The sequence below is a fragment of the Prionailurus bengalensis genome, chromosome X, assembly GCF_016509475.1.
Source record: "Prionailurus bengalensis isolate Pbe53 chromosome X, Fcat_Pben_1.1_paternal_pri, whole genome shotgun sequence".
In the NCBI taxonomy this organism is placed as follows: domain Eukaryota; kingdom Metazoa; phylum Chordata; class Mammalia; order Carnivora; family Felidae; genus Prionailurus; species Prionailurus bengalensis.
This window is the reverse complement of record NC_057361.1, coordinates 42,553,929-42,625,573: the sequence shown is the minus strand read 5'-3', so window position 1 is coordinate 42,625,573 and position 71,645 is coordinate 42,553,929. Positions and strand designations below refer to the sequence as shown.

The following is a 71,645-nucleotide window of genomic DNA, read 5'->3' as shown; positions in this document are numbered from 1 at the left end:
CTTAGTGTCATTATGGTGAACAAAAAAACCTGGCTAGAAAGGTCACATACTTTATGATTCCATTTATATGACATTCTTGAACAGACAAAACTAGTGATAGGAACAGATCCATGATTTACAGTGGGTAGGGGTGGGGGCAGGGTATACCTAAGAAGGGATAACATGAGGGGCATCTCGGTGGCTCAATTGGTTAAGCATCCGACTTCGGCTCAGGTCATGATCTCACCGTTGGTGGGTTTGAGCCCCGCGTTGGGCTCTGTGCTGACACCACAGGGCCTGGAGCCTGCTTCAGATTCTGTGTCTCCCTCTCTCTCTGCCCCTCCCCTGCTCGTGCTCTGTCTCTCTCTCTTTCAAAAATAAATAAACATTAAAAAGGGATAGCATGAAAGTGTTTCTTGGGGTGATGAAAATGTCTGTATCCTAATTGTGGTGGTGCTCACATCTGTATGTGGTAAAAGGCATAGAACTGTACAGTAAAAGATGGGGCGCCTGGGTGGTTCAGTTGGTTAAGCATACAACTTCCACGCAGGTCATGATCTTATGGTTCACGAGCTCAAGCCCCACATCGGGCTCTGTGCTGACTGTGGGGGGCCTGCTTGGGATTCTCTCTCTTTCCCTCTCTCTCTTCCCTTTCCTCATGCACATGAGTGCACACGGTCTCTCTCAAAATAAACCAACTTAAAAAAAAAGAACTGTATAGAAAAAGAAAAAAAGTCAATTTTGCAGTATGATATTCCAAACAAAATAAAAGATGGGTGCCTAGCTAGCTCAGTACTCTTGATCTTGGCGTCATGAGTTTGAGCTCCACATTGGGTGTGGAGCCTGCTTTAGAAAAATAAATAAAATATTTAAAAAATAAAATAAAAGATACAACCCTTGCCCTGAAGAGTATGTGGATCAGTCAGGGAGTAGGAGGTGTAGACATATCCTACATGACATGTAAGTCACTTGGCTATGTGTAGAGTGCTGTGAGAACACAGAGCAAGGATGAGATTATCACCTGGGACGGGGATCAAGGAAGGCATCACAGAGAAGTAATACTTCTTTGATTATTAGGCAGCTGTAGAATATATTTTTTCTTCTTTTTAAAAATTTTTTAAATGTTTATTATTTTTGACAGAGAAAGACAGAGAGAGAGAGAGAGAGAGAGAGAGTGCAAGTGGGGAGAGGGGTAGAGAGAGAGGGAGACAGAATCCGAAGCAGGCTTCAGACTCTGAGCTGTCAGCACAGAGCCCAAATGCGGGGTTTGAACCCACAAACCGCGGTATCATGACCTGAACCAAAGTCAGATGCTCACCCGACTGAGCCACCCAGGTGCCTCTGTTGAATATATTTTCATATGTGTTTTGGCCACTTGTGTTTAAATTTTTTTAACGTTTATTCATTTTTTGAGAGACAGAGACAGAGCATGAGCAGGGAAGGGTCAGAGAGAGGAAGACACAGAATCCGAAGCAGGCTTCAGCACAGAGCCCTACGTAGGACTCGAACTCACGAACTGTGAGATCATGACCTGAGCCGAAGTCGGACGCTCAACCGACTGAGCCACCCAGGCGCCCCTTGGCCACTTGTGTTTAAAAAAATTAATTTATCGTGGCGCCTGGGTGGCGCAGTCGGTTAAGCGTTCGACTTCAGCCAGGTCACGATCTCGATGTCCGCGAGTTCGAGCCCCACGTCAGGCTCTGGGCTGATGGCTCAGAGCCTGGAGCCTGTTTCCGATTCTGTGTCTCCCTCTCTCTCTCTGCCCCTCCCCCGTTCATGCTCTGTCTCTCTCTGTCCCAAAAATAAATAAATGTTGAAAAAAAAATTAAAAAAAATTAATTTATCATCCAATGCCCTCTTAAAAATTGGAATGTCTTTGTAAGAACTGTTTATGTATTAAAGATATTGATGCTTCAGCTTTTATGTCTGTACATCTTTCCAGTTATTTCCCTTTTATGTTTTTGTGTTATAAAATTTGTGATAAAACAGTTTTATTTTTGAGAAAGAAAAAGATTTTTCTAAAGATTTTATTTATTTATTTATTTATTTATGAGAGAGAGCAAGCAGGGGAAAGGGGCAGAGGGGGAGAGAGAAAGAGAATCTCAAGTAGGCTCCATTCCATGCTCAGTGCTGAGTCAGCCTTGGGGCTCAATCCCAGGACCATGGGATCATGACCTGAACTGAAATCAAGAGTCAGATGCTCAACCAACTGAGCCACCCAGGTGCCCCTAAGATTTTATTTTTAAGTAATTTCTACACCCAATATGGGGATCAAACTTACAACCCCAAGATCCAAACTCACACACTCTACTGAATGAGCCAGCCAGGCACTCCCAGAGTAGATGTTATTTTGATCTTGAACCCCTCATGGATCTTCATGTTGGGAGACCTTAAGAATGGGTGGAGCATCCCAGGCTGATCCCAAGGCCCTTCTTGTAGCTCTCACTCCCCACCCCCCTTCCCCCTGCCCTACCATCCACCACCTTCCCTGACTGGCTCCCACTGGTAATGGCTGACAGAGGAGTGCCTCCACCCATCCTGTGAATGATGCTAGGGCCCCCCACCATGGCATTCCTTATCACTTTGATAAACTGAGTATCCCCTGGGCCCTCCCAGGGGACATTTTTATGGGGATTTCCTGATCCACATCATACATCCACTCCAGCAGGCCCTTGTCTTTGACCCTTCTTCCACCATAGGCTCTGGTAACTCTGACATTTCTACTCCACTTTGCTTGATGCTTTCTCCAAGCTTTAGAGATAGCAGTGAAACTTCAAGAGAGCAACTATCTAAAGAACATCCTGAAAAAAGGTTAAGAAGAAAAACAGATTAAATTTGTAAGAATAAGGATCAAAGTGGTATCTCATCTGTCATTCAATTGGATACAGAAGATAAGTGCTGTTTTTCCTTTGGTGTATATAGTCCTTAGAACACTGCCAGACACATAGTAGACATAAACACTGGTTACATGACTGATTGAAGAAGTTTCTTTAAAAATAGCTTTAGGGCTGGGACGCCTGGGTGCCTCAGTCAAACATCTGACTTGGGCTCAGGTCATGATCTCACAGTCAGTGAGTTTGAGCCCCGAGTCAGGCTCTGTGCTGACAGCTCGGAACCCGGAGCCTGCTTTAGATTCTGTGTCTCCCTCTCTCTCTGCCCCTCCCCTGCTCACATTCTGTCTCTCTCTGTCAAAAATAAATAAACATTAAAAAAATTAAAAAAAATAGCTTTAGGGGTGCCTCGGTGGCTATGTCAGTTAAGCACTCAACTCTTGATTTTGGGACAGGTCATGATCTCACCGGTTTGTGGGATAGAGCCCCGTGTAGGGCTCTAAGCTGAAAGTGTGGATCCTGCTTGGTATTCTCTCTCCCTCTCTCTCTGCCCTTCCCCCACTGGAGCATGCGTGCTCTCTCTCTCTCTCTCTCTCTCAAAATAAACATTAAAACAAAAACAAAATAGCTTTAAACCTAGATCTATATCACCTCCCAGTTAACCTTCAAGAGTGAGGGCAAAATGTGGTTATGAGCAGACAAATACGGATTCAATAATCAATACCCAGAGACTCTAGATGAAAAATGTTCCAAGGATATGCTTCAGCTGACAGAGAAGTAAGAAAAGGAAGTAATGGGATGCAAGAGTAAAAAGTGAGCAAAGCAATTGGTATAGAATGCTAGCATATATAAATAAACACTGACTATCAAATAAGATAACAGCATGTTTATTAAACTTTTGATAACTTTTGATGACAAGCTAGGGGCACCTTGGTGGCTCAGTAGGTTAAGCATCAGATTCTTTTTTTTTTTAATGAAATTTATTGTCAAATTGGTTTCCATACAACACCCAGTGCTCATCCGAAAAGGTGCCCTCCTCAATACCCATCACCCACCCTCCCCTCCCTCCCACCCCCCCCCTACCCTCAGTTTGTTCCCAGTTAAGCATCGGATTGTTGATTTCAGCTCAGGTCAAGAGCTTGTAGTTCATGGGATCGAGCCCCATTTTGGGCTCTGTGCTGAGCATGGAGCCCGCTTTGGATCCTCTATCCCCCTCTCTCTGCCCCTCCCCATTTGTGCTCTCTCAAAAATAAATGAACTTTTAAAAACAATTTAAAAAATTGAAAAGTCACTTTCGATGACAAGCTAGAGATTAAATTACTGAAAATATTAACATGAGAGATGGGAGGAAGAGTGTCCTGCAGTGCCAATGAATCTGTTCTTGTAAACTAAAGTGCTATGTCAGGCTTTTAAAAAGCAGTCAAGGGGCTTCTGGTCGACACAGTTGGTTGAGCATCCAATCTTTTTTTTTTTAATGTTTATTTATTTATTTTTTTGACAGAGACAGAGACAGAATGCGAGTGGGTTAGGGGCAGGGTGGGGGGGGGGGACAGAGAAGCAGAAGCAGGCTCCAGGCTCTGAGCTGTCAGCACAGAGCCTGACACAGGGCTTGAACTCACAGGCTGTGAGATCATGCTGAGCCGAAGTCAGATGCTCAATTGACTGAGCCACCCAGGCACCCTGGTTGAGCGTCCAATCTTGATTTCAGTTCAAGTCATGATCCCAGGTTCATGGGATCCAGCCCTGAGTGGGGCTCTGGGCTGAGCATGGAGCCTACTTGAGGTTCTCTCTCTCTCTCTCTCTCTCTCTCTCTCTCTTTCTCTCTGCCTGTCTCCCCAGCTCACTCGCATGCTCCCTCTCTAAAATAAATAAATAAATTTAAAAATAAATAAATAAAAATAAAAAGCAGACAACAGGGGTGCTTGGCTGGTTCATTTGGTGGAGCGTGTGACTCTTGATCTCAGGGTCATGAGTTCGAGCCCTATGTTGGGTGTAGAGATTACTTATTTACAAATAAACAAATTGAAAAAAAAAGCAGGCAATAAAAAAAAGAGAAACAGACTCAAGTACAGAGAACAAATTGGTGATGGGGATCAAGAGGAACAAACGTCCAGTTCTAAAATAAGTCATGCAGATGAAAAGTACAGCACAGGGAATCTAGTCAATCGTGTTGTAAGGGTGCCTGGCTGGCTCAGTCAGTGGAGTGTGTGACTCTAGATCTTGGGCTGTGGAGTTCAAGCCCCATGTTGGATGCAGAGATTACTTAAATAAATGAATAAAAAAAAATCATAATAATTTGTGTGCTGATGCATGTTGATTATACTTACTGTGGTGAGCATTTAATGGTGTATATCGTTGAATCAGTATGTTGTAAACTTTAAGCTAATATGTCAATTATACTTCAATTACAAAGAAAAAAGAAGGTGCCTGGCTGGCCCAGTCTGAAGAGTAGGACTCTTGAGCTTGGGGTCATGAGTTCAAGCCCCACATTGGGTGTAGAGATCACTTAAAAAAAAAAAAAGCAGACAATAACTTATTAACTTTCATTATTGGTAGGAAAATGTAGGTTTCAGTTTAAGAATTCTATATAAAGATTAAGGGGCTCCTGGGTGGCTCAGTCAAGCATCCAACTCTTTATTTCAGCTCAGGTCATGATTTCACGGTTCGTGGGTTTGAGCACCACAATGGGCTCTACAATGACAGTGCAGATCCTGTTTGCGATTCTCTGTCTTCCTATCTCTCTGCCTCTTTCCTGCTTGCTCGTGCTGACTCTCGCTCTCTCTCTCTCTCTCAAAAATAAATACACTTGATTTTAGCCAAAAGGCCGAGAAGCGATTCTCTCAAAAATAAATACATAAATAAACTTTTTTTTTAGGTATCTAATTATTAGTGATTGTTTTTATTTGTATGTAGCTCTTTGGGTAGTGTTTTTTTTTTAAATTAATTAATTAATTAATTTAAAAATTTACATCCAAGTTAGTTAGCATATAGTGCAATGCTTTCAGGAGTAGATTCCTTAATGCCCCTTACCCATTTAGCCCATCCCCCTCCCACAACCCCTCCAGCAACCCTCTGTTCTCTATATTTAAGAGTCTCTTATGGTTTGTCCCCCTCCCTGTTTTTATATTATTTTTGATTCCCTTCCCTTATGTTCATCTGTATTGTATCTTAAAGTCCTCATATGAGTGAAGTCATATATTTGTATTTCTCTAATTTCGCTTAGCATAACACCCTCCAGTTCCATCCACATACTTGCAAATGGCAAGATTTCATTCTTTTTGATCGCCAGTAATACTCCATCATATATACATACCACATCTTCTTTATTCATTCATCCGTCGATGGACATTTGGGCTCTTTCCATACTTTGGCTATTGTTGAAAGCACTGCTATAAACATTGGGATGCATATGCCCCTTCTAATCAGCACTCCTGTATCCTTTGGATAAATACCTAGTAGTGCAATTGCTGGGTCGTAGGGCAGTTCTATTTTTAATTTTTTGAGGATCCTCCACACTGTTTTCCAGAGTGGCTATACCAGTTTGCAGTTCCCCCCCCCCAAAAAATAAATAAACTTTTAAAAAAAGTTTAAAATCATGGGAATAGAAAATATAACTTCCAAGCCATTGAGAGAAAACAGGAAATAAAAACCCCTAAATCAATCCAGGAAGTGAAACAAATGTACATATAGACTGATAGTTTGTTGTAAAAATATTTATATCTATATATGGGTAGATTAAAAATAAGGGGTTATACTACTAGTTAAATTAAACCATCCTGCTAATTAAGTTAAAAAGTCATTTGGTCTGAAGAATAGGATTAGCCTGTTTAGGCCTTTATTTTTTGGATAATTTTGGAAATACAAACTTGTGAGTAACAATCATAACATGATGGAGAAATATTATATAAAACTCTGTAGAAAATAATTCCACTTTTATGTAAAATATAAATATTATAAAAGCCTAAAATGAAATGCACCTATAAATTTTATTTATTTTTAAAGATTTTAATTATTTTTTTTAATGTTCTTTTTGTTGTTGAGGCACCTGGGTGACTCAGTCAGTTAAGTGTCTGACTCTTGGTTTTGGCTCAGGTCATGATCTCTTGGTTCGTGGGTTTGAGCCCTGCCTCGGGATCCAAGCTGCAAGTACAGGGCCTGCTTGGGACTGTCTCTCTCTCTCCTCTCTCTGCTCTTTCTCCACTCACTCTCTCAAAATAAACTTAAAAATTTTTTTTTGGTTTTGTTTGTTTTAAATATTTATTTTCGTGTGATAGAGTGAGTGATCGGGGAGGGGCAGAGAGAGAGGGAGACAGAGTACTGGAAGCAGGCTGTGCACTGTCAGGGCAGAGCCTGATGCAGGGCTCAAACTCACAAACCACAAGATCATGACCTGAGTGGGTCTTGAAATCACGAACCGCGAGATCATGACCTGAGCCAAAGTCGGATGTTTAACTGACTGAGCCTGCCAGGTGCCCCTTAAAGATTTTAGTTTTAAGTATTCTCTACACCCAACACGCAGCTTGAACTCACAGCTCTGAGATCAATAGTCACATGCTCTACAGACTGAGCCAGCCAGGTGCCCTTGAACCTAAACATTTTAAATGTGTATTTTTTATGAGGGATAAAGGTATAGGATTTGCTTATTTATCATTTCTAACTGTTCTAAACTTTGCAAATGAATGTGTTGAATTTTCAATAAGAATAAACACCTTTTTTTAACTTATAAAAAATAAAGAAATAGCAGGCACTTTGAGAATAGCTATAAGGGACATTATAATATGAGGGTAAATGATGAATTGAGGGCATGAACATTGTATGTGACATGGTCTTAATTGTATAAAAGAAAAAAATGTACAATGTATTGTTGTTTATAAATATGCTTACATATATACTTAAATATATCTTATAGGGCTCATCAGTACTGATGAGCCTTGGGCATTTTGTATCCATGCTCATATATATTAGATATAACTGAATGGTTGTAAATAGAGTTTGGAATTATGCAAATCAGGCCAATAATACTGGATATATTTCTAGAAAGTTGAGATTTGAAATATTTATTTTATGTGTATTTCTGATTGTTTCACTACAATTATTACATTTTTATTTTAAAATTGTATAATATGCCTTTGCAAATTATTGTCACTGGAAAATTGCATGTTATATAACAGTATAAACAGAAGTGAAAAAGCACAATCCAAAATGATATATGTACAAATAGAGATAAGGGAGATTAAGAAATACAAACTTTCAGGGTCACCTGGGTGGCTCAGTGGGTTAAACCTCTGACTTCAGCTCAGGTCATGCTCTCTGGGTTTGTGAGCCTGAGCCCTGCATCTGGCTCTCTGCTGTCGGTTCTGTGCCTGCTTTGGGTCCCCTGTCCCTCCTCCTCCTGCAAGCACACGTGTTCTTTCTCTCTCTCAAAGGTAAACACTAAGAAAAAAGAGGTACCAGCTTCCAGTTACAAAATAAATAAGTTACAGAGACAGAAAGTACAGCATTAGGGAATAGAGTCAACAATATTGTAATAATGTTGTTTGGTGAAAGATGGTGACTACACTTACCATGATAAGCACTTAGTAATGTATCAAATTGTTGAATGACTATGTTGTACACCTGACACTAATATAACACTGTATGTTAATTATATTTCAATAATAAATAAACTTTAAAATAATGTGTTCCTGGGGCGCCTGGGTGGCTCAGTCAGTTAAGCGTCGGACTTCGTCTCAGGTCATGATCTCACCATTCGTGGGTTCAAGCCCCATGTCCGGCTCTGTGCTGACAGCTCAGAGCCTGGAGCCTGCTTTGGATTCTGTGTCTCCCTCTCTCTCTGCCCCTCCCCTGCTCCTGCTCTGTCTCCCTCTCTCTAAAAAATAAACACACACACAAAAATTAAAATAATGTGTTCCAGTAAATCCAATTTTATAAGGACATATTTATGCAAATATAAACATGGAAATGTAGAAATATATAAACATGTAAAGTTTGTATGAACAAGTAAAGAAATAAGAAATTCCTAGGATGTTGGGTTTATATTTGCCATTCTAGCTCTACAATATAGCTCCTTCTTTTCTGAAAAGCCTCCAAGTAGCACGGCCTTTTTTTTTCTTCAAGAAATCTCTATCCCCAATGTGGGGGCTCGAACTCTTGACCCTGAGATCAAGAGTCGCAAGCTTCCCAGTGAGCCAGGCAGGAGCTCCTGGCGGGGGGAGGTGGATTTTTCTATTTACACTGAACACTCTTCCTGAAATCAAAGTAATAGAGATGAGAAGCAACGGAAGGCTACCTAAATGGCGTGAGAAAGGGTTCCTGCTCCAATATCAGTGATAAAACCACAAGACAAAACTGTCCCTCCCCTTCGCGGAGCATGCGCGCGCGCCGGTCCTCTGAGCAGAGTACGGTGCGCAGCGATAAACTGATCCCGACCATCTGACCAGTCCTCCAAAGACGTGCCCCAAATAGCTACTTCCCACTGAACACAGCAGAACTGGTGCACTGATTCTCAGAATCCACTGGAGGGCTTGCTTAAGCACGGGCTGCTGGGACGCATCCCCAGTTCCCACGCAGTGGGTCTGGGTTGGGGGTCTGATAATTTGCATGTCTAGTACGTTCTCAGTGATGCAGATGCTGCTGATCCACGGAGTACACTTTGAGAACCCCCGGCCTGGTGTCTGGATCCACACAGGGAGGCGGACACCTGGGGCCTGGAAGGTGTGGCAGCCAGCCCTCCCCGCCCCCACCCGCCCCCGCCCCCGCCCCCGCCCCCGCCCCCGCCCTCGCCCTCCAGGCTTCCTGGCTGGGGGATGCTTTCTTTCCTCCAGGCCTTTAGCGTCCAGCACTTCTGGACAACAGGGGAAAATCGCTGGGATCTAAGGTGGAGGGCAGACTTACAAAGCCTAGGAAGAGTAGAAATGGAATTCTAGAAATGATGCCTGATGAGTGTTTGCTGTTGAGACTTCAGAGATTTGATTTCAGAGTCCAAGAAAGCAGGCAAAGTACCCCAGCAGCAAACAGGTTTCTGCAAACCTGGCATCGCACAGTTTCCTTTCAGGAGGCTTTCAAGCTCGCTGGCGTTTTTTTCAGACCCGAAGGGCGGGAGAGGAAACCGTGTGTCGATGGGGGTGGTGTGAGGGATGGCGGGCTTCTTGGCATTTCTGGAGCAACACTGTCACCAAGAGGAAACTCTGACAAAGCTCAAGCCATGTGGGCAAACTGGATGAGCCTGCAATACCAGAAAGAAAGGAATGTTTTGTTAAAGCAGAAAATCCGGAAATTCTGAGAAAGGAACCTGAAGCCAACTTGAAGATGATCCCACTGATTGTGGATGGGACAATTTGAGCGTCGCTGAGGACGATCATTGCAATGGATCGAAACACATTAAATATAAACGTGTTTACAATCCACAGGTTGGGGCGCCTGGCTGGCGCAGTCGGTAGAGCTAGCGACTCTTGATCTCAAGGTTGTAAGTTCGAGCCCTGCGTTGGGTGTAGAGATTATTGTAAAATAAAATCTTAAGAAATAAGATCCACAAGTTAGACTCTTAATTAACTATAGAGAACAAACTAATGGCTACTAGAGAGGAGTTGGGTGGGTCGGGGGATGGCTGAAATAGGTGAAGGGGATTGAGAGTATGCTTACCTTGATAAGCACTGAGAAATACATAGAATTGTTGAATCACTATATTGTACACTTGAAACTAATATAATCCTGTATGTTAACTATATTGGAATTAAAATAAAAAACTGAAATGAAATCCACAAGTTCCTGAATAAATAATAATAGCTCATTAAATAAAAATAGCTCACTGTTTACCTTGAAAGGATGCTTGGGGAAACAACTCTTTATATTGAAAACTGGTAAATACAGGGAAAGAATTGAGCTGTTGACCTGTTTTTCTTATACAAGCCAGAGTTGGCCAGGGGGAAGTTCTCTTGGGCTAATAAATGAAGGAAGGAGGGAATCAGAACATTCCATTTTGCCACCCCTTATGATTAAATGGATCCAGCCAAGGCTCATCCGTGATTGATGACATCACAAAAAGCCATAACCAACAGTCAGGTGCTTAATTATGGAGGCACACAGCATCCTTATGAAGCCATCCTGAATATATATACAAAATAACGACAATGTGAAGGCTGACTGTGTATTTGATGATATTTACAAATCATTATTTTTTTAGATGAGAAAATGGTATTGAGGTTAGCTCTAAAGAGTCCTTATCTTTCAAAAATACATACTGACATATTCTAGATGAAATAATATGATGTCTGTAATTTGCTTCAAAATAATCTGGGGGGTGCATAGTAGGTGGGATATAGATGAAATTAGATTGGCCATGAGTTCAGAATGGTAGGAGCTGGGTGATGGGTATAGAATATTCATTTTTTTCTGTTCTGTAGACTTTTGTTGTTTCTTTCTCTCTCTCTCTTTTAAATGTTTTATTTATTTTTGAGAGGGAGAGCGAGTGAGGGGGAGGGGCGGATAGAGAGAGAGGGACAGATGATCTAAAGATGATCTCTGCTGATAGCAGAGAGACCTATGTGGGGTTTGAACTCATAAATCATGAGATCATGACCTGAGTCAAAGTTGTATGCTCAACTGACTGAGCCACCCAGGTGCCCCACCCCTCTCTCTCTCTCTCTCTCTCTCTTTCATCTTTCTTTCTTTCTTTCTTTCTTTCTTTCAATAATCCATACACCCAACGTGGGCTCGAACTCATGACCCCAAGATCAAAAGTCACATGCTCTCCCTACTGAGCCAGCCAGGTGCTCCTCATGGTATGTTTCTGATTTGCCAAAATAAAAAGTAGAAATAAAATTTGATTACGCCTTTTTGTTTTTAGAATTTATTTTTAATTTTTATTTAAAATATTTTTTTAATGTTTATTTATTTTTGAGACAGAGAGAGACAGAGCATTAACGGGGGAGGGTCAGAGAGAGAGGGAGACACAGAATCTGAAGCAGGCTCCAGGCTCTGAACTGTCAGCACAGAGCCCGATGCGGGGCTCGAACTCACGGACCGTGAGATCATGACCTGAGCTGAAGCCGGACGCTTAACCGACTGAGCCACCCAGGCGCCCCTATTTTTAATTTTTAAAATGTTTATTTATTTTTGAGAGAGAGAGAGAGAGCAGGGGAGGGGCAGAGAGACAGAGGAAGGCACAGATCCAAAGCAGGCTCCAGGCTCCAAGCTGTCAGCACAGAGCCCAACATGGGGCTAGAAATCACAAACGGCAAGATCATGACCTGAGCAGCTGAAGTCAGATGCTTAATTTACTGAGCCACCCAGGAGCCCCTAGAATTTTTTTAATACTTTTATTTATTTTTTAGACAGAGAGCATGAGTAGGGAGTTGGGGGCAGAGAGAGAGAGACAGAGAATCCCAAACAGGCTCCACACTGCCAGCACAGAGCCAGATGCAGGGCTCAGACCCACAAACCATGAGATCATGACCTGAGTTGTAACCAAGAGTAGGACACTTAACCGACTGGGCCACCCAGGCACCCTTGGAATTATGCCTTTTATTTATTTTTTTTTAAGATCTTATTTTTTTAAAGTGTATTTATTTATTTTGAGAGATAGAGACAGAGCATGAGCAGGGAAGTGGCAGAGAGAGAGAGAGAGAGAGAGGATCCCATGTAGGCTCTGCACTGTCAGCCCAGAGCCTGATGTGGGACTTGAACTCACAAACTGGGAGATCATGACCTGAGCTGAAATCAAGAGTCAGACACTTAACCAACTGAGCCACCCAGGTGCCCCTAAGATTTTATTTTTAAGTAATTTCTATACTCAATGTGGTATTTGAACTCACGACCCCAAGATCAAGAGTTGGAATGTGCAACTCCACCAACTGAGCCAGCCTGGTGCCCCTGGAATTATGTGCTTTAGAAGCACAGTGCCCTTAATCAGAGCTAGCTTTGAACACACTCTTAGAACATACTCCATTGATATATTCAGTATACATACAGCATGCACGAAATGTGACTTCATAAAATTGTAGGTGTCCCAGTTTCATACGATCCTGAGTCATGTCACCCCCTATGAGTCATTTCCCAGACACATGGCATCAACTTCCTGTTAAGGAAAAAGCAGCTCAGCCCATGTTTAGCTTTTCTTTTTCGGGTAAAGACAGATTAGGCTTAGTATGGTACTGCGTTTTGTATGTATGTGGAATTACTGGGGTTCTAGTAAACACAGAGGTTCTCGACTTGCCCTGAAGCATTTCATGGTTAATTGCACACATAGGAAATTTATGTTTCAACCACTTGCATGACATGAAGCTTCCGTACCCAATGAGCAGTGTTAGCTGTTAGTGTTGCTTAAAACCCTTTAATGACGTCCTGCCAAATAAAAGCCACACTCCTTCCTTTAACCTACAACTCTATCCACTTCTGCCGCCTCATCTGTCATCATGTCTTCCTTGTACGATACACCCCAACAACTATGATCACAATAGCCAACTATGTGCCAGGCACTCGGTGTTGTAAATACTTTGCACATATTAACTCATTAATCCTCACAACAACCCATGAGGTAGGTAGATGAAGAATCTGAAGCACAGGGAGTTTGAGCAACCTACCCAGAACCACACAGTAAGTGGCAGAACCGACGTTTGCACCCAAGCTATCTGGCTCCAGAAGCTCCTTTCACTTCTGCGAGAAATGACATAGAATTCTAGATCACCATGTGTTTGCCCATACTCCATCTTTGGGTAGGAATTGTGGGCAAAAACTTAGACTCATTTTTTTGAAAGACATTACCTAAATGTCCCCATCTCTCTGTAGCAGTTCTGGTTCTTCCCCAGGCTGACAAAAACTTCATGACTTTCCTGCCTTTTTTGTTTTCCATAACCAAACAAAACAATTTAAGACATCATAGTTAGCAACGTGGGCCTGAGTCAGGCTCTCCGTATAGGTATAAACCACTGCTTACACCTTTGCCTCCTTATAGAATTATATTTCTATTATGGAAAAATTCACACATACAGAAAAGTATAGAGAACTGTATGACTGACCTTTGTGTATTCCTTATCCGGTTTCAACATTTATCAACTTACAAAAATACTTCTTTTACCCATAGCCTTGACCCACTTCTCCACCCCCACTGGATTACTTTGGGTTTTTTTTAAATGTTTATTTATTTTTAAGAGCGGGGGGAGGGTAGAGAGGGAGAGAGAGAATCCCAAGCAGGCTCCACACTCAGCACTGAGCCCAATGGGAACCTCAATCCCATGACCCTGAGAGCATGACCTGAGCCATAATCAAGAGTTGGAAGCTTAACCGACTGAACCAACCAGGTGCCCCTCCACGGGATTACTTTGAAACAAACCCAGATACTGTTTCATCTTATCCATAAATACTTCAACATGTTGCTATGAGCGATAATTTCTGAACAAGTTAGCCCTATATCATTGTCCTATCTCAAAAATTAAACAATATTTTTTAATGTTTATTTATTTATTTTTTTTTTTGAGAAAGAGAGACAGAGTGTGAGTGGGGGAGGGGCAGAGAGAGGGAGACACAGAATCTGCAGCAGGCTCCAGGCTCCTAGCTGTCAGCACAGAGCCTGATGCGGGGCTTGAACTCACAGACTGTGAGATCATGACCTGAGCCAAAGTCGGATGCTCAACCAACTGAGCCACCCAGGCGCCCCAACAATAATTTTTTAATATCGATAACCTAGTCAGGTACGTTTTTTTTTTTTTTTACCTCTCATTATGTGCCACCTCTCAGAATAATGCACTGGTTCACTAGCATCCTCCAAAGGTGGCCGATGATATTTTTTAGCGTCATTATGATCTCATGGCCAGTTGATGTATTTCGATCCATTGCAGTTACTATTCTTTTTGGTGCTTGGACTGATCCATCTTTGGCCAGCGGCAGCCTTTTAAACTTGGTTGATATGGGGGCACCTAAGTGGCTCAGTTGGTTAAGCATCCAACTCTTGGTCTCAGCCCAGGTCAGGATTTCACCATTTGTGAGTTCGAGCCCCGCATTGGGTTCTGCGCTGATGGCACAGAGCCTGCTTGGAATTCTGTCTCTCCTTTTCTCTGCTCCTCGTCTGCTTGTGCTCTCTTTCAAAATAAATAAACTTTTAAAAACAAACAAACAAACAAACTTGGTTGATACAATCCCAGTAATCTTCGATAACTTCTTGTTTTGGGGTATGACAAGACTTTTAAAGTAGAATATAATTGTATAATACAATTATTGTATTTACATGGTTCCAAACCCAATAGTAGTGTGGCACGTTCAGAGAAATCTACCTTCTCCTCCTGTCTCTTCCCTCTTCTACCATCCCCATCATCCCATAAGAAGCCATTTTATCTTTTTTAAAAAAATTTAAAAAATGTTTATTTATTTTTGAGAGAGAGAGAGAGAGAGAGACAGAGCATGAGTGGTGGAGAGGGGGAGAGAGAGAGAGGGAGAAACAGAATCAGAAGCTGGCTCCAGGCTCTGAGCTGTCAGCACAGAGCCTGACATGGGGCTCGAACCCACAAACTGTGAGATCATGACCTGAGCTGAAGTTGGACGCTTAACCGACTGAGCCACCCAGGCGCCCCTATTTTATCTTACTTTTTAAATTGACTTTTCATTTTTTATTACTATTTTATATTGTTAAATAACAGAAATGTAACTGAATAAATTTTAAATTATCTAATGGGCTTTATTAATTGATTCATGAATTGGGCAGCATCTGGTCTAACAAGTAGAGGGGAGCTCCAAAGGGCTACGGAAAAGGAAAGGTTTTTAAAGGGAGGGGGGTGGCGCCTAGGTGTCTCAGTCAGTTGAGCATTTGATCCTTGATGTCGGTTCAGGTCATGAATCCAGGGTCGTGGGATGGAGACCCATGAGTCCCGTGAGTCTCATTAGCCCCATGAGCCCCATGTCAGGCTCTGAAATGAGAAGTTCTCTCACTCTCCCTCTGCTCCTTCTTCCCATCCCCATACACCCTTTTCTAAAAAAAAAATAAGTAAAGGCAGAGAGGGAGTAGAGAAAAGGAAATTATTAGGAAGGAATCTGTTGGTTTAGGCAAGGTCACCATCCTAAGGAGAATGGAAGAGGCCTACCAGTACATTTCCTAGTACTGCCCTGGAAATTCCCATGTTGATTGGTTAAAGGTGACATTCCTTTTCTCTACTCCCTCTCTGCCTTTACTTTACTGAAGCTCTTATTGGCATGACCCATGCGGCTATTTCAGAAACATTTTACTCCCTAGATTACCAGTTTATTATGGAAGCATATGACTGAGGAATAGCCAGATGGAAGAGATACATAAGGTGAGGTAATGGGGGAAGGGCTCAGAGCCTCCAAGCCTTCTCTGACCACGCTACTCTCCCCAAATTTCCACGTGTTCACCAACCCGAAGTTCCCTGAACCCTGTTCATTTAGGTTTTTATGGAGGCTTCATTACATAGGTGTGATTGATGAAATGCCTGAGGTTGGTGATTGCTCTCAATCTCCAGCCCCTCTCCAATCCCCGGAAGCCAGAAATTATTAAGAAGGAATCTTTGGTTTAAGCAAGGTCACCATCCTAAGGAGAATGGGAGAGGCCTACAAATTGGAAGTTCCCACCACCCCCTCCTTCGGTTCCACTAATTTGCTAGAGCGGCTCACAGAACTCAGTGAAACATTTTTTTTAATTTTAATGTTTATTTATTATTGGGAGAGAGAGACAGAACATGAGGAGCGGGGGGGGGGGGGGGCGGGGGTGCAGAGAGAGAGGGGGACAGAATCTGAAGCAGGTTCCAGGCTCTGAGCTGTCAGCACAGAGCCTGACAATGGGCTGTAACTCATGAACCACGAGATCATGACCTGAGCCAAAGTCGGACGCTTAACCGACTGAGCCACCCGGGCGCCCCCCCACCCTTTTAAAAATTTTTTAATGTTTATTTTGAAATTTCCAAACTTCTAAACACAGGGTGGGTTCCCTTGGCAACCAGCCTCTATCCTAAGGTGTTTTCCAAAGTCTCTTTGTTAACATAACAAAAGACACCTTTTCCGCTTCCCTCACTTAGGAAATTCCAAGAGTTTACAGAGCTGTGAGTCAGGAACCCTGGACAAAGACCAAATATATGTGAGAAAGGAATGACCAAATTCTTTATAAATCACAATATGGCACCCTTTGTTGTCTTTCTTGTATTGCATATGTCTCTCTCAGCTTATCACTTGTCTACTGATTTGGGTTTTGGTATAGTTAGTCGTTTAGAAATTTCTCAACATAACTTGTATAGTATATCTTAAACTATTAATTTTGCTCTGAGATCATGTTTAGCTATACTCTATACATTTTGATGTGTAATGTTTTCATTACAGAAAAATTTTAAATATTCTTATTCTAGATTTCTTGAATATTTTGGTTTGTTGATATATTGATGCAAGAGTTATTGAAGACATATTTTGTTTTACAGTTTTTTTCCAAACTATTAAAAAAGAATCTAAGTTGATTGCATTATGGTCGGAGAATGTGGTGTGTACCCATTCTCCTTTTGGGAATTTATTATACTTTTCTTTGTGGCTTAATATGAGGGTCAATGATTATTACTTTTTTTAACGTTTTATTCAACTTTGAGAGAGAGAACAGAGTGTGAGCGGGGATGAGGCAAAAAGAGAGGGAGACACAAAATCTGAAGCAGGCTCCAGGCTCTGAGCTGTCAGCACAGAGCCCGACGCGGGGCTTGAATTTACTGACCGTGAGATCATGACCTGAGCCGAAGTCAGACACTCAACAGACTGAGCCATCTAGGTGCCCCTGATTATTATTATTTTTAAGAATTTTTATTTTTAAGTAATCTCTACACCAAACGTGGGGCTCGACCTCACAACCCTGAGATCAAGACTCACATGCTCCACAGACTGAGTCACAGACTGAGTCAGCCTGAGGGTCAATGATTTTTAATGTTCCATAGTCACTTACTAAAAGACACATTCATGGTTATAAGAGAATAAAGTTGATATAGTTTTATTAATTATACTATTTTTTTTTAGTAATCTGTACACCCAACGTGGGGCTCAAACTCATGACCCCTGAGATCAAGAGTCCCATGCTCTTCTGATGGAGCCAGCCAGGTGCCCCTAATTATACTATATTTGCTGTGTCTACCCTAGGCTGATAAATATATAAAGTCTCCTGCTGCTGTTGTGTTTCCACCATTTATCTCTTGCATTTCCTGGAAGTTATACATTTTGCGTCTTGCCACTCTATTATTAAGTACATAAAGATTGGGGTGCCTGGGTGGCTCAGTCAGTTATCTGACTTCGGCTCAGGTCATGATCTCTTGGTTTGTGAGTTCGAGCCCCGTGTTGGGCTCTGTGCTGACAGCTCAGAGCCTGGAGCCTGCTTCCGTGTGTCTCTCTGCCCCTCCCCTATTCGTGCTCTGTCTCCCTCTCAAGAAAATAAACATTAAAAACAATTTTAAGTACATACAGAGTTATGACAGAGCATTATTATGAACTGTCCCATTTAGCATTAGAAGTGCTTCTGGAATTATTCTGCATTTCCAGTGCTAAATTCTGAACTATGTCGTTCTTTGCTTTCTGGCCATTTGCTATGTTGTCAGTTGGTGTTTGTGTGGGTGCTCCTTTTCTTTAGGCTTCCAGGAAACCAACTACTACAAATCTACACATATTGTTAATGCTGGAGATTTGTTACAAGGATTCACGAGAACATATGGGAAGATCAGGAATATTCTTGTGTCTCATCGTGCCACCTGGGCATTTGGAATTCCTAACTTCCAAAGCTGATGGCTCAGTGCAGCCCTGGAACAGCTCAGCATAACTAGGAAATCATCAGCCTTCATATGACCCACAGTTCACGGTCCTTTGTCCCTGACGGATTTTTTTTTTTAAGATTTTATTTATTTATTTAAAAAAATTTTTTTAACGTTTATTTATTTTTGAGACAGAGAGAGACAGAGCATGAACGGGGGAGGGGCAGAGAGAGAGGGAGACACAGAATCGGAAACAGGCTCCAGGCTCTGAGCCATCAGCCCAGAGCCCGACACGGGGCTCTAACTCACGGACCGTGAGATCATGACCTGAGCTGAAGTTGGATGCTTAACCGACGGAGCCACCCAGGTGCCCCTAAGATTTTATTTTTAATCTCTACACCCAACGTGGCGCTCGAACTCATGACCAAGGGTTTCCCGCTCCACCCACTGAGCCAGCTGGGTGCCCCAGGAACTTTAATCATTGAACATATTATACAGTTTTGTGAGAATATTATTACCATTGTAAGTTTTGCAAAGGATGAAACTGGGACTTGACACATTAAGTCCACCAAGGGCAAGCATTCATTGAAAGCATTCTTCAAATATTGAGGTGCCTGGCTGGCTCATTTGGTGGAGTGTGCAACTCTTGATCTCAGGGTCTTAGGTTCAAGCCCCATGTTGGATGTAGAGATTGCTTAATAATAACATCTTTAAAAAAATAAAGCATTATTCACATATTTCTGAAATAGCAGCATGGGTCATGCCAATAAGAGCTTCAGAGCCACAAGTTCAATCCAGCTTGAACTTCACTGTCTTACTCCAAAGCTCACGTCATCAACTGCTGTCTATCGTGCCTCCCACTCATGTCACTTCTCAAACGGAGGTTTTGATCACTGTCACCCCAATATGCATGTCCCTGTCGGGGGGAGTTGTTAGATCATGTCCACGTTGGGTTGCCTTCTGCTCACACATCAACTTCTGGTCTCATAGCTGTGGCCAAGGTAACAGGAAGGTTCTCAACACACGGGGACAGAGCTATTGTAATCTAGACTACAAGCACCAAATGGGGCCCCCTTCCTCCCATGGAGCAATGTAATTAGCAGCCATTTCAAGGCTTCCAGAATCTGGTGTGGAGCTTATGCAGGGAAGAGTTAGCATCGCAGTCTGGAGACTGTTGTCCTTAGAAAGACCTGTTCATGGGGTACCTGGGTGGCTCAGTTGGTTAAGTGTCCAGCTTTGGCTCAGGTCATGATCTCACGGTTCGTGAGTTCAAGCCTCGCATCGGGCTCTGTGCTGACACCTCAGAGCCTGGAGCCTGCTTCGGATTCTGTGTCTCCTCTCTCTCTGGCCCTCCCCTGCTTGTGCTTGGTCACTCTCTGCCTCTCAAAAATGAATAAGTGTTAACAATCTTTTTAAGAAAGACCTGCTTGTGAGGTTGGCCTTTGGTTAGTGTTATGAACTGAATTGTGTCCCCCCCCACCCCTCCCAAATTCCTATGTTGAAGCCCTGACCCCCCAATGTGACAGTATTTGGAGATGGAGCCTTTGAGGCAGTATCAAGGTTAAATAAGGTCATAAGAGGGGCCCTAATCCAATAGGACTGGTGTCTTTATAAGAAGAGATCTCTCCCAGACATCTCTCTCTTTCTGCTCGTGCACACATAGAGGAAAGGCCATGTGAGAACATAGCAAGAAGATGGTTGTCTGTAAATCAGGAAGATGGTCCTCCCCAGAAACCAACCTTGGTGACACCTTGATCTCAGACTTCTAGCCTCCCAAACTGTGAGAAAGGAAATTTCTGTTGTTTAAGCCACCCAGTTTGTGGTATCCCATATGGCGGCCCAAGCTGACAGCTACAGGTGGCAACTTAGATTTCAGGAGGGTTCCCACCATTCTCTAAATGATGAGTGACTCGCTGTGCCTAAACTGTACAAACACTGTGGTTTCTGCTGAACACCTGCTTTCCTTCTGGGGATCTGGGATTTTTGTACACGCTGGCCAAAGGGTGACCACGTAACTGGCCCCTGATTAAAAAAAAACATCTTTGAGTTTCCCTGCAGACAATATTTCAGATGTGCTGTCACAGTTTATTGCTGGAAGAATTAAGTGTGTCATGTGTGAGTCCACTGGGAGAAGAGCCTTAGAGCCTTGCTCCTGGCTCCCTCTAGACCTAGCCCCATGCACCTTTTCCCTTTTTTTGTGTGTGTCAAACCCAGACACAAAGCATCTCCCACATACTACCACGCCATCGTTCTCAAAGCCCCTCCATCCGTTGCTTTCTTGCCGGTATTGCTACCCACTCCTCAGAGACACAGTCCTTACCCGACTCACCATGGTATCTCCAGGGTCTGGCGCAGAGTAGGCTCCCAGTAAATGTTTGCAGAGTCTTTTTCTCTTAAAACAACAGAAACTTATTATTTAATGGTTCTGGAGGTCAGAAGTCTGAAATCAAGGTGTCGGCAGAGCCATGCTCCCTCTGAAGGCTCTAAGAGGGAGATCCTTTCTTGCCTCGTCCAGCTTCTGGTGACTCCCAGAAATCTTTGGTGCTTCTCAGCTTGTTGATGCATCGCTCTGATTTCTGCCTCTGTTGTCATATGTCACATGACATTCTCCCTGTGTGTATCTCTATCTCTTTTCTTCTTATTTTTTTAAAGTTTACTTTATTTGGGAGAGACAGAGAGAGCACATGTGGGGAGGGGCAGAGAGAGAGTGAGAGAGAGAGAGAGAGCGAGCGAATCCCAAGCAGGCTCCGCACTGCCAGCACAGAGCCCAGTATGGGGCTTGAACTCACAAAGCTGTAAGATTATGACCTGAGCCAAAACCAAGAGCCAACTGAGCCACCGAGGCACCCCTCTCTCCCTCTCTTTTTAAAAAGATTTTATTTTTAAGTAGTCTCTATACCCAATGTGGGGCTCAAACTTACAACTCTGAGACCAAGAGTCTCACACTCTACTGATTGAGCCAGCCAGGCACCCCCCCATGTCTCTTATAAGGAAACCAGTGATTAGATTTAGGGCCCACCCTAATCCTGTATGACCTCATCTTAACTTACATCTGTAACAATCTGATTTCCAAATAAGGTCACATCCGCAGGTACTAGGGGTTAGGACTTCAACATACAGTTGAAATAACAAGGGTTTGAATTGCATGGGTCCACTTATATGCAGATTTTTTTAAGTTTGTTTGTTTGTTTGTTTGTTTGTTTATATAAGTAATCTCTATACCCAGCATGGGGTTCAAACTCACAACCCTGAGACCAAGAGTCACATGCTCTTACGACTGAGACAGCCAGGTGCCCGTAGATTTTTTTGATAAAAAAGGACAGTACCGTAAATGTGTTTTCTCTTCCTTATGATTTTCCTAATAACATTTTCTCTAGTTTATTTAATTTTCAGAATATAGTATGTAATACATAAAACATAAAAAATATGTATTAACCAACAGTTTATGTTATCAGTAAGGTTTCTTGTCAACAGGCCTCTGGGCACCTGGGTGGCTTAGTTGGTTAAGTGTCCAATTCTTGGTTTCGGCTCAGGTCATGATCTCACGGTTCATGAGTTTGAGCCCCATGTCTGGGTCTGTGCTGACAGCATGGAGCCTGCTTGGGATTCTCTCTCCCCTCTCTCTCTGTCCCTACCCTTCTCTCTCTCTCTTTCTTTCTCAAAATAAATAAATAAACATTAAAAAAACATTAGGCTCTTAGTAGTTAATTTGGGGGGGGGAGTCAAAAGTTATACATGGATTTCTGTTTTTAAAAAAACGTTTATTTATTTATCTTGAGAGAGAGTGTGTGTGTGTGTGTGTGTGTGAGAGAGAGAGAGAGAGAGAGAGAGCAGGGGAGGGACAGAGAGAGAGGGAGACAGAGAATCCCAAACAGAGTGTGCTGTCAGCACAGAGCTTGACATGGGGCTCGATCTCATGAACCATGAGATCATGATGTGAGCCAAAATCAAGAATCAGATGCTTAACCGACTAAGCCTCCCAGGCATCCCTATACAAGGATTTTCAACTGTGCAGGGGATTGGGGTCCCTAACCCTTGCATTGTCCAAGGGTCAACTGTATCTTTCTGGCGGAGGGGAACAATTCAACCCACAACATCCTGTTTCAGGTGTACCAAGATACCTCATTGTTCAATAATAATGATTATTGACAGTAGCTTCTAATTTTCACCGAGCACTTGTTATGTTGCAGGCACCATGGTAAGTACATTACATGCATTATCTTTTGTGATTCTCTCTCTCCACTATAGACACTCTTGATCTCAGGGTTGTGAGTTCGAGCCCCACTTCGGGTATAGAGATTACCCCAAAATAAATTTTTTCAGTTTATTTATTTTTGAAAGTTTGTGTGTGTGTGCGTGCGTGTGCACACATGCACAAGTGGGGGAGGGACAGAGAGAGGGAGGTAGAGAGAGAACCCCAGAGAGCTGTCAGCACAGAGCCTGACATGAGGCTTGATCCCATGAAATGTGCCAAGATCATGACCCAAGCCAAAACCAAGAGTCAGACGCTCAACTGACTGAGCCACCCAGGTGCCCCAAAAATAAAACCTTAAAAAAATAAATAAATAAATAAATTCTGCACTCTAGACACTTATTTGCCTCATCCTAGTCCTGGGAGGTGATTCCAGGAAGCAGTAAAGTCTAAAATGGGTATTCCTAATGGTCAGGTGGTTCTCCTCCCATCCTTGACCCAGGAACCCCAGGTCCTGACATCTCATGGCTCTGCCTTATCCCTCAATCTGCATAATAACTCTGGTGAGTCTTTGAGTGTGTCTATGGAAAGCAATCTCTGTACAAAAATATAAACAAACACCCAGATTAGCGGGAAAGATAATTATTTACTTTTGAGAGAGACAGAGCACAAGCAGGGGAGGGGCAAAGAGCAAGAGGAAGACACAGAATCCAAAGCAGGCTCCAGGCTCTGAGCTGTCAGCTCAGAGCCCTATGTGGGGCTGGAACTCATTAACTGTGAGATCATGACCTGAGCCGAAGTCAGATGCTTAACTGACTGAGCCACCCAGGTGTCCCCGCAAGCTTTAATTATAGATTAAGTATAGTCTCTAAATTCAGTTTCATGTTTTTAAATATATCCAATAACTCATGGTGAATGAGAATTATTCAATAGCTCTTTGGCAGGGCTTTAAGAATGATATAGAACTGTTATTAGCACAACCTCTATACAAATGGTAGCAGCTGACAAACTTAAACATGAAGATCTTTCCATTTCAGAAACTAAATAAATCCCCCTCTGTTTTCTCCATTCACCCACCCTTGAACTGGAGGCCCGAATTTATGAAGCTTTACTGAACATTTTTAACCAATAGTATTTGTACTAGCTCTCTTTTGTTGTGCAAAATCATCCCCAAAACTCAGTGGCTTAAAACCACAAAAGTGTATTATCTTGCACGTTTTCAGAGGGCCAGGAGTTCAGGAGTGCCTTAGCTGGGTGCTTCTGACTCCAGCTCTCTTATGAGATTTCAGCCAGAATGGTGGTTGGGGCTGTGGTCTCACTAAAGGCTCATTTGCACAGAAGGATCTGCTTTTGAGCCTCAGTCATATGACTGTTGGCAGAAAGCCTCAGTTCCTGACCACATGGGCCCCTCCACAGGGCTTCCTGATATGTCCTCACACATGATGTCTGGCTTCTCTTAGAGCAGGGAGGAGGAAGGAAGAGCGAGGAGGAAGAGAGGGAGACAGGGAGAGAGAGAGAGGGAGAATGGAATTGAGGGAGGGCAGGGGAGAGAGAGGAAGAGAGAGAGAGAGAGCGCGCGCATGCACCAGCACACGAGTGAACACTGGAGCAAGCAAGAAAGAAGCTTTAATGGATGCTTTTTATGAACTAGTGTTGGCAGTATACATTGTCACTGCACCAAATTCTGTTCATTACAAGTGAGACACTAGGGGCACATGGGTGGCTCAGTTGCTTAAGCGGCTGACTTCAACTCAGGTTATGATCTCACAGTTTGTGAGTTCAAGTCCCACATCAGGCTCTGTGCTGACAGTTCAGAGCCTGGAGCCTGCCTTAGATTCTGTGTCTCCCTCTCTCTCTCTGCCCCTCCCCTGCTTCTGCTTGCTCTCTCTCTCTCTCAAAAATAAATAAACATTAAAAAAAGTGAGACACTGGGGTGCCTGGGTGGCTCAGTCAGTCAAGTGTCCAACTTCAGCTCAGGGCATCATCTCGCGGTTTGTGAGTTCGAGCCCCGCGTCGGGCTCTGCGCTGACAGCCCGGAGCCTGGAGCCTGTTTCGGATTCTGTGTTTCCATTGCTCTCTGCCCCTTCCCTGCTCATGCTCTGTCTGTCGAAAATAAACGAACATTAAAAAAAAAAAAGTGAAAACCACTGGGTGTTGTATGGAAACCAATTTGACAATAAATTTCATATATTGAAAAAAAAAGTGAGACACTAAGTCTAGCCCACGCTCAAGTGGAGGGGAATTAAGCACCATCTCTCTTTTTTTAAAGTTTATTTATTTTGAGAGAGAGAGAGAGAGAGAGAGAGCGAGCATGATCAGGGGAGGGGCAGAGAAAGGGAGAGAGAGGAAATCCCAAGCAGGCTCTGCACTGTCAGTGCAGAGTCTGAGGTGGGGCTCCAACCCATAAACCATGAAATCACAACCTGAGCCAAAGTCAGATGCTTAACAGACTGAGCCACCCAGGTGCCCCTAAGCATCATCTCTTGAGTGGAGGAATATTACAGAATTCACCGATGTATTCTAAAACCACCACTCTAATATGTTACAAGTTAACTTTAATAATTTCCTAAAGAAAGATGATATGGTGGGGGGGGGGGCACCTGGGTGGCTCAGTTGGTTGAGCATCCAACTCTTGATTTCAGCTCAGGTCACAACCCCAGGGTCGTGGGATCGAGCTCCATGTCAGGCTCTGTGCTGGGCATGGAGCCTGCTTAAGATTCTCTTTCTCTCTCTCTCTCTCCCCCTCTGCCCCTCTCCCCTGTTCACATGCTCTCTTTCTCTCTCTCTCAAATATAAATAAATAAGGGGCGCCTGGGTGGCTCAGTCAGTTAAGCGTCCAACTTCAGCTCAGGTCATGATCCGCAGTTCGTGAGTTCGAGCCCCACATGGGGCTCCGGGCTGACAGCTGGGAGCCTGGAGCCTGCTTCAGATTCTGTGTCTCCCTCCCTCTGCCCCTTCCCCGCTCACGCTCTGTCTCTCAAAAATGAATAAACGTTAAAAATTTTAAAAAAATAAATAAAATACAAACAAATAAATGGAATTTTATATGTAGTATATATGTTACATGGAATGTATTTTGCATGTATGTCACAGGCAGTGCAAGCAGAACCGCCGCTCTGGTCCCTGAGCCACAGGGTCCCCATGTTTTGGAGTGCCTCCCTCAAAGCGGTCTAAAACCCCCTCTGGTGGCTGTTTCTGGCTGGAGCCAGAAGTACCACGTGAGTGAAGGGCCCCAGGTCTGGACCAGGACCCACGTGGGCCCTGGTCCCCATTTCTCCTTTTTGGGGATGCTCTCTTACCCCCTACCTTACGTACAGGGTCAGACAGATGCCCTGACGAACTCCACTTCTCATACCTCTGGTGTTGACCCAGTGCTCCGTGGCCAGTTCCAGGGGGGTGACCTGGCAAGTGACGGCTCCCATTGACTGGTGTGGCATTTCTCTCAAAGGACATCATGAGGCTGGGCCATCGGAATGGTGATGGCAGGCTGATTTTGAGCAGCTCTTGTTCTTTTATAGGCCACATTCAACGCTATAGGTTTGAACTATATCCACTGCCAAGTCTTGGGCTTGAGCTGCATATGCAGGTCCATGTATCAACCCCTACACATCATCATTCCAATTGTGCGGCTGCCTCCAGCCTAGAGCACCCACGGGTGGTAGAGGTGGGGACAGGACCCTGTTTGTCTGTTGCCACTGGCACCCAGAGAAGTCACTCCCTCCACAGGCTCTGCATCGGGTGTCAGGTAGTCCTCTTGGCCATGTCCAACTCCTCCAAGGACTTTGAGACTAGTGCTCCAACGGGGTGTCTTTGCTCATCAATGTGGTGACATCGTGCTCCCCCAGGTCAGTCTCAAGCCATTCCAGATGAGTAATGGACATTCTCTGTACAAATGGGACTTCTCTTCTCACTCTGCCATGGGCCCTCTGCCCATGCTCCCCACTGGTGGTGGGATGTGGAAGGCAGGGGTCCAATTAAGCTTGCGGTAGATATCACTCTAGGAATGCAGTGATTATTGGCTAAAGAGTTCAAGAGAAGACGTTGTTAGAAGATGTGTTGGGTTGTTTTTTGTTTTCTTTCTTTCTTTTTTTTTTTTTTTTTGAGAGAGAGAGAGTGGGTGAGTCAGGGGCAAAGAGAGGGAAACAGAGGATCCGAAGCAGGCTCTGCGCTGACAGCAGAGAGCCTGACATGGGGCTTGAACCCACGAACCATAAGATCATGACCTGAGCCAAAGGCAGACATTTAACTTACTGAGCCACCCAGGCGTCCCATGTTGGCTTTTTTAAAAGTCTATTTATTGGGTCTCCTGGGTGGCTCAGTCGTTTAAGCATCTGACCCTTGATTTCAGCTCAGGTGGGTTTGTGGGTTTGTGGGTTTGAGCCCCACTGGCGGCACGGAGCCTGCCTGGAATTCTCTCTCTCCATCCCTCTCTCTCTGCCCCTCCCCCACTTGTGCCATGTCTGTCTCTCAAAATAAATAAACTTAAAAAAAATGAAGTCTATTTATTTTGAGACAGACATACACACAGAGCGAGCAGGCGAGGGATGGAGAGACGGAGAGACAGAATCCCATGCAGCCTCCCCACTGTCAGTGCAAAGCCCGATGCGGGGCTCAAACTCATGAATCATGAGATCATGCCCTGGGCCAAGATGAAGAGTCAGGTGCTTAACCAACTGAGCCACCCAGGTGCCCCAAGAAGATGTGTGTTTTTATACTGATACCATAAAATTCCAAACAGCAAATTTAACATGAAGGATTGTTTACGTTTCCCTGCATACTCTGCCTAAGGCTTGCTTTTGTGGTCCTTATCAACAAAACACAGGAACAACTTCTGTAGGAGGAGTCACTGGAGCCAGTGTTGATGGGCAGTCTAATGGATGATGCAGTGTCATGAGTAAGATGTGACCAGCGTTAAATAAATGGTATTAGGGACTTGAAGAGGCAAGAAGATCTATGTTTTTCCAGTACAAACAGGTTCTAAAGAGCCATGGTACTGTGTGATAATAGAAAATATACTGTCTCTGTCTCTCAAAAATAATAAATAAACACTAAAAAAGTTTTTTAAAAAAAGTAAAATTTAAAAAAAAGGGGCAGCTGAGTGGCTCAGTTGGTTGAGCGTTCGACCTCGGCTCAGGTCATGATCTCATGGCTCGTGAGTTTGAGCCCCGCGTCGGGCTCTGTGCTGACAGCTCGGAGGCTGAAGCCTGCTTCGGATTCTGGGTCCCCCTCTCTCTCTGCCCCTCTGGCACAGAGCTCCTGAAACCTTTGTAATTTCCCAAGTGATAAGAGCACTAGGAGGGTATCTTATTCTTTTTTTTAAGTTTATTTATTTATTTTGAGAGAGAAAAAGCACGAGTGGGGGAGGGACAGAGAGAGAGGAAGAGGGAGAAAGAGAATCCCAAGCAGGCTCTGCACCATCAGCACAGAGCCCTATGCGGGGCTCAAACCCACGAACCATGAGATGATGACCTGAGCCAAAGTCGGATACTTAACCGACTGAGCCACCCAGGTGCCCCTAAAAGTTTTATAGAAGAAAAAAATGTTGAGATGTAATAAGTTTGAGGCATAGTATACATAATATGACAAGAATAACAAGTAAAACAATTCAGTAAGTCGGGAGCAAGTTCTAAACACCTGTATTTTTAAAGTTTTTTTTTAACTGTTTATTTTTGAGAGAGAGAGAGAGAGACAGAGTGAGCAGGGGAGGGGCAGAGAGAGAGAGGGAGACACAAAATCCGAAGCAGGATCCAGGCTCTGAGCTGTCAGCACAGAGCCCGACGTGGGGCTCAAACTCATGAACCATGAGATCATGACCTGAACCGAACTTGGACACTTAACACACTGAGCCACCCAGGCGCCCCTAAACATCTGTATTTTTTTGGTAATGTTTATTTATTTTTGAGAAAGAGACAGAGCATGAATGGGGGAGGCGCAGATAGAGAGGAAGACCACAGAATCCAAAGCAAGCTCCAGGCTCTGCACTGTCAGCACAGAGCCCGACGTGGGGCTCGAACTCACGGACTGTGAGATCATGACCTGAGCTGAAGTCGGATGCTTAACCGACTGAGCCACCCAGGCATCCCTAAACATCTGTATTTTAATAAAACTTTATAACTAAGTCTGATGAGCATTGAGAACAACTGGCCTAGAAGATGCGAGATTGAAATATAAGAAGTAAGGTTGTGACCAAATAAACATTTACAATGTCATGATAACTGATGTTATAGCTAATAACTCTATATTGCTGTCATCTAACACCGGCAGGCAAAGTGCCACCAGGACTTTGACAAATATAGGAAAAGTCAACGGAAATATTTCATAAGAGTTTTGGTTAGTGTTTCCTCTGAGCTCCCTCCTGAAAAGCAAGGGCACACATCTCCAGGGACTTCCCATGAACCATATACTACTTTCTAAAATATTTATATTAATAATATTCTAACCATACAAATTTATTTTTAAAAGTTTATTTATTTTGAGAGAGAGAGAGAGGAAGGGGCAGAGAGAGGGAGAGAGAGAGAATTCCAAGCAGGCTCTGTATCACCAGTGCAGAGTCTGATGCAGGGCTCGAACTCATGCACCATGAGATCATGACCTGAGCCAAAATAAAGAGTCAGACGCTAAACTGACTGAGCCACCCAGGTGCTCCAACCATACAAATTTAACCTAGGGAAGCCTAAGGATCTCTTCTGATTTGCCAACTTTTCCCATGCAACTCATTGATAGCAACACATCAGATAAGCTGAAGTGTTTCTAGCATCTTTTTTTTATAAAGCAAAAGAAGAGATCTTTGGGGGTTTTTGTTGGTATTTGTTTCTTTATGAAAGTTTTTATTTATTTAAGTCATCTCTACACCCAACGTGGGGTTTCAACTCACAACCCCAAGATCAAGAGTTGCACACTCCTCCAACTGAGCCATTCAGGTGCCCAAGAAGAGATCTTTGTGAATTCCCAGGGACCCTGTGTGACATCTCAAAGATGGTTTCAGATGCAAAGAAGATCCTAAAGATTGAATTTTATTTTATTTTATTTATTTTATTTTATTTTATTTTATTTATTTTTTCTATAATTAGGCCTGATTTGGGGGAGGCAAAAATCAAAGATGTTGTTAGAGATTTGGACACTTGATGAAGATAAGATCATAGGTGCTTGAGAAATAATAGTGGTTACTTGTTTAGCAATAAAACATAGGGGCGCCTGGGTGGCTCAGTCGGTTGAGTGTCCGACTTCAGCTCAGGTCATGGTCTTGCGGTCTGTGGGTTCGAGCCCCATGTCGGGCTCTGTGCTGACCGCTCAGAGCCTGGAGCCTGCTTCAGATTCTGTGTCTCCCTCTCTCTCTGCCCCTCCCCTGCTCATGCTCTGTCTCTCTCTCTCTCTCTGTCAAAAATAAACATTAAAAAACATTTTAACAATAAAACAGAAAGCAACATGATGGCAAAGAACTTGAGTGAGAAAAACTCATTCCTTTTTTTTTTCCTTCAGAAAATGAAGGACAGAAAAAAGCCAATATAAAGCACAACAAGTTAGTCTGGTAAAGCCTAGGCTTTGCTGTCTAGGCAGATTAGACAGAAAGTAAAGAATAACCATTCATTGAAATCTTGCCATTTGCAAAAATGTGGATGGAGCCACAGGGTATTAGGCTAAGTGAAATAAGTCAGACAGAGAAAGACAAATACCATAGGATTTCACTCATATGTGGAATTTAAGAAAGAAAACAAACGAGCAAAGGGGGGAAATAAGAGAGAGAGAGAGAGAGACAGAGCAAGAAACAGACTCTTAACTATAGAGAACAAACTGACGGTTACCAGAGGGAGAGGGGGATGGGTGAAATAGGTGATGGAGATTCAGGAGGGCACTTGTCGTGATGAGCACTAAGTAATGTATGGAAGTGCGGAATCACTACACTGTACACCTGAAACAAATGTTACACTGGATGTTAACTATACTGGAATTAAAATAAAGACTTAAAAAAAAAAGAATAACCATTCATGGTGTGGGCAAAGGCAATAAACAGCAAACCAAGGAAATGAGCAAAGAAGCCCATCAAAATTGAGCGAACGATACTAAGAACACATCACATAGATCCTTCTGAGACTCAGATATAAAAAGAACTTTTTTTTAAAGTTTATCTATTTATTTTGAGAGGGAGGGCGCACGGGAGGTGGGAAGGGGCAGAGAGTGCAAGCGAGAGAGAATCCAAAGCAGTTTCCACACCAGTAGCATGGAGCCCGATGCGGGGACCGACTCCACAAACCATGAGATCATGACCTGAGCCAAAACCAAGAGTCAGATGCTTAACGGACTGAGCCACTCAGGTGCCCTGAGCCTCAGATATTGTAAACCAAGGCAAATAAAAATTCACTTACCAACGTTTGTCCTTCATTATCTCTTTCATACTCTGGAATGAACTGATACTTAATTGAGGACAGATGTCAGGGAGCCCAAAAAGTCAGAACTAATTTCATAATAATACTAAGTCATGATTTATGTTAAACATGCAATGCATTCAGCATTGCCATCATCAAATGAATCAATAAATATTTAAAACTTTCTCAGTTTTCATTTCTAACCTGGCAAACATCAAAAGATATAACCTATGTAAATCAAAGCTTTTTGAGGTCCTCAGTAAGTCCTAAGACTCTAAAGGGGATAGGAGACCAAAACTTTTGTGAATCATTGCTTTTACTTTGTTTCCTTGCAACACACACACACACACACACACACACACGTATTGCTCCTAAGTGGAGTTGCAACCACTTACGTTAATTACATTTTTTTAAAGTTTTTTATTTATTTAAGAAATCTCTCTACCCAACATGGGGCCTGAACTCACGACCCTCAGATCAAGAGTCAGATGCCCTTCCAACTGAGCCAGCCAAGTGCTCTGTTAATTACAATTTTTAGCTAAAGTAACTAACTTCTATTTCACAGCCAATTAACAGAGCTCATGACTACATTTACCCCAGCTTTCTATAGCTACGCACAGCTCTTATATGACTTTTCAAAGTGGCAAAAATGGGGGTGCCTGTCTGTTTCACTCGGTAGAGCATGTGAATCTTTTTTTTAAAAAGTTTTTTAAAGTGTTTATTTTTTGAGAGAGAGAGAGAGAGAGAGAGAGAGAGACAGAGTGTGAGCAGGGGAGGGGCAGAGAGAGAGGGAGACAGAATCTGAAGCAGGCTCCAGGCTCTGCGCTGTCAGAACAAAGCCCGATGCAGGGCTTGAACTCACAGACCGCAAAATCATGACCTGAGCTGAAGTCTGATGCTTAACCGACTGAGCCACCCAGGCACCCCAAGAGCATGTGAATCTTGATCTTGGGGTTGTGCGTTCAAGCCCCATATTGGGTGTAGAGATTACTTAAAAATAAAATCTTAAATAAACCCCCAAAGTGGCAAAAAATGAACATGTTCATTGACAGATCCAAAGATAAGAGCCTCTCTGTAGCATATAAAAATAAGAAGCAAAAGTGTATTAACTGAAAATAATGCTTAATGTTTCATTTTTCTGTCTTACTTAAAAATGATCGGGATAGGGGGCGCGCCTGGGTGGCTCAGTCGGTTAAACGTCTGACTTCAGCTCAGGTCATGATCTCACAGTTTATGGGTTCAGGCCCTGCGTTGGGCTCTGACCTGACAGCTCAGAGCTTGGAGCCTGCTTCAGATTCTGTCTCTGTCTCTCTCTGCCCCTCCCCTGCTCACACTCTGTGTGTGTCCCTCTCTCCCTCAAAAAATAAATATTAAAAAAAATTTTCAAATGATCTGGGGGCACCTGGGTGGCTCAACTGGTCGAGCGGCTGACTCTTGATTTCGGCTCAGGTCATGATCTCACGGGTTTGTGAGTTTAAGTCCCACATAGGGCTCTGCGCTGACAGCGTGGAGCCTGCTTCGTATCCTTTGTCTCCCTCTCTCTGCCCCTTCCCTGCTCACATGCTCATGCACATGCTCTCTCTCTCTCTCTCAAAAAATAAACATTCTAAAAAAGGTTCTTTTTAAAGAAGTGATCTGGGAATCCAATGAATATCCATGAATTAATCAAATTTACTATCAGTCCAAGGTTTCAGTTATTCAAAGATCTTGGAAATTATCTTCAAGTGTACATACTACAATACATAACTGCTGTTGAAACAAATTTATGGGAATTATGATTTGTTTTAGTCAAAGACAAATATACATTTTTCATAATCTTAAACATTATGTTGGAGCAGTAGCAGTTTCTTTGATCAGCAAACCTGCATAAATTTAGGAAAAAAAAAAACCCAAGTAGAATCAAATGTATTTATACTGAATGTTGATAATCAGAGAAAACACGATTGCTTTTATTAAACCCAAACTATTAAACTAGTCTCATCTGCCAAAGATTTACCTTAATTATGTGACTTGGATTCTCTTAGTTTCTAAAAGAAGAATATTTCCAAATCAAGCACACTTAAAGGGTTAAAAGTTCCATATCCTCATTTTCCTGGAATTTGGAGAATATTTAATTTGTACCAGTGCATATTTCTCTCTACACGCCAGTCATTAGAGAGCTCCTTTAATTTAGGAGACTTTGCAGAAGAATTTGTTGATGCCCCCCTGAGGATGGGAAAACATTAAGCACCCACACATTGCAAGCTGAATTAGACACAGAGACACATACTGTTAGCTCTGGGGCAACAGCCACAGCAAGTACCGACAAATAGCCCAGATGCCCTGTTTGTCTCTTTCCCAACATCCACCCGTTCGTTCATTCACAGAGGTCACCAAACGGTCAGATCGTAGAGCCAAATCCCCAGTCACGGCGGCCACCAATGACCAGTTACTTGCCTACTACAACCCAAAGCACACATTTAACACATGAGCAGACAGGCAGTGTGGCCTGGCCTCTGCTAAATATTTTTCTTTATTTGACCCATGTGAGGAGCAGGGCGATATGTGATAGGTGTGTGATTTTCCTGCACTTTAGTTACTGACTGCTGCTGGGATGGCCCTTCTAAAACTCCACACTTCTCTTTTTGCACTCCTGCTCAAGAACTCACAGTGGCTCCCTCCTTCCCATTGATGAGGGAAACAAAGGCAGGAGAAATGTAGCTTAAGTTAAAGCTCCTTACAGGTTGCAGCCTACTGAGAGACACCTGAAACATGCAGAGTGTGGCTTTTCTCAAGCAACTCATGGCTGCTTTAGTGCCTAAATGTTTTTGTTTTATTTTTTCAAAAAATTTTTAACTTTTATTTTTGAGATACAGAGAAAGGGACAGAGTGCGAGCAGGGGAGAGGCAGAGAGAGAGTGAGACACAGAATCTGAAAGTTTCCAGGCTCTGACCTCTCAGCACAGAGCCCGACATGAGGCTCAAACTCACGAACCCGCGAGATCATGACCTGAGCCAAAGTTGGACGCTTTAGCGAATGAGCCACTGAGGCACCCCTAAAAGTAACCTTAACAGCAGCTAGTCCTTCAAGGTCCTGAAAGTCTTGCTTCCAAAATTCCTTAGAGACTTACACTATACCTACCCCCCACTAACTTAAAAGTATATCATAATTAAAAAAAAAAAAGTATTTAATCAGTCGCTCCTCACAATTCCAGTGTAACTCTTTCTGCCCTCGGGGTCCTGTCCCCGTCCTATAATAAAATCACCCTTTTGCCCCAAAAGCGTCTCAAGAATTCTTTCTTAGCCATTTTCTCATGAACCCGAAACTGCCAAATTTCATCACCATTACCACTGGATCCAGCTGATTATTTCCTCAGCTTTCATGCCAGCCTGTCACCTGTCTGAATATGCCTTGAGGCCATCGCACTCACGGTGTGTCACAGTCGTCCTAAGCCTCTGCTCTGAGTGCATTACTGGATGGATTTTAGGGGTCACCGGGAATATCGGTTTCCTGACAGCAGAGGTTTTGCCAGTTCTGTTCACTGTTATATCCTGGCACAGGACCTGGCACACTGTAGAGACTCAGTATATGTCCGAACAATGAACGGACTGCCCAAGTCTCCATTGAGTCTGGGGGAAACGGAGGCACAGAGTGGCGAGGTGACCTGCTCAGGACCGTGGGTTGAGCCATGGGGAACCAGGATTTTATCTGGACCCCAGCTACTTACCCAGTAGCCATCTACCTGTTTGCACAGCCCCCCTTCTCGTGCCTTTCCTGGCAGTGGTAGATGCGGGTGTGCACCACCCATAACTCCTTTCAAGGAAGCGCTCCCTGAAGCGGTCAGCTCCGCAGGGTGGGCCTTAGCTGCTGAGAGCCACCTCGCCCAGGTCCAGCCCTGCCCTGGGCCAGTCCACATGCGGTGACTGAGCTCAGCCGAGGTATAAAGCCCAGCGTTTCTTCCCAACAGGGGGCGCTCCGACAGGCAACCCTTGCTCCAGGGCTCCGCCCCAGGCCAGCTGGGGTTTTGTGAAGCCTTTGCAGCTCAGGGGTCTCTTTGCCCAAGCCCGCCCAATTCCGCTTCTTCCAACGTCCTCCCGTTTCCCTGTTCAGGAATCGATCCCCAAGAAACATCTTTGTTTCTTTTTATTTCTTTTGCATTTTAAATGTTTACTTATTTTTTGAGAGACACAGAGAGAGTGCGAGTGGGGGAGGGGCAAAGAGAGGGAGAGAGAGGATCCGAAGCGGGTTCCGCCCTGACAGCCCCATGCGGGGCTCGAACCCATCAACCAAACTGCGAGATCATGACCAGAGCCAGTTAGATGCTCAACCGGCTGAGCTACCCAGGCACCCCAGATCCCTAATAAACATTTTAAACTCCAAATTCTATCTCAAATTCTGCTTTCAGAGAACCTATCTTGCGACACTGGCTATACAGGTAAAGGCCCAATAAAATGCCCCGGGGATCCCAGGGGCCTTAACGCTGCACCCACCAGAATCACACCAGTGTGGGGAAAGCAGACAAGCAGAATGGCTACCTTTTTTATCAGCTGAATGTAGCTCTCTGACGGGTTGAGTCAATAAAGCTCAGCTGAGAACATTGGAGGGGGCGTGGCGCCAAGTGAAAGGTGCAGGAAGTGACCTTAACTTCACCGGCCATGTGTCCATAAAACCCAGCCCGGCGCCACCAAGCAGGTGGGATAGAGCGCGAAGAACACAGCACTGGCTTTTATTTGAAACATGTTTCCATCTGGTTGGGAGGGAATAATAATAATTTTAAAAAGCCCAAGAAAACAGCAGATGGACTGCATTTTTCTGGATCTGGGAAATCAGTGTCCCGGGAGCTTCTGAAACATGTAACACGCAGAGTAAGGAATGGTGTCCAACGGGTTGTTTTAGCTTAAGGAAAAAAAAATCAATAATGAAGAGTTGAAAGTGATGGTACTTAGCATTTGAATAATCTGACCCAAGAATGAGTAATATTGCTGTGTTGGGAGCAAGCCTGCCCCAAGCGCTAAGAGCATCACCTTGGGCAATAGAGGAAACAGCCTCAGAGGCTCTAGCTGAACCTGTTAGCTGTGGTAGAAGGAGCTTGCTGGCTTCCTCTTCATAATTTTTCTAATTGTGTGCAATTTCTTTTTTTTAATGCATGTTCTTCAGTTTTATTTTATTTATTAATTTTTTTTAAGTTTACTTATTTTGAGAGAGAAAGAGAGAGAGAGAGAGAGCGAGCAGGGGAGGGGCAGAGAGAGGGGGAGAGAGAATTCCAAGCAGGCTCCGTGCTGTCAACACAGAGCCCAATGATGGGCTCGAAGTCAGAACTCACAAAACCGCCAGTTCATGACCTGAGCTGAAACCAAGAGTTAGATGCTTAACCAACTGAGCCACCCAGGTGCCCCTCACTGTGTACAGTTTCTAATCATTATTGCATGGAGCTCTGAGATTACGGCCACTGTATTTTTTCTTTTCTAAGAGCTCGAGGGTTTCTTTTTTTAAATGTTTATTTTTGAAAGAGAAAACGCAAGTGGGGAGGGGCAGAGAAAGAGGGGGACAGAGGATCCAAAGCCGACTCCTTGCTGACAGCAGAGAGCCTGATGTGGTGCTTGAGCTTGCGAACCTCGAGACCAAGACCTGAGCCAAAGTCTGACACTTAACTGACTGAGCCCCACCTAACTTGAGAATTTCTTGTGGTTCAATAATTGAGCAGTGCACATCTTTTTTATTCAGATGAGGCTGGAGGTGGAATTTGACCATCAGGGACTTCTCCCATTGATGAAGCACTTGAAGATGTCAAGTTCTAATAGGAGTGTTCAACACGATACCCGTGGCCACTCATGTTCACTGCAAGAGAGAACATCCAAGGCCACAAGAGTATCCGTCCTTGGGTCCAGGGGTGGGAAAATGGGTAGACTACTGTCCACTTCCTCGATTTTCCTCCATTATCCGCTAAACCTAATTTATAGGCCTATTTCATGCTTTAATGTTTGATGTGAAGACTGCTCGGCTTGATCCAGCCATATGAATAAGTTGGCAAGGATTCATTTGGCTGTCTTCTCTTCCTTTATCTAAAGGCGTGGTTTCTGGGGGCGCCTGGGTGGCGCAGTCGGTTAAGCGTCCGACTTCAGCCAGGTCACGATCTCGCGGTCCGTGAGTTCAAGCCCCGCGTCAGGCTCTGGGCTGATGGCTCAGAGCCTGGAGCCTGTTTCCGATTCTGTGTCTCCCTCTCTCTCTGCCCCTCCCCCGTTCATGCTCTGTCTCTCTCTGTCCCAAAAATAAATAAACGTTGAAAAAAAAATTCTTAAAAAAAAAAAATAAAGGCGTGGTTTCTGTTAATGTGGACTACAGACATTCATGACTCTTATACTCTCAATGTTGAGCATGCCCTTGATTTATAAAAAGGGGGCACCTGTGTGGCTCAGACGGTTGAACATCCGACTCTTGGTTTCTGCTCAGGTCACGATCTCAGGTTCGTGGGTTCGAGCTCCACATCAGGCTCTGCGCTGACAGTGCAGAGCCTGCTTGGGAATCTCTCTCTACCCCCTCTCTCTGCCCCTACCCTGCTTGTTCTCTCTCTCAAAATAAATAAACTTAAAAAATTTAAAAACTGTCCTTTTTGAATGTTTGATGCTTTTTCCCCTTAATTCTATCTTGAATTAAGCTGCAACTGCTATTTCTTTTTCTTTTTTTAATTTTTTAAGGTTTATTTTTGACAGAGAGAGACAGAGTGTGAGTAGAGGAGGGGCAGAGAGAGAGGGAGACACAGAATCTGAAGCAGGCTCCAGGCTCTGAGCTGACAGCTCAGAGCCCGATGTGGGGCTCGAACCCACAGACTGCGAGATCATGACCTGAGTTGAAGTCGGACACTCAACCGACTGAGCCACCCAGGCGCCCCTGCAACTGCTATTTTTATGTCTTTTCTCATACATTTCTACTTATCATCAAAAAAAATCTTTCTGAATCATTTTGATTTAGATATCATTGGTTGATTTTTGAAAATGTTTAATTTTTTTAAAGTAATCTCTACTCCCAACATAGGACTCGAACTCACGACCCCAAGATCAAGAGTCACATGCTTCACCGACTGAGCCAGCCAGGCACCCCATGTTTTCTGTATTTTTTGTGCTTCCTTAGTATTTCCTTAATGGTCTACCTTTTGTTATAGAATCATTTTTTCAAGTGATTTGGAAGTTCTAGCTCCTGTTTTTAATTCAACTTGTGAGTACCTGTAAGTTTTTAAAACTTATTTGAATCCACATTTATCCAGTTATCAGCAGCAGAAATGAAAGAATATCTATTCATTTCTCCTCTCCTTTGTGAATGGGGTGTAAACATTCCTGGGGGCACACAGATACGTGTCTGGACACTCCGAGAATCATATAGACTGGGGTGTTGGCTCACTTGGGGTAACACTGACCGGGACCGTGAACTCCCGTGAGTCACACAGGACACAATTTGGAAACACTGGGGTCAGACAGACTGTACTATGAATGCTTCCGGAGCTGTATAGACTGGGGTGTCAATATGCTTCAGGTCACAAGACTGGAATGTGGACACTTCTGGGTACATACATACTGGGGTGTGGGCCTCCCTGGGATCACACTTCTGGGATAGAAGTAGTAGACGCTTCTACTTCTACTGGAGTGGACACTTCTGGGATCCTACAGACTGCAGTTTGGACACCTGTGGGTCACCCAGACTGGGTTGTGGAGATTCCTCAGCTCACAGAGTCAGGTTTGGATCATGAGAGTGTCCATATCCCAGTCTGTGCCTCCATGAGAATCTACATTTATTTCTGTGAACAGTTTTGTCCACATTGTGAACCCCTCACCCCATCATATCTGACTGCAGTCTGTTTTTCACCAGTAGGGACCACTTTGAAGTCCTCATAAGTTTAGTAGCATTTATCTCCTATATTTGAGTCCAGACCAGAAGGCCACCACTGCCAGAACACTGGGCTGGAAATCTTACCAAAGGGGCACAGATATTGAAAGACTTAAATTAACAATAGTCCAGGTTTAAGGTCAGAAAATAGAACATGGATGATGGACTAGTTAACATATGGCAGGGTCAGAGCTGTAAAACAATAGTCTATTGGTGGCAAAGTTACTAACGAAAGGCCTTGTTTAAGCCCAGGCCAAGGGAGCGTTAACAGCGGTAGCCTTATCCGTGGAAGGCAACACCACCAGAGGGGAATTGACAGTGGAAGAATTAACAGGGATTGTGATTCAAAGTCAGATAAAAGGGACATTAACGGTAGAAGAGTTAGTACACGGGGTTCAATAACGGACCAGAAAATCACTGATGGTGGAATAAAGAGATCCAGGTTTGAGGTCAAGGTAGGAGGGATCAGGAGGGTTTTTTTTTTTTAATTTTTATTTATTTTTTGAGAGAGAGAGAGAGAGAGAGAGAGAGAGAGTGTGTGTGTGTGTGTGAGCGGGAGAAGGCAGGCAGAGAGAGACACACACAGAATCTGAAGCAGCCTCCAGGCTCTGAGCTGTCAACACAGAGCCCGATGTGGGGCTCAAACCCATGAACCGTGAGATCATGACCTGAGCCCAAGTCAGACGCTCAACCAACTAAGCCACCCAGGAGCCCCAGGAGGGTTTTATTTTTTAACGTTTGTTTATTTTTGAGAGAGAGTGCGCGCCAGGAAGGGGCAGAGAGAGGGAGACAGATGATCCAAAGCGGGCTTCGTGCAGACAGCAGCGAGCCCCATGGGGGGCTCGAACTCATGAACTATGAGATCACGACCTGAGCTGAAGTTGGATGCCATGTAAGAATTCAAATCAAAGGAGCTCTCAATGGAATAAAAATTCAGAGAGTCTGGATTCGAGGTCAGACCAGAGATGCCTTGATGGTTCTAGAATTCAAAAAGTCCGAGAAAAAAGCCAGTGACAGGGGGTATTAATCATAGGCCCAGACTCAAGGTTGGACCAAAGAGTAGTCAGCAGAATTTCAGTTCCAAATTAAGACCAGAGGGGTATTAATGGTAGAATAGTTTGCAGAAGCTCAGGTTCAAGGTCAGAACAGAACGGAAGTGATAATGGAATAGTTAACAGGCATGGGGGCTGAGGTTTTCCCAGAGAGGATTGATGCTACAAGCATTACCAGTGTCTTAAGTTCAAGGTCAGATTAAAGGAGTAGTTATAAAAGAATAGTAAATAGAGGCCAGGGTTCAAGGTGAGATCAAAGGGGTACAGATTGTGGAATAGTTTATTGAAGTCAAGCCAGAGGAGCTTTGTGGAAAAGTTAACAGGCTCAGGTTTCAGACCTGAGGGGCATTGATAATGAGTTAACTGAAGCCTGGATTCAAGGACAAAGAGTTATTGATGGTAGAATTCTAAATAGAGTCCCAGGCTAGAGTTTAGACCTCTGTAGCACTGATGGTGGAAGAGTTAACAAGACTTGAGTTTGAAGGAAAACCAGAGGTGTTGATGATGCAAGCATTAGCAGAAGACCAGGTCTGAGGGTAGAACAGGTCGATACTGATGGTGGTAAAGTTAAAAGTACCTGGGTTGGGGCGCCTGGCTGGCTCAGTCAGTAGAGCATGCAACTCTTGATCTTGGGGTTGCGAGTTTGAGCCCCACGTTGGGTGTAGAGATTACTTAAAAATAAAATCTTAAGTGGCTCCTGGGTGGCTCAGTCGGTTGTGTGTCCAAGTTCGGCTCACGTCATGAGCTAACAGTTTGTGGGTTCAAGCCCCACGTTGGGCTCTGTGCTGACAGCTCAGAGCCTGGAGCCTGCTTCGGATTCTGTGTCTCCCCCTCTCTCTCTCTGCCTCCTCCCCCACTCATGCTCATGCTCTCTCTCCCAAAGTTGAATAAACATTAAAATAAAATAAAATAAAATAAAATAAAATAAAATAAAATAAAGATAAAATCTTAAAAAAGATGCCTGGGTTTGAGGTCATACAGGCAAGGCGTTGGTGGAGGAAATGTTAAGAGAGGCCCAGGGGCACCTGGGCCTGCTCATTCAGTTAAGTGTGGACTCTTGATTTCAGCTCTGGTCATGATTTCATGGTTCATGAATTCGAGCCCTGTGTTGGGCTCTGCACGACAGCATGGAGCCTGCTTGGGATTCTCTCTCTCCATCTCTCTCTCTCGGCCCCTCCCCCTCTCAAAATAAATAAATAAACTTAAAAAAAAAGAAATGCCCAGATTTGAGTTTAGACCAAAGAGACAGTGAGGGGAGAATAGTTAGTTAGCAGAAGCCTGGGCTGAAATTTGGACCACACAGGTTAATGGCACAACTGTTAAGCTACAAGCTTAACAGAGCAGATTGGAATTGACGCCATAAGGGCATAAATGGTAAAATAATTAACAGAGGCCTAGATTCAAGATCAGGATTGAGGGTCCTTGAGGTTGGAATGAAGCAAAAGGGCGCTGATCACAAATGAACAGAATCCCAACTTTAAGGTCAGATCAAAAGATAGTAGCTGATGGAATATTATACAGAGGCCCTGGTTTGAGATTTGATCAGCGCTACACTGATGAGGTAATAATTAACAAAGGCTCTGCTTCAAGCTCAAACTAGAGAGGCTTTTGATGAAGTAAACGCACAAGTTCAAAGTCAAAGGGCATATAACAGTTAATGGGGGCCTGGATTTGAGGCAACACTAGAGCAGCACTGATGGTGGAGTGGTTAAGAGTTCCAGATCTGATGTCAAACAGGATGCACAGTGATGATGGACAAGTTAACAGAGACCCAAATTTAACCAATAAGATTTTTTTAAATTACTCACTACTTATTTCCTCTTAGGTTGTAAGTCAAGAAAAGGTATCATGAGGGGCGCCTGGGTGGCTCAGTCGGTTAAGGATCTGACTTTGTTTCAGGTCATGACTGTTGTTTGTGAATTTGGGACCCACGTCAGGCTCTCTGCTTTCAGCACACAGCCCACCTCAGATCCACTGTCTCCCTTTCTCACTGCACGCCCCTGGTTCGAGCTCTCTCTTTCTCAAAAATAAATAAACATTTAAAAAAAAAGGTATCATGAAAATTAATTTCAAGCAGAATGTTGGGGCACCTGGCTGGCTCAGTCACATGTAACTCTTGATCTCGGGGTCGTGAGTTTGAACCCTATATTGGGCATAGAGATTACTTTAAAAAAATCAAGTAAAAAATTAAAAATTAAAAATAGGATGTCAACTCTGCCACCTGAAAATTTCACAAGAAGGAACCCACCCAAATCATGTTGGATATCAGCAGTTAGCCATCTTGAGTCCAGACTCAACAAGCAACGTGAAGAATGTGAAGAGGGGCGCCTAAGTGGCTCAGTTGGTTTAGCATTTGACTTCAGCTCAGGTCATGATCTCATGGTTCGTGAATTCAAGCCCTGCATCAGGTTCTCTGCTGTCAGCACCAAGCCCGCTGTGGATCCTCTGTCCCCCTCTCTCTCTGTCCCCCACCCCTGCTTGTGCTCTCTCTCAAAATAAATAAATATACTTAAAACAGGTGTGAGGTGATATCTCATTGTAGTTTTTTTAAAAATGTGAAGAAATAAAGAAGTTGCTAGAGACAAATGAGGTTTTCCCAAGTGATCTTGCCCACCCACTGGCTTTGGTTGAAGCTGAGCATCTTTTCGGTGTTGCACAGTGTGCAGAAAAAGTTAACGCGGCAGGCCTGAACTTCTCTCCTTGTAAAGGCCTGCTTCAAGGACGGTGCTCGGCTGGCATCTGGAAACTTTTGAGATTTCACGAGGGTTCTCACCACTCTCTAAATGATGTGTGGTTCACTGTGCCTCAACTGTTCCGATAAGCGCTCTGGTTTATGCCAAACACCTGCTTTTCTTTTTGGAGTCTGGAAGCTGGGTATATGCCAGGCAGCCCAACTTGGCTGACCATGCATACCAGCCCCCAGTAAAAACCCTGGGCACTCAACCTCTAATAATGAGCTTCTCTGGGTTATCACAAGCCATGACGGGAGAATTACGTGTGTCCTGTGTGACTCCGCTGGGAGAGGACCCTTGGAAGCTTGTGCCTGGCTGGTCTCCCCTGAACTTTGCCCCAGGCACCCATTTCTCTTTGCTGATTGTGCTCTGTGTCTTTCTCCCTATTAGATTCCCTGGAAGAAACCATAGCTGTGTATACAACCGTATGCTGAGACTGAGAGTCCTCCCAGCAAACCCTGGGATCTGAGTGGTCTTGGGGACACCCAACACAGATACATGAACTTCATCATGAACAGTCCAACTCTCCGATGTCCTTACCTCATCACCGTTTATCTTAAAGTCAGATGGAAGCACCAGGTAGAAATGCTTCTGGCTGCAAGTAACCACACTGTCAAATAACAGTGTCTTGAGTACACAGGTTCTTTTCCTCCTTCAAGGTTGCTAGTGTTAGTTCAGTAGCTCACTTACGTCAAGCCAGGTTAGAGTGCCTGTGGCTCTGCGGACTGACCCTGAGGTCTCAAGGTGGTGGCCACAGTTCCGACTGATGTATCTGGATGTGGTGGCCTCTGCAGCTGGAAGGGCTCAGCCAGAGCAAGAGCCCCCCACCTTGGCATTTCCGGCAACTTTGACATTTCCGGGTGACTCAGGTCATTGACCAGGGCTTTCGGTTCTCTAGCCCCCACCTTGTTTATACCCCAGGCTTTCTCTCCTCAGTCAGGTCAGGGCCCCCCTCAAATTTGAACACCACTTTACAGACTTTCAGCTGTTTCAGGCCTTGAATTTGGGACCTGGGTGAGCGTGGAAAGAGCTTGGGGTGGTCTGGAGTTGCTCTGGGGATGCAGAGAATCTCCGTCCCCTCCTTCCCCCAGCAGGAGACACTAGCTCCGCCTGTTTGTGGGGAACAAGCGTCAGGGGAGCCGGGAGCCTCAGCCTTCCCGGGGAGGCAGCAGAGCCCTGCAGACTCACATGAAACCCCTGTGGTAGAAGCCAACGTTTCTCACCTCAACTCCCCACTGCCACTATCCTGGCACAAGTCCTCATCACTGCTCACCTCGGCTACCGCAGGGCCTCCGGACTGATCCGCTTGCTTCCGCCCTTGCCCCCACCTCCAAGTCTGTTCTCTTCACAGCACCCAGAGGGGTCCTCACACAACCAAATTGGAGCGTGTCCCTCCCCTGCTCAAACCAGTGACTCACCTCTTACTCAGAAAAAGCCTAAGTCAGGGTGCCTGCGTGGCTCAGTAGGTTAAGTGTCCGACTTCTGGCTCAGGTCATGATCTCACGATTTGAGTTCGAACCCCACATTGGGCTCTCTGCTGTCAGCACAGAGCCTGGAGTCTGCTTCGGATCCTCTGTGCCCCCCTCTGTCTGCCCCTCCCCCCCTCAAAAACAGACATTAAAAAAAGAAAAAGCCCAAGTCTTCACTGTGGCCATAAAGCCTCATCTACTACATTCTGGTCCAGCCACACCAGCCTCTTCAGTGATCCTTCGGGCACACTCCAGCCTCTGCCTTTGCATTGCCTTTTCCTCTCTGCCTAGAATGTTCTCTCCCACACACCATGGCTCCCTCTCACTTCATTCAGGTCTTTAAATTTCACCACCTTCCCTGATCACAGCACCAAAAAGAGCACATCTCACTCTTGTGCCTTGGCCTCCTGTCCTGACTTTCTTTTCCCTCACAGCACTGATCCTGAGCTGACCTGGGATATATTTTTGTCTATTATCTACCTGCCCTAGAACGTAAGCCCCACGAAGGCAGGGATTTCTGTCTGTTGAGGTTACAGCTACACCCCCAGTGCCTACAACAGTTCCCAGTGCACGGTAGGTGCTCGATGTTTGTCTACAGCAGGACTGTGTAAAACGTTTACGGTGGCGCCTAGGACACGGCAGGCATTCAATAAATGGTTGCTAACTGAATGAAGAAATCAGTGTATGAATGCGGAAGTGAACCCCATTCCAACTTGGGTCCTACAGATTCCCTTTTGCCCGATCCCAACCCCGGCAGACCTGGGAGCCAGCCATCGACACAACCACAGAAACTTTATTTACAAACACAAGGCAGGAAGTGGACGGGGAGGTGGACACAGCAGGGCCGGAAGGCACCTACTTCTGCTCCCGCCTCCAGACAATGACCATGCCACTGGCGTCGCTGGAAGCCAGCAGGCTCTCATCACAGTTGAAGCTGACGTCCAGCACAGGTGCGCTGTGGCCCTGCAGCTTGTTGACAGCGGCCTTGGCTGCTCGCTCCACATCAAAGAAGTGCACACACATGTCCTCGCTGCCCGTCACTGCCCGGACAAGAGGGAGAGGCCCTTGGGAGATGTTGCAGGAGGAAGCGGGGTGCCCAGGGTGTGAAGCCCCAGTGTGGTGTGGGGAGGTGTGGGGAGGTGTGGGAGGGACCGTCCCTAGACAGGGGTCACCTGGCTGTTTTAGTCCTGCGTCCAGACTGTGAGGTCTCTGAGCTGTTTGGGGGTAGGGGGTGCTGTGTCTCATGCCGTGAGGATTCTAAGCTGTTTAGGGGTCTTCATTCAAAGTGGGAAGCTGCTGGGATGGGAGAGTTCTCAAGGCCCAGAAAGTCTGGGCACCTGGGGATTGTGAGATCTGAGCCAGATCAGCAGCAGCTCTGGTCCCTGCCCCTCCCTGGCCCCCCATATGCCCCGACCCTGGGGAACTCACCCACACAGGCCCCCTGGCGGAAGGACATGAGGGGACAGAAGATGCTGCGAACAGGGTGTGAGCCCTGCTCGATGGGGAAGCTTCTCTTCAGCTGCAGGGTCCCCTCGTTGTCTACCACCCTGAGGGGAGGGTTAGAGCAGCTCAGGGCATGGAACCTCAGCTCTGGATGGCGATGCATGGTGGGGAGGGGGGCCCGTCTGTGCCCCTGCGCCTGAGTTCTTCTCAAGGTTCACACAATCCAGTTTGGAGACGACCGTGTATACCTACCTACGAAGCATGGGCTGCTGTGTGAGCTCGTGACAGTTTGGAAACTACCTGTTGGTGTAGACGGGGAGCCTCTGCAGTGTGTTGTTCACTGGTTTCTCTTTCTAGGGGTTTCTAAGAGATCCTGGTGTTAAGACAGGCACAGAGAGGAAGGGGCTGACCAGACTAGATATCCCTGCACTGCAGAATACGACAAGGCCATTCAAAAGAATGAACCGACAGCACTGTAGGTGACTTGGGGGCATTTCCACAGCATCATCTGGTGAGAAAAGTGAGCCGTGGAAAAGGATGTAGGAGCCCGCTCCTGTAAAACAATGACCCTCCCCCGGAAACGTGTGGATGGGTGTGCACACCTAGAATTACAGGGGAGAGAACAAAATATAGGAAGGTACTTCCAGAGTTGTTATCAGGCTCTACCACAGCAAGTGGCAGGAAGGAGGAGGACGGAAGGGAGAGGATGGGGGAAATAGCCAAAAACTTGGGAGTATACCTAAATTAAGAACTATAGGGGCTCCTGGGTGTCTCCATTGGTTAAGCATCCAACTTGTGGTTTTGGTTCAGGTCATGATCTCACAGTTCGTGAGCCTGAGCCCCAAGTCATGGTCTGCGCTGACAGCGCGGAGGCTGCTTGGGATTTTCTCTCTCCCCTCTCTCTCTGCCACTACCCCACTTGCTCTCTCTCTCTCAAAAATAAATAAATAAACAAAAAAAATATAGATATGCGTGTGTGTGTGTGTGAATTTTTTTAAAAGAGTAGAAAAATAAAACAATAAACTAAAAGCATCCCGTTGGGCAGTGGTTTTCGGACATCACTGGACAGCACTTGGGGAACTTTTCAATGTACCAATGCCTGGTCCTGCCCCAGAGCTTCTGGAATCAATGGCCTGGAGTAGGGCCTGGCCAGGATTTTGTGAAGCCCTTCAGGTCATTCCAGCATGGGCTGCAAACTGCATTTGGGTAACATGTCATACATCAGCAGGGATGGTAAACTCCTCCACTCAAAAAAATAAAAATAAAATAAAAAAAGATGGGGCACCTGGGTGGCTCAGTCGGTTAAGCATCCGACTTCGGCTCAGATCATGATCTTACAGTTTGTGGGTTTGACACAATCAAAAAAGAAGAAAAAAGGAAGGAAGGAAGGAAGGAAGGAAGGAAGGAAGGAAGGGGAACAGACCTCTGCTTTCAGGGGGGCCCAGTCTATGCTATGCCTCACGTTGGTCATCTGTGAAATGAACGCGATGACAGCACCTTCCTCACAGGGCTGTTGTGGATTAAATGAAGTGGTACGTATGAGGTGCTCCAACAGGGCCTGGTGCCAGCAACTGCCACGTAAGCACCAGCGACTTCTGCCATTGCTACTACCATCGCTATCATCATTATTGTAAGGAGACCGGGATTCTCCACTCACTGAACTTAACCTGATGGAGGAGACAGGCTTTTGGGCCCTACGAGGAGACGGTGCTCCCGTCCCGGGCTGATGGAGGCAGTGGGCCCTGCATCTCCAGGCAGCCCAGACAGGGAAGACCCACCTATAGAGCAGCAGCTTGTTGAGGCAAGCATTGATGAGTAGCGAGGGGTCCCGGGCCTCTCGGCTGACCCAGGAGCGGGCGGAGATGCTGGTCACAGGGCTACCCTCGTGCACCACCAGACGCTTGGCTTTGGTCAGTTTCCCTGTAATAGCGGAGGGAGGGGAGGCAAAGGTGAGGGTGAGGGCCCGTGCACTGGGCCGAGGGGGAGTGCGAATACCCGGATGCAGGCCTGGGACCTGCCTACCTGTGGCCATGTCAAAAAGGAAGGAGAAAACACTGCCGCGGTCATCTCCTGCCCAGAGTAGCCGGCCAGGGGCATCAAAGGACAGAGCGAGAACCCGGCCCGTCAGCTTGCTGGAGCCACCCTTCACTTTCTTGCCCGTGGAGATGTTCATAACGTGCACGTTGTGCTTGGCATTCCCCACCTGTGGGTGAGATCTGCGTGCTGTCATCCTGCTCTCAGCCAGTCCCTCCTCGAGTCTGACCATAATGGAGCCACTGTGGATGGGACTGGCTGGTTCCTACTGGACTCTAACCCCAGTGGGGCTGTGGCAGGTAGACTAAAAGCCGACCCAGGCCTGTGATCCTTCAGAGCCAGCCCCTCTTGCAACCTAACCAGGATAGACAGCTGCTCCCGGACTAAGGGGGTCTCAGACCCATAATGCTGCCCCTGAGGCAGCACCCCCTGTGACAGGCAAACCACAGGGCCGTCCTAGGCTGGTAATAATAGCCGGTCTGCTTCCTGCCTGGTCCTTGCTGAACACTTGCCCACACTGGGGCTGGTGCAGCAGAAAGGATCCCAGTGCACAAGCTCATGCGGCCGGTCCCCTCTAGGCCCCTCAGGGCCAGGCCAGATTTTCACTCCCTTCCCCCACCCTCTGACTCTCCATCCTGGGGTCGGACCGCAGGATGACCCTGCCACTGAGAGTGGCAGGACCGCTGCCACTGAGAGACTAGCCTTCTGACTAGTCACCCTGATCCCCAGCCAACAGCCCCTGCACTTGGAAAATGGCAGCACTGCTGTTGACAGGACCGAAAGGGCTACCAGAGCTGGGACTCGGCCTCCTGACCAGTCCCCACTGGAGTCTATCATAGCAAGGTCACCCCAAGCCAAGAACCGCATCCCCATTCTGACTCATTTCCCTCTGAGTCTGACCACAGGGGGACTCTGGTGATGGACTGGAGGGGACCGCCCTGACCCTCAGACAGATTCCCTGGGACAGCTCTCCCGGCCTAGCATCCCCACCCTCAGTGAGTGGACACCCTGGGGCCTGACCACAGTGAGGTTGTTGTTGACCGGCTGGAAGGTGCAGCAGAGCAATTCGGCGCCATCGGGGTCAGGAATCTCCCGGATGCAGCGGCCGTCTTCAGAGGCCCAGATGCGCATGGTAGCATCGAGTGAGGTGGACACAAGGATGTCGTTGGAGAGGGACCAGGCGAAGTCAGAGACACCGCGGGTGTGGCCCCGCAGTACACGGAGCACGGTGGGCGGGGCAGGCACCAGCTGGCACAGTGAGATGCTGCCGTCGAGGGAACAGCAGGCCAGGCGGTGCCGGTCATCATTGGCGAAGCGCACTCTTGGCACTGCAATGCCAAGGAGCCGTTCGTGGGACTCAGCACACTCACCAGGTGCTTTCATTTACATAAGGCTCTGACGTGTGGGCCAGGGGCCCGGACCCACCACGCCAAGCACAATGGCCTCAGCAAAGGGCTTTCCTTGGCTGGGGAAGGGAGTTGGAACCCCAGAAGGCCCCTTTCCAAAAGCTCCCTACACCTCAGCAAGCACTTTACAATTACCAAGGTCTCAGCAGTTTGCAAAACCCGTGCGGCCTTTTGCAAGGAGATTTCTCTGTAAACGTTCTGAACTCTTCCAAGCAACTCACAACCCCAGAAGCCTTCTGCAAAGTCCTCTTTTAAGCTGCTGAGCCCTTTTATGGTAGATAAAATACCTGAGAGTTTGCACAGAGCTTTACTTTGCAGAGAGCTTTTAGGTTTGCAGAAAGTGTTTTATTTTAAGATTTTTAAAATAATCTCGGGTGGGGTAGAGGGGGAAATGGGTGATGGGCATTGAGGAGGGCACTTGGGATGAGCAGTGGGTGTTGTATTTAAGCGATGAATCACAGGCATCTACCCCCAAAACCAAGAACACACTGTATACACTAGGCTCACTCGGCTGGCCCCTGTATGGACCTATATGGTAACACTGTATGTCAGCCAACTTGACAATAAATTATATAAAAAAAAAAGTAATCTCTGTACCCAATGTGGGACCCAAACCCACAACCCTGAGATCAAGAGTCGTACGCTCCATCGATTGAGCCAGCCAGGCACCCCCGCAAAAAGCTTTATGGATCGCAATTCCTCCTTCGGAGGTGGGCCAGAGACTTTGCATTCCAGAAACAGATGCACTGAATAGCTGTCACAGTTTAGGCAAATGCATGGTGATGCGACCTGCTACCGGGGCTGGCTTACCTGCCTCATCCACGTGCTGGTCGAAGACATGGTACATGCCCGCAAACGCATAGTTCTCACTCAGTGATGTGTCCCCAGCCATGGCTCGACTTGCTTCTGCTGCTGATGTAGGTACTACGCTGCCAGGGGGCCTGGGCCCCAAAGGGAGTGGGAGATAATGTGAGGTGCCTGTTAGCATTCAGTCTGCTGTTGCCCCATGGCCCTTCCCCCCCCCCCCCACAAAGCCCCAGCTCACAGCTGCCCCTGGGGCGTACCTATCCTCATAGACAGCACGGTTCATCTGTGCCTGCAGCTGGTAGGAGCCTCGGCTGACGGAACGGCGGTGCCCACGAGCCCCCAGGGCCCGAGGATCATCCTCAAAGTCCTGCAAACAGAGGGTCATGGTGGGCACATCTTAAAAGAAGCCCCCAGGAACTTATGGGGTCTGGGGTCTTGAAAATATGCCTAGAACCAGATCCCTTCTCACCCTAGCCACTGCCACCACCATCGCTTGGACTACTGTGGTGGCTTCTGTGCTGTTCTCCTGCTTGCCCCCTTCCCCTACTCAGTGGATACTCAATAAATGTTCTGTGAAGAAAGAATGAACACTTTCCCCCAAAAAACACTCAGCTCAGTCTCTTGCTTCATTCAAATCTCAGCTCAACTGTCACCTCCTTGGAGAAGACTTTCCTGATCATCCCCATCAAAAATAGCTTCCCTCTGTCCTTCACACCAGTCTCATTTTATCCCCCAGGTCTGCTTTATTTTTCCATCTTAGCACTCCTCACTATAAGCCACGTTAATTATTGAACTTGTTTATCTGATTTGGTATGCCTATTGCACTATTTATCCTGTTTATTGCCCATTTATCAACCTGCTTATCTTGTTTATTGTCTGTTTACTGACTTTAGATTATCTCTTTTTGCTCTATGGTCATCCAAGAGCCTAGAACAGTGCCTTGGACATAGCAGGTGCTTGACAAGTCTGCTGAGTGAATGTATATGGAGGTAGGTGGTATTTATGGCAGGAGCGTGGGGTGGAGCTCACCTCCATGCGGTCAAGGGTAGTTCGGCTGCTGCGGACGATGCTGTTGCTATAGGCACGAGCACTGCCTGGCTCGGAGAGGGGCCCGTATCGCTGGCCCAGCAGCTGCCCACGCAGCCTCAGGTACTGCCGACGCAGTGCCGGGGGGTGCCCAGCCTTGGCATTCTCCCGCAGTAGCTGGCTGCGCCGACGGATATACTGTGTCCGAAACTGTGGAAACGTTGGTGTGCGGTACGCGTTGTACCTATGATGGCAGGAGGCAGGATGGGCAGCAGGCACAGGACAGAGGGAATCAATCAGCTCAAGGGACAGGGAAAGAGAATGAGGTGTGTGGCAGTGAGAGGTCAGGATGGCAAGTGATCAGCAGCGGTGATGGGGGTCCCTCTGGTGCTGTGAGGAGGGTGGGTCTACAGTAATAAAGGGCATGATGATGAGGTCAGTGTGGGGGCAATGGAGGCCGTCTGAAGCTTTGTTGGATTTGGGATGTGGTGACCGAGTCAGTGTAGACAACAACACAGGTCAGGGTGACATGGTGATGGGGGTTAGTGTGGGGCAACGGTGGAGGTCAGTATGGGATGGTGATGGGGTCAGACTGGGGAAGTGATGATGGTAAGAGAAGTCTGCGGGGGGGGGGGCAATGGTGAGGAACAGGATGTCACTAGCCTGAGCTCCAACACCCCCTCCCAAAGGCTCTGGAAGCACAGCCTCTTGACGCATGCCCACATCTGACCGCACTTTCCAAGCATGCTCTTTACGACCCTCCGGCCAGCTCTTCTCTCTGCGGGCAAGCCCCCACACCCTGCTACTGTGCATGCTCACCTCCGGCATGCCCACGCAGCCGCATAAGGCAAGTTCTCCGCCCAGCCTCACTTATCGCCATTGCGCATGCACCCCCGTAACTTCCGTTCCCATGGGCTTCGACCCCACGCCTCACCTCGCGTCTACTGCTAAGACCTGCTGCCACACCGCGGCCATTCCCCGGCCTCCTCTTCCGGCCTGTCCGCCCGCGGGAGCCTGCAGGACAAGGGCCTGGAATGTCAGCGTTTCAAGTGAAAGGGCTTAGTTCCTCCCCTTCTGCCAGACGACCGTTGCCATAGACACTTAGACCCTCTACGCCGGGACGTCGCGAAGTAGCACCCGGCAGTTAGCATGGTCATCACCCCAGCCCTGCCCTCCCCGGGCAGCTCCCGGAAGATTCACACCAGCGATTCAGATCTGATCCCGCCCCTCCCCGGTCGCCATAGCGACGCCCCACCCCCGGTCTAGCAATCCTTGGCATTCTCCATCCATCTTCTTGCCCCCCGCCCCCCGCCTTCCCTTTTTGGGTTCAAGAGCAGGGCCCGGGATCAGAGACCACCTCCGGGGCTGCCTCCGGCTCTTGAGGCCCCCGGGGCAGCCCTGAGACCAGTGTCACCCTTTTCTTCTGTCTCTCTTCTCCCTCTCTCAGGCTTCAGGCAAGATGGCCGCCCACTGCCAGGAAGAGCTGTCAAGCGCAGAGCGAATGGATAGCAATCCTTCGCAGGGCGTGGGAGAACCACGCAGGCGCACTAAGGGACAGCCGCTTCCGGCACAGGATGGAGGATCCACCCCTCAAGTTCTGTCCTCCGCAGGTCCGTAATGACGTTTTTGGTATACCCAAGAATAATGTTCAGGGGCCAGAGAGTGCAAATCATTCAGTAAAAATTAGAAATACGACTTTCCTTTGAAAGCGTGGTATAAGCTGCTTTTTTAGCATCACAATCTTGGCCAAACAAGATTTGACGCACAGAATCAAAAATAAGCACACAATGCAGAGGCTCCTAGGATGTTCTTCAGTTCTTAAAGTGACTGATAGGCCTCCAGACAACCCTGGGATGAGTAGTCTGTTCTGTAGTGGGGATTGGGGAATGGGCTTGGATAGTCCCAGGAAACTTGGTCTGGGTCTGAGCCTCCAAAGACAGAAGACATTACTTAATGTACTTAAGGCACAACAAAATTTGGATCCCAGGAGACTATCTGAACCATCCTTATTTCAACTCATAACAGGAAGCTGCAACTCTTAATTATTCACCTTTTTTTTTAAAAAAGGAACCTCTATAGGGGCGCCTAGGTGGCTCAGTCGGTTAAGCCTTCGACTTGGGCTCAGGTCACGATCTCACGGTCTGTGAGTTCGAGGCCCTCCGTCCCCGTCGGGCTTTGTGCTGACAGCTCAGAGGCTGGAGTCTGCTTCAGATTCTGTGTCTCCCCTTCTCTCTGCCCCTCCCACGCTCATGCTCTGTCTCTCTGTTTCTCAATAATAAATAAACGTTAAAAAAAATTTTTTTTAAAGTAACCTCTATGTCCAACGTGGGGCTCGAACTCACCACCCCGAGATGGAGTCACTAGCTCTACCACTGACTGAGTCTGTCAGGTGCCCCTCTATTCATCTTAATGTGGTCAGGATTAACAGAATTTACAAAATTGAAATACATACTACCTTCCTATTGGATCTTAACATCCATCCACTGCTAGAATTCTCAAAAACTTTTTTCACTTTTGCACTATTTTTTGTATTTATTGCACAAATACAATAATCTGAACAGTTTTATTTTTTTATTTTTTTTTTAATGAAATTTATTGACAAATTGGTTTCCATACAACACCCAGTGCTCATCCCAAAAGGTGCCCTCCTCAATACCCATCACCCACCCTCTCCTCCCTCCCACCCCCCATCAACCCTCAGTTTGTTCTCAGTTTTTTAAGTCTCTTATGCTTTGGCTCTCTCCCATTCTAACCTCTTTTTTTTTTTTTCCTTCCCCTCCCCCATGGGTTCCTGTGAAGTTTCTCAGGATCCACATAAGAGTGAAGCCATATGGTATCTGTCTTTCTCTGTATGGCTTATTTCACTTAGCATCACACTCTCCAGTTCCATCCACGCTGCTACAAAAGGCCATATTTCATTTTTTCTCATTGCCACGTAATATTCCATTGTGTATATAAACCACAATTTCTTTATCCATTCATCAGTTGATGGACATCTGAACAGTTTTAAAGCCACCTGAAATAAGGAGCACATCCAAAACACGTATTGCCTTTTGTGTGTTCTAACAAAAATAGACCACTCTGTTTTGTATCGGTACAGCACCTCCCTTGTCCATGTAACTAATCTATGGGTGTCTTTTCAGGATGTTAAATACCCTTCTATTTGATGGTTGGTAAAGAATAAACTATTTTACTGCATAAACATGTAACCACTAACACTTATTGGATAATGTGCTGGAAACATGGTGATTTACAAGTATTAATCCATTTAATCCTAAAAACTGAATGTTGTGGGACCCATTACTATCCCCATTTTACAGATGAGGAAAGCTGAAGCCCAGGGAGTTCAAGTTCATTTTATTGAACTAGTCTCCTATTTGTGACCAGCATTGGCTTCATTTCCAAATTTTTTTCTTGCTATAAAGGATGCTATGATCACTGCCTTTCCCGTTTGCACCTTGATCCTCCTTGGACTGAGCCCCACCCCTTCGTACCACCACTCAGCCTCCAAAGAAACATGGTGGGGGGAAAAAGTACAGGAAAGTCAGAGATGCCAGCAAGATTTACTGTCTTACTGCTGGAATTGATTCTTTTGTTGCAGTTTTTATATGTCAAAAAGTTTCAAAATTATTATTTTTTAATTTTTTAATGTTTATTTTTGAGACAGAGACAGAGTACAAGCGGGGGGAGGGGCAGAGAGACAGGGAGACACAGAATCTGAAGCAGATTCCAATCTCTGAGCTGTCAGCACAGAGCCCATTGTGGGGCTCAGACCCACCGACCATGAGATCATGACCCGAGCTGAAGTCAGATGCCCAACCGACTAAGCCACCCAGGCGCCCCTCAAAAATTATTTTTTTTTAAGTTTACTTATTAGGACAGAAAAAGAGAAAACGAGTGGGGTAGGGACAGGGAGAGAATCCCAAGCAGACTCCACACTGTCAATGCAGAGCCTGATGCAGGGCTTGATCTCACAAACCATGGGATCATGACCTGAGTCAAAATCAAGAGCTGGATGCTTAACCAACTGAGCCACCCAGGCGCCATTCAAAAATTATTTGTAAAACTTCATCGCTATAAGGCGATTAAGATATTAGATAAAACAACCTAATGACAGGGTCGGTGTAAGAAGGAATTCGTTATTAATGCATAGAAAGTGTTCACAACATCTGTTGCAGGAACGTTTGCTGGTATTCTGAGAAGTACTACAGTACTTTCAGAAGGTGGTGTAACCTGGCCGCTGCTGCCAGGTCTGCTGACCAGGAGCTGTGGTCTTTGGGCAAGTCATTCAAACCCTTTGTGACTCAGTATCCTCATCTGAAAAAAAAACAACCTGTCTCATAGGGTTATTGTGAGGACTAAATGAGTTAGCTGGCTTGCACTAGCATCTGGAAAATAGAAAATACCCACTAAATGTTGACTAATGTTAGTTGTCTTAGAACCTTTTCCCAATTATGGATCCACTTGCCAGAGGTAATTCTGGTACAGAAATAATGTGAATTAACCACCACAGCCACCTGTTGCATTTGTTGTGTGCTTTGTGTTTTTTTTTCTTTCAAATTTTGCTTTTAAAAGGTGTACACACCCTCACTGGATTAAAAAGGGGTTTTGAACAAGCTGGTGACAGAAGGCACTTTCAGTATGCTGGGACTTATAAACTTGCAGGATTTATCTGCATGAATGGCAGGCAGGTCCCTGGGTGGGCAAAGGAGGGTCTGGGTGAATAGGAAAAGGGATACATAGGGCAGGGAGAGAAAAGGGGCCTTCAGAGGCAGAATGCAGCTACAAGTGGGAGGCTGACAAAGCGGCAGTGGCAGCGGAGTTTGGGGAAGAAGAGGATGAGATAAATGTGTTCCCATCCCGCTCGGGCTAGGCGCCATGTGTAGAGTCTCACAAACTTTCTAATAAGTTCCCAGTAAAAAGCCAGGACAGAAATCCCCAGCGGTTACCTAGTCAGGACCCCTCTCGCTCTTGAGAGCTTTGTACTTTCCCTCAATAAACTCTATGGCTCTGCTCACTCTCTGTTGTCATCCATCTGTGAGATTCATCCTTCGACTCCGTGAGACAAGGACCAGTGTCCCTCCCACCCTCCAGTAACATTTTGGTGCCGAGACCCTGGGACCGCCAGAGGGTGAGTAACAATGGACTCTTTTTCCTTTTCTGAATGCAGGATCTCCTTACCAAGACTCTCAAAACCAGGCACCTGTCGGCCAGTTAAAAGCAGGTCGTGTGGCCGCCAGTCTCGAGTCTCAGGCTTCTGGGTAAAGGTTGGTCAATCCCCCCTTGTGAAAGGGGAACGTTGGCCTAACCCTAACCAGTTCCCCTTTTTTCTGCTCTCGGCTTATTCTTCCTTCCCCTGTCCTTCTTAAATGCCTTCTAAAACCTCTCCAACCCCGATGATCAATATGCTCCAGCAATTAGGGGCTCGTCTCAGGATCTGGAATCCCTCGTTATAACCGTGGCTCGTTCTCCACCAAACACCTGGGGATCTCTTGGGTGCAGCAGTTTCATAGGGGGCCCTACTGATTTTGTCACGTAGGGAGGAAATGCTGTTTGTGTAGCTTTCAGGACCTCGCCTTTAAAAGTGTCTCTCGTGAGAGTCTCGAGGAAGCAGAGAGATCTTTTCCGTTTTTCTGTTGTTTGGGGAGACAAATGTTTTATTGTCAGATATGACTCAGTCTTCCGTGTGGTCAGTGCTCTAGGCTTGAATGCGAGCAGACAACATTTGGGTCATTTCCCCTCATGACAAGCTAGAAGCAGCTCACTATCGTCAAGTGTTTTGTATTCCCTTGGTGTTGAACATTAAGAATGGGACGAGAGATCTACCATCAGTGCCTTCTTTGTGGGCAGCACCAGCGGGAACCTTAACAATCGGGACCCATCTGCTGATAGGATGTGAGGCATATAGGAAGGAAAGATGCTTGGGGCGGGGGGAGGTGAGGAAATAATGACTGTGTGGACTAGATTCCATGGGTCGGGGGTGCAAACAAATTGGTACCACCGTGAAATGAGGGCCCTGTCAAGGGGCCTCCAAAGACGGAGGTCGTCAGAGACCCTCTTGGTCATGGGAAAGGTTCATCCAGGGGCACACATAAGGACTGGCGATCCAGCACCCTGAACCTGCCCTGTGGCTCCCATTGGGCACCCGAGACACGTAAAAGGATGGAGACCGGCCCTGGGGGTCACGGCCCGGGGGAAGCCTCCTCCGTACGCAGCACATGCCTCCCCGTAACCGCCCCAGCTGTTTGCTCGCACCCATAAGCTTTACAGATAACAAACCTTGAATCACTAAGCTCGCCAAACTCCTTAAGACATTTAGAAGGATCCAGAGGAAGGAAGGCAGGGTTGGGTGGGGGCTAAAGCAGCGGGTCACAATGGCTACCCCGCTTGTCCAATCCTTCTTAGACCCAGGGTTCCAGGCCATCCTCTCACCTTGGGGAGGGCGGGTCAGGGACGCCTTGATTCTAAAGGGGAGAGGTGATATGCTGGGATGCTTCATAGTCACCTCTCTAATATAACAGGTATGGAGATTCTTGAGGTTCTTGACTCCTACTGGGATGGCCGGATGGGTCACAAACCCTTCTCCGTGGGAACTCCTCTGGAATGTGTTCTGAGAAGTTGGGAAAGATTTGACCCACAAATGCTCAAAAGGGAGAGCATGAAGTTTTTTTTTTTTGTTCCCAGGCTTGGCCTCAATACGGCCTGGGGGATGGAGAATCCTGGCCTCCTGAGGGAAGTATTCAGTACAGTACTATCTTACAGTTAGATCTATATCGTAGAAGAGAGGGCGAATGGTCAGAAGTTCCTTATGTAAGACCTGTAAGTTAGGTGCCGACCTCTGGGCCCCTGTAAGGAGCCCAGAAGGGCAAGTACTTGCAGACCTGCCTGCTGAGGCCTCTTCTCAGGAAAAGCCACCTGTTAGACCTTCATGTCTTCCTTATCCAGGATTGGCAGGGATGAGAAATCTTCCCCCTGAAAGGAACGTACATTCACTTAGCATAACACTCTCCAGTTCCATCCACGTTGCTACAAATGGCCATATTTCATTCTTTCTCATTGCCAAGTAGTATTCCATTGTGTATATAAACCACACTTTATTTACCCATTCATCAGTTGATGGACATTTAGGCTCTTTCTATAATTTGGCTATTGTTGAAAGTGCTGCTATAAACATAGGGGTACAAGTGCCCCTATGCATCAGCATTCCTGTATCACTTGGGTAAATTCCTAGCAGTGCTATTGCTGGGTCATAGGGTAGATCTGTTTTTAATTTCTTGAGGAACCTCCACACTGTTTTCCAGAGCGGCTGCACAAGTTTGCATTCCCACCAACAGTGCAAGAGGGTTCCCGTTTCTCCACATCCTCTCCAGCATCTATAGTCTCCTGATTTGTTCATTTTAGCCACTCTGACTGGCGTGGGGTGGTATCTCAGTGTGGTTTTTATTTGTATTTCCCTGATGAGAAGTGACGTTGAGCATCTTTTCATGTGCCTGTTGGCCATCTGGATGTCTTCTTTAGAGAAGTGTCTATTCATGTTTTCTGCCCATTTCTTCACTGGATTATTTGTTTTTCGGGTGTGGAGTTTGGTGTGTTCTTTATAGATTTTGGAGACTAGCCCTTTGTCTGATATGTCATTTGCAAATATCTTTTCCCATTCCATCAGTTGCCTTTCAGTTTTGTTGATTGTTTCCTTTGCAGTGCGGAAGCTTTTTATCTTCATGAGGTTCCAATAGTTCATTTTTGCTTTTAATTCCCTTGCCTTTAGATATGTGTCGAGTGAGACATTGCTACGGCTGAGGTCAAAGAGGTTTTTTTTTCCTGCTTTCTCCTCTAGGGTTTTGATGGTTTCCTGTCTCACATTCAGGTCCTTTATCCATTTTGAGGTTTTTTTTGTGAATGGTGTAAGAATGTCTAGTTTCATTTTTCTGGATGTTGCTGTCCAGTTCTCCCAGCACCATTTGTTAAAGAGACTGTCTTTTTTCCATTGGATATTCTTTCCTGCTTTGTCAAAGATTAGTTGGCCATACGTTTGTGGGTCCAGTTCTGGAGTCTCTATTCTATTCCATTGGTCTATATGTCTGTTTTTGTGCCAATACCATGCTGTCTTGATGATTACAGCTTTGTAGTAGAGGCTAAAGTCTGGGATTGTGATGCCTCCCACTTTGGTCGTCTTCTTCAATATTACTTTGGCTATTCGGGGTCTTTTGTGGTTCCATACAAATTTTAGAATTGCTTGTTCTAGCTTCGAGAAGAATGCTGGTGCAATTTTGATTGGGATTGCATTGAATGTGTAGATTGCTTTGGGTTAGCATTGACATTTTAACAATATTTATTCTTCCAATTCATGAGCACGGAATGTTTTTCCATTTCTTTGTATCTTCTTCAATTTCCTTCATAAGCTTTCTATAGTTTTCAGCATGCAGATCTTTTACATCTTTGGTTAGGTTTATTCCTAGGTATTTGATGATTCTTGGTGCAGTTGTGAATGGGATCAGTTTCTTTATTTGTCTTTCTGTTGCTTCATTATTAGTGTATAAGAATGCAACTGATTTCTGTACATTAATTTTGTATCCTGCGACTTTGCTGAATTCATGTATCAGTTCTAGCAGACTTTTGGTGGAGTCTGTCAGGTTTTCCATGTATAATATCATGTCATCTGAAAACAGTGAAAGCTTGACTTCATCTTTGCCAATTTTGATGCCTTTGATTTCCTTTTGTTGTCTGATTGCTGATGATAGAACTTCCAACACTATGTTAAACAACAGCGGTGAGAGTGGACAGTAAGTAGTAAGTCATACAGAGAAAGACAGATACCATATGTTTTCACTCTTATATGGATCCTGAGAAAGTTAACAGAAGACCATAGGGAGGGGAAGGAAAAAAAAAGTTAGAGAGGGAGGGAGCCAAACCATAAGAGACTCTTAAAAACTGAGAATAGGGGCGCCTGGGTGGCTCAGTCGGTTAAGCGTCTGACTTCGGCTCAGGTCACGATCTCGCGGTTGGGAGTTCGAGCCCTGCGCCGGGCTCTGTGCTGACTGCTCAGAGCCTGGAGCCTGTTTCAGATTCTGTGTCTCCCTCTCTCTCTGACCCTCCCCCGTTCATGCTCTGTCTCTCCCTATCTCAAAAATAAATAAACGTTAAAAAAAAATTAAAAAAAAACTGAGAATAAACAGGGTTGATTGGGAGCGGGAGGGTGGGGAGGGTGGGTGATGGGCATTGAGGAGGGCACCTGTTAGGAAGAGCACTGGGTGTTATATGGAAACCAATTTGACAATAAATTTCATATAAAAAAATTAAAAATAGAATTACCCTACAATACAGCAATAGCACTACTAGGAATTTATCCAAACAATACAGGCATGCTGATTAATAGGGCACATGTACTCCAATTTTTATAGCAGCACTTTCAACAAATTATGGAAAGAGCCCAAATGTCTATCAACTGATGAGTGAATAAAGAAAATGTGGTTTATGTATACAATGGAATACTACTTGGCAATGAGAAATAATGAAATCCTACCATTTGCAACAACGCGGTTGGACCTGGAGGGTATTATGCTAAGTGAAATAAGTCAGTCAGAGAAAGTCATATATATGTTTTCAGTCATATGTGGAACTTAAGAAACTTAACAGAAGACCATGGAGGAAGGGAAGGGAAAAAAAAGACTTTCAAACAAAGAGGGAGGCAAACCATAAGAGACTCTTAAATACAGAGAACAAACTGAGGGTTGATGGCAGGTTGGGGCGGGGAGGCGGGGAAGAGGGGAAAATGGATGATGGGCATTGAGGAGAGCACTTGTTGGGATGAGCACTGAGTGTTGTGTGTAAGCGATGAATAATGGGAATCTACACCTAAAGCCAAGAGCACTGTATACACTGTATGTTAGCTAACTGAATGATAAAATATATTTAAAATAAGTAAACAATTTTTTAAAAAATTAAAAAAAAAAGGAAGGCACATTCAATGTATCCATTGACTGAAATGCCTAATGGTGAATTTGGCCCCATGAAGGTTCCATTTTCCTTGAAAGATTTTAAGCAAACAAAAAGGACATGGGCAAACTTGCAGACAATCCTGATCAATATACAGAAGTGTTCCAAAACCTAACTCAGGTTGCTGGAGAAAAACACAGGCCATCCCTAACGAAGGGGACTCTAATACTCTATCTCTCTCACTGTTTCTCCTAATACACTCTGGTTACTCTAACTGTATGTGGGGGCTTCTCCCTCATCCATTTCCTGGGTCAATGACTATGATGATTAGGGCCAACTGTCTCTGGTTGGTCTACCTCGGGATGGAGACTTTAAGGAATGTTCCTAAACATCTGCCGAAAATCGTTTTGTTTTGGGGAAGTTCCCTGTCTTCTCTAGCCTAACATGGACTGCCTAATTCCACTCTTTGGTGGGAAAAAACCTGGTGTCTGCTCATCTGTTTGAGTGGACAGGCTTTAAGACCAGGAGACCTCTCTCTCTCTACCCTCTGGGCTTTTATTTGCCTTCAGGCTTTAGGTCAAATCTGGCCTCTTCTGCCTTCCTCTCCCCCTCCTCCTCCTTCTGCACCACCTTGGGTGCAGCCTGCATAACTGATTCCAGTACCATCCTCAGTGCCTCAGGCACCATAGGCTCCTCCTCCCACCCTCAAGGTCAAGGAGCAAAGAACACTCCCTTGGACTGCCCACTTCAGATTTCCCATTGGTGTCCCAGGTAAAAACTAATAATGGGGGACAAATTGACTTTTAAATGGACGTGGGTGGGACGTATTTGGCATTTAAACTAATTTAAGTTTATTGGTTTAATTAAGTTATCAGCATTAAATATGAAACTTATTCTACCTAGGTTTGCTAAAGGTTAAATAAGTTCATGTTGTCTCTGTTGCAATTTGTTAGCAAAAAGTTGACTTAAAATAATGGTTAATTTTGTCTGTCTCAACATTTTCAAGGGTAATTCTTAAGATAACTTTCAGGGTCTTTGGTAACCTAAAATTTTAAAGTTTTACTTGCATAATAAATGGCATTGAATTCATTGGACATCTAGGTCTTTTCCAAATAGAATGGAATGCTAAAGAATTGCTTAAGCATAGGTTTATGTTTTTGGCTTCTTATGGCAAAAAAAAAAATACCTAAGCATATTTAAATCTGTTAAAAAAAAACATGCTTTATGGTTAATGGATTCATAATTTGCCATCTAAAAAAAATTCTGATGTAGCACAGAGTTAACAGTTGGTTACTACTTAATTTTCACTGGAGACTAAGGTTTCTAAGAGTTAAAATTCTGCTAAGTATAATTAAGACTAATGAAAGTAATGAAAGTAATTCTGTAGGTAGAAAAGTAGGAGATATGTAAGAAAGATATATGGAATGGGAATACCTTTTTGTTCAAAGTAAAAGAAAGTAATTTTGTCCTAAATGAGTCTGGTTGTTTGGAGAAAAAGGGCTTAGGTAAAAATCTGAAAGCAAAGGAATTTTATATGTGGTCAGGATGGACTAAGGTTAAAATAAATGGATTTTACAAGAGCACTAGTATAAGATTAAAATTCTGCTTTACTTTCTGGTAAAAAGGCAAAGTTTTCGTGGGTTGTTGGTATATTTTTGATAAAAGAAAGAGGTAAAAAAAGACTTTTTCTGCCCAAAAAGATGGAAAAAATATGATTTTAACCAAAAGTGCAGGGCAGCATGCCCTTGAGTGTTTTACGCAAGCCTTGGTTGAAATTGCCCTTGAAATTGTCCTTGAATTGCCCCTGAAATTGTCCTGTGATCCAAAGGCTGGGGAGCCCTTGACCATGTCCTTGCTGCCAGCCTCCAAATGCTCCACATTTGTGTTGTTTCTGTTTAGCAAAGGAATGGATGCATGTGCCATATAAGGAATACATGACTATGATATATAAAAGACTTTCACTGGAATACATAGGAGCCATTTTGCTACACTTAGCCCAGTGTATGCCTATTTGTAACAACCCAGATACTAAAAAACAGATATCCACATGGCTGAAACATATTTATGTGGGCATTGCTGAAAAAGGCAAGGGAATAGACCTCAACTTTGGCAGTTTTAGCCCCCTTGATGGCCAATTTTATCCTTTCAAAAAATGGTTTTCACCAGCCTTTTAAAACATAGTTGTAAATAGGATTACTGTTGGGCCAAAATGAAATTAGTGCATCCTTCTACAACTAGGGAAGTCTTGCTTGGGCATAGTCGATACCCTCAACGTCCTGCAGATGAAAAAATAGAGGGATAGGAGAAATCAGGGAAGACAAGGTCAGCTCTCAGAGGTAGGGTCAAGCCTGGATAAGAGCGACTGCTCCCAGCACCTCATGAGACTGACAAAGCTTTTGGCTGCCAGTTGAATAACCAGCCAAAATGCAGGGCCAGGAGATGAGGTTTCTACTGGCCAGCTATGGAAAATTAAGATAAGGGACACTTCTTCCTCCTTTTTCCTTAGATGGGTAATTCCCCAACCAGGCCAACACTCCTTTGGGATGCATTCTAAAAAACTGGGATAATTTTGATCCATAAGCTCTGAAAAAAACCACAAACAACTCATTAATTATCTTGGGGCTGGATGCCCTATAGGGAACTTCCAGTTTCCCACCGGGGCCCAGAGAGTTTCATCCCAAGATCCTAATTGGGACTATGACCATCCCATTAAGAAATGGTAGTGCCGGGGCGCCTGGGTGACTCAGTTGGTTAAACATCTCACTTCAGCCTTGGTCATGATCTCACCATTATGAGTTCAAGTCCCGCATCAGGCTCTGTGCTGACAGCTCAGAGCCTGGAGCCTGTTTCAGGTTCTGTGTCTCCCTCTCTCTCCGCCCCTTCCCCACTCTCACTCTCTCTCAAAAATAAATACACGTTAAAAAAATTTTTTTTAAGAAATGGTAGTGCCATGGCACAAAAACAGACACTCAGATCAATGGAACAGAATAGAGAACTCAGAAATGGACACACACAAGCATATGGGCAACTAATCTTTGACAAAGCAGGAAAGAATATCCAATGGAATAAAGATAGTCTCTTCAGCAAGTGGTGCTGGGAAAACTGGACAGTGACATGTGTAAAAATGAACCTGGACCACTTTCTTACACCATGCACAAAAATAAACTCAAAATGGATGAAAGATGTAAATGTAAGACAGGAAGCCATCAAAATCCTCGAGGAGAAAGCAGGCAAAAACCTCTTTGACCGTGGCTGCAGCAACTTCTTACTCAACATGTCTCTGGAGGCAAGGGAAACAAAAGCAAAAATGAACTACTGGGACCTCATCAAAATAAAAAGCTTCTGCACAGTGAAGGAAACAATCAGCCAAACTAAAAGGCAACTGATGGAATAGGAGAAGATATTTGCAAATGACATATCAGATAAAGGGTTAGTATCCAAAATCTATAAAGAACTTATCAAACTCAACACCCAAAAAACAAATACTCCAGTGAAGAAATGGGCAAAAGACATGAATAGACACTTTTCCAAAGAAGACATCCAGATGGCCAACCGACACATGAAAAAAATGCTCAACATCACTCATCATCAGGGAAACACAAATCAAAACCACAATGAGTTATGACCTCACATCTGTCAGAATGGCTAACTAACAACTCAGGCCACAACAGATGTTGGTGAGGATACGGAGAAAGAGGATCTCTTTTGCACTGCTGGTGGGAATGCAAACTGGTGTAGCCACTCTGGAAAACAGTATGGAGGTTCCTCAAAAAACTAAAAATAGAACTACCCTACGACCCAGCAACGGCACTACTAGGCATTTATCCGCAGGATACAGGGATGCTGTTTCAAAGAGGCACATGCACCCCAATGTTTATAGCAGCACTATCAACAATAGCCAAAGTATGGAAAGAGCCCAAATGTCCATTGATGGATGAACGGATAAAGAAGATGTGGTGTATATATACAATGGAGCATTACTCGGCAATCAAAAAGAATGAAATCTTGCCATTTGCAACAACCTGGATGGAACTAGAGGGTATTATGCTAAGTGAAATTAGTCAGAGAAAGACAAATATCATATGACTTCACTCATATGAGGACTTTAAGATGCAAAACAGATGAACATAAGGGAAGGGAAGCAAAATTAACAAAAGAGGCAGGGGGACAAACCATACGAGACTCATAAATATTGAGAACAAACAGGGTTACTGGAGGGGTTGTGGGAGGGGGGATGGGCTAAATAGGTAGGGGCATTAAGGAATCTACTCCTGAAGTCATTGTTGCACTAGATGCTAACTAATTTGGATGTAAATTAAGAAAACAAAATAAGATTAAAAAAAAAAGAAATGGTAGTGCCACCACTTCTAAGCTTGCGCTTTAGAGAAATTAAGGAGGTCTAACATTAAGCTCTAAAATTATGCTAAATTAGTCACTATTTTACAAACACAAAATAAGAGCCTGATGGCCTTCCTGGAGAGGTAGAGGGAGGCTCTCATTAAATATATGGCTATCTGCCCTGACACCCCTAAGTCTGAGATGATTTTGAAGGACAAATTTGTCACTCAATCAGCCCTAGATATTCAGAGGACATGCAAAAATTGGCTGTTGGTCTGGAAGGGACCTTGGAGGAGCTCTTACAAACTGCCAATCGGGTAGGTTACACCCAAGATCAAAATTTAAAAAAAAAAAAAAACGGAAAAGGAGGCTTAAGAAAAATCTGGGGGCACCTGGGTGGCCCAGCCGGTTGAGAGACCAACTTTGGCTCAGGTCATGATCTCACGGCTCATGAGTTTGAGCCCCACATTGGGCTCTGTGCTGACAGCTCAGAGCCTGGTGCCTGTTTCATATTCTGGGTCTCCCTCTCTCTCTCTGCCCCTCTCCTGCTCATGTTGTCTCTCTCTGTCTCTCAAAAATAAACAAACATTAAAAAAAGAAAAAGAAAAATCTGAGGCCGGGGGCACCTGGGTGGCTCAGTGGGTTAAGTGTCTGACTTTAGCTCAGATCATGATCTCATGGTTTGTGGGTTTGAGCCCCACATCGGGCTCTGTGCTGACAGCCTGGAGCCTGCTTCGGATTCTGTGTCTCCCTCTCTCTTTGCCCGCCCCCCCCCAACTTGCATTCTGTCTCCCTCTCTCTCAAAAGTAAATAAACATTTAAAAAAAGGAAAGAAAAATCTGAGGCCTTACACTCTATGTCAGACCAAACTTCCTGAGGTCCTGGCACCAAATGCCACTTATGTGGCCAGTTGGGACACTGGAAACGAGACTGCCCTCAGAAGGGACAACAGAAGTCAAAGCCCTGTAAGCCATGCCCCTTGTGTGCAGACAATCACTGGAGGTCTGAATGCCCTCGGGGACCTCTATCTGCAAGGGCTCAGATAACCAGTGTCCCTGAAAGGGACTGATGGGTTCTGGGACTCTTCAAGGTGGCTTGGGGAGCCAACTGTCTATTGGAAGCCCAGACCCTCGGGTAACTCTGGAAAACTCAGGTAACTAAAAAGCTGGTTCGTTTCCTTCTTGATACCGGAGCCACGTTTTCAGTCTTCCTTTCCACTCCAGGCCAACTATACAGACACGGTATACTGATTAGAGTCATTTCCAGAATACTTATGTCTAAATTTTTCTCTCAGCCCCTGGGCTGCATACAGCGAAAACTAACTTTCTCTCATTCTTTCTTGATAATGCCAGAGAGCCTTACTCCCTTGCTAGGAAGGGACATTATAACTGAATTAGCGACTATAGTGCTACTAACTCCAGGACAGAAAATCGTGTGAGTTTGGGGGAATTACTGGATATTGTAGGCTGTGGATACCAGGGTTCAGGAAAATAGCTCACCCGCTCTATCAATTATTAAAGGAGACTCAATCCCACCTACTCTTCCAAGGAAATGAACTGGGGCTGACTCCTAGATACTGTCTCCAGCCCTCGGGATGGTTACAAACAGAGTCGGGCAATTACTAATACCGAGCTCCCAGAGCTGGAAGAGCATTAAAGCACTGCATCAGGCCTTTCATTTAGGGAGGGATAAAACTTATCAAATGGCCCAAAGGATGTTTACTGGGAAAAATTTGTCAAGGACAGTTCGGCAAGTAGTAGCGGCCTGTGAAGTCTGTCCTAGAAGCAATCTTCTCAGCCACAGACTTGCTCTCCCAGGCAATCAAGGACCTGGAGGCTATCCAGGGAAGACTGACAATTAGATTTCACTCACATGCCAAGGTCAAAGAGGTCCCAACATCTGTTGGTACGGGTTGATACTTTTACTAATTGAGTAGAGGCCTTCCCCTGCAAGACAGAAAAGGTGCAAGACGTAATAAAAGCTGTGCTTTATAAAACAAATTTTTAGGCCGGGTTCGGTTTACCTACAAATTTGCAAAGTAATAATGGTAAATGGCTGTCTTGGCTCTTTCTCCTGGTAGGACTCCTGGCTTTTGGAAAAGTTTTACACTGCAAAATAGAGCAAACTGTCTGCTTGCTCAGCAGAACACCAAATGACACCTCACAAGCATTAGATGCTTTAAATCAAGAATGAAACGAAGTTAGGGCCAGACTCTTGGAAAATCGAGCCACCACTGATTACTTACTGCTCCTCCATCGCCTGGGTGGTGAGAGATTCCCTGACATGTGTTGTTTCAAGATGACCAATAATTCCCGTAATCTCACAGCTGATAGATGACATTTGCCACAATTAGGCAAAGTTAGGGTCTCTCCTGGATTGTTTGACCGGTTTGGGAACTGGGGACATCTTAGAGGTGTCATCTTGGTGGTCAGTGTAATCTTTAGTTTGTGTTTTCCTCTTTGCGTCTGCCATTGTTTGTGCCGCCTCCTGCCTGCCAGCCTTCCTGTTGATCCACACCGTGGGCCACCCGACATACCCTTGAGTAGACTCTGACTGCTGTACGCCCACACTGTCCCTTGTCAGCTTGAAGAAGCCAGAGCAGTCACCATCCCTGTTCTCTAATGGCAGTTAGGGACCCTATTCCAGGGGGGGAGAAACGAGTAGGGAAAGGGTTACATTAGGCAGGGGGAGATAAGGGACCTTCAGGGAAGCAGGCTGCAGCTACAGGTGGGGGAGGCTGAGGAAGCAGTGGGGTTTGAAGGGGGAAAAAAAGGATAAAAGTGTTCTGGACTCGCCTGGGCTAGGTGCCATGCGTGGAGTCTCACTGACTTTCTGATAAGGTCCCAATAAAAAGCCAGGGACAGAAATCCTCAGCGGCTACCCAGTTGGGACCCCTGTCACTCTTGAGAGCTTTATACTTGCTTTCAATAAACTCTATGGCTCTGCTCACTCTCTGTTGTCCGTGAAATTCATTCTTTGACTCTGTGACAGACAAGGACCAGCGTCTCTCCCACCCTCCTGTAACACTAGGAGTGGTGCCAGTCAGCTGACCATTTTTGTTTGCAAAGCCTCAGAGAACGGTATGGTACAAAGGGGAAATTTTACTGTATGTAAAATATACCTCAATTAGGGCGCCTGGGTGGCTCAGTCAGTTGAGTGTCCAACTCTTGATTTGGTTCAGGTCATGTCCCAGGGTCGTGGGGTCCAGCCCCACATTGGGCTCTGCACTGACCATGGAGCCTGCTTGAGATTATCTCTCTCTCTCTGTCTCTCTGTCTCTCTGTCTCTCTGTCTCTCTCTCTCACTCAACTTTTTTTATACCACAATCTACACTTCCTCTCTGCCCCTAACTCCTTATCATATAACATGTCGAATCTAACATACCACATAATTCATGTGCATATTTCCTGTTTATTGTCTGTGGGCATGTACGCTTCTCTAGGATGGGGATCTCTGTTTTATTCATGAATTATCTCAAGCATGTAGAGCACAAAGCAGGTGTTCGATAAGTGCTGTGAATCAATGAATTAAAGACTAGAGAGAATCTACACATTTTCCACAAAACTGATTAGAGGCAAATCTTCAAATGCAGATACCAAAACAGAGATTTATTGTAAGGATCTTCTCTAAAGGTGAAACCAGAAAAGCTAAGCAAATCAAGCAAAACTAGGTCTTTAGGTTGTTACTTTTTAACTCAGAAAAATCCATATTACGACAATTTTTACTTCCAATAAGATTACAGCATAAGAAAAAAAATTATAGGTGTGGAATTTTATGGTGCTGATACAAAAAAAACATACGTTGACTAAGAACAAGCTTGTATTTGTATTTCTCAGTATTTTATTGCCTGAGCCAGGATGTCAACTAACTATATAAATTTCAAACATTTAAGAGGTACAAATTAACTCACTAAAATATCTGTCAGAGCTTCCTGCATTAATCAAATTTGATGTATTATAACCTACAGGGGAAAAATATGTGTGACAGAAACTCAAAAATAATTGAATGAGCATAATATTCAAAAGCATGTACTTGAATTATTACGCTTAAATGAAGAGAAAAAGAGCAATTTCCTACATGTGGTGAAAGATTTTAATCCAATTGGACACCCTCAAGTTATATTAAAAATATGTTTCAGTCTCTTCCAATTGCTTTAAAGAATAGTTGTAAGTTCAAAACTCGATGCTCACTAATTTTTTCAGTATTTATTTATTTTGTAAAAATTATTTTAAGTTTTGACCAAAGATAATTCCTCAATTTGAATAAGCAGTGTCTCTCTTTAGCCAAGAACCAACATTATGTTTGATGGTGAAACACCAAAGGCATTTCCATTAAAATTTTCAAGCAAGAAAAGTAAAGGATGTCCCATCTTAAATATTATATAACATTTTCTGAATATTCTGGCACACTCATAAGATATGAAATAGAAATAAGAGACCTAAGTAGTGGAAGGAGGAGAGGAATTATTATTTTTAATCAAAAAAATGATATAATTGGCCAGTGAAAATCTCTTAGAATCTTTAAGAATTTCACTAAAGTGTTGGTAAAATGCAAAAACTTACTATTGTAAATAAATATAAAAATGCTAAAAATATCAAAAAAATTCTCTCTCTCTCTCTCTCTCTCTCTCTCTCTGTCTCTCTCTCTCTTTCTCCCTCTCTCTCTCGGCACTTGGGTGGCTCAGTTGGTTAAGTGTCCAACTCTTGGTTTTGGCTCAAGTCATGATCTTGCAGTTCATGAGTCTGAGCCCCAAATTGGGCTCTGTTCTGGTGGTGTGGAGCCTGCTTGGGATTCTCTCTCTCTCTCTCTCTCTCTCTCTCTCTCTCTCTCTCTCTCTCCCTTTCTTGCCCCTCTCTCAAAATAAATAAATAAACATTAAAAAATATTCTCTCTTTACCCCCTCTGCCCCTCTCCCCTGCTCATGCTCTCTCTCTCTCTCTCTCTCTCAAATAAAAATAATATGGGGTGCCTGGTTCAGTCGGTTAAGCGTCCAACTTCAGCTCATGTTTTGATCTCGCAGTTCATGAGTTCGAGCCCCGCATTGGGCTCTGTGCTAACATCTCAGAGCCTGGAGCCTGCTTCAGATTCTGTCTCTCCCTCTCTCTCTCTGCCCCTCCCCCACTCACGCTCTGTCTCTCTCTTTCTCTCTCAAAAATAAATATTAAAAAATTTTTTGAATAGGGGCGCCTGGGTGGCGCAGTCGGTTAAGCGCCGACTTCAGCCAGGTCACGATCTCACGGTCTGGGAGTTCGAGCCCCGCGTCAGGCTCTGGGCTGATGGCTCAGAGCCTGGAGCCTGTTTCCAATTCTGTGTCTCCCTCTCTCACTGCCCCTCCCCCGTTCATGCTCTGTCTCTCTCTGTCCCAAAAATAAATAAACGTTGAGAAAAAAAAATTTTTTTTTAAATTTTTTTGAATAATAATAATAAAGTATACCTCAATAAATGTAACTTCTCATATGCAATATTTTGCAAGCAATAGAGAATTCTTTGTCTATAAAGAGAGCACTCGTGGGATACCTGGCTGGCTCAGTCAGTAGAGCATGTGACTCTTGATCTCAGGGCCATGAATTCAAGCCCCACGTCAGACACAGAGATCACTTAAAAAATAAATAAAGATTTTTTTTAAAATTTTTTTTTCAACGTTTATTTATTTTTGGGACAGAGAGAGACAGAGCATGAACGGGGGAGGGGCAGAGAGAGAGGGAGACACAGAATGAGAAGCAGGCTCCAGGCTCCGAGCCATCAGCCCAGAGCCTGACGCGGGGCTCGAACTCCCGGACCGCGAGATCGTGACCTGGCTGAAGTCGGACGCTTAACCGACTGCGCCACCCAGGCGCCCCTAAAGATTTTTTTTTAAAGGGCACTTGTGATGAGCACTGGGTGTTGTATGGAAGTGTTGAATCGCTATATTGTACACCTGAAACTATTATTAAACCGTATGTTAACTAACTGGAATTTAAATAAAATCTTTAAAAAGGGGAGGGGTGCTGTGATTGTGCCTCATCTCCACGTGGTTTCTGCACAGACCTGTCTCAGGAATGCACCTGAGGAAAAGAAGGAGCCGTGGTCATACTGCTGCAACTCAACATAGTGCTTTGTTGACTATCAGGACCTGAATTGTGCCCCCTGTACCAAAAAAAAATTCATATGTTGGGGCCCTAACCCCCAACATGACTATATTTGGAGATCAGGCTTTTAAAGAGGTAATAAAGATTAAATGGGGTCATAAGGGGGGCCCTAATCTTATAGGGCTGGTGGCCTTATAAGGGAAGTGAAAGAAATCCCCAGGCACTTTTTCTGCACACACGGGCACAGAGGAAAGACCATGTGAGGTCAAAGCTAGAAGGTTGCCGTCTACAAGCCAGGAAGAGAAGCCTCACCAGACCCAACCCCGATGGCATCTTGACCTTGGATTTTCCAGCCTCCAGAACTATGAGGAAATAAATGTCTGTTGTTTAAGCCACCCAGTCTGT

General features: G+C 45.0%; 1 protein-coding gene across 4 annotated transcripts; it reads right to left on the bottom strand.

Annotated features, from left to right (window-relative positions):
* Positions 1-44,958: 44,958 nt before the first annotated feature.
* WDR13 (WD repeat domain 13) lies at positions 44,959-52,421 on the bottom strand. 4 transcript variants are annotated; one of them, XM_043571694.1, is made up of 10 exons: positions 52,259-52,421; positions 51,836-51,915; positions 50,905-51,145; positions 50,133-50,242; positions 49,879-50,009; positions 48,683-48,990; positions 47,651-47,831; positions 47,407-47,548; positions 45,614-45,732; positions 44,959-45,225 (listed from the first exon to the last, which is right to left on the bottom strand). In XM_043571694.1, exons 2-10 carry the CDS (start codon positions 51,874-51,876, stop codon positions 45,041-45,043), a joined length of 1,458 nt encoding a protein of 485 aa, XP_043427629.1. In that variant the 5' UTR covers positions 51,877-51,915; positions 52,259-52,421; the 3' UTR covers positions 44,959-45,040. The 4 variants fall into 4 exon arrangements, with proteins under 4 accessions (XP_043427629.1, XP_043427632.1, XP_043427631.1 ...); XM_043571697.1 differs by having other exon boundaries at positions 50,905-51,521; positions 52,259-52,394; XM_043571696.1 differs by lacking the exon at positions 52,259-52,421 and having other exon boundaries at positions 50,905-51,521; positions 51,836-52,118.
* Between the last annotated feature and the right edge of the window lie 19,224 nt (positions 52,422-71,645).

Bases quoted from the DNA above. Each gene is read 5' to 3' on its own strand.
- WDR13 (XM_043571694.1), bottom strand. From the start codon at position 51,876: ATGGCCGCGGTGTGGCAGCAGGTCTTAGCAGTAGACGCGAG. The intron at 45,733-47,406 runs GTGGGTCTTCCC...CCCTCCCCTCAG, and splicing joins AACAAGCTGCTGCTCTATAG to GGTGGTAGACAACGAGGGGA. The intron at 45,226-45,613 runs GTGAGTTCCCCA...TTGTCCGGGCAG, and splicing joins CCGCCAGGGGGCCTGTGTGG to TGACGGGCAGCGAGGACATG.